The sequence below is a fragment of the Falco biarmicus genome, chromosome 5 (genome assembly GCF_023638135.1).
Source record: "Falco biarmicus isolate bFalBia1 chromosome 5, bFalBia1.pri, whole genome shotgun sequence".
In the NCBI taxonomy this organism is placed as follows: Eukaryota; Metazoa; Chordata; class Aves; order Falconiformes; family Falconidae; genus Falco; species Falco biarmicus.
The window spans coordinates 59,051,964-59,122,387 of NC_079292.1; the positions used below are offsets into that span (position 1 = coordinate 59,051,964).

At 46.5% G+C, this 70,424-nt stretch overlaps 2 protein-coding genes across 9 annotated transcripts; both read right to left on the reverse strand.

Moving 5' to 3' along the window:
• Nucleotides 1–2,728: 2,728 nt before the first annotated feature.
• Nucleotides 2,729–24,010, reverse strand: TOM1 (target of myb1 membrane trafficking protein). Of its 3 annotated transcripts, XM_056339865.1 has the most exons (16): nucleotides 23,864–24,010; nucleotides 16,336–16,420; nucleotides 14,571–14,649; nucleotides 14,276–14,425; nucleotides 14,029–14,163; nucleotides 13,622–13,768; nucleotides 12,502–12,618; nucleotides 11,914–12,047; nucleotides 11,207–11,240; nucleotides 10,522–10,627; nucleotides 9,377–9,497; nucleotides 6,892–6,967; nucleotides 6,385–6,447; nucleotides 4,622–4,681; nucleotides 4,241–4,277; nucleotides 2,729–4,136 (listed from the first exon to the last, which is right to left on the reverse strand). In XM_056339865.1, the coding sequence occupies exons 1-16, from the start codon at nucleotides 23,913–23,915 to the stop codon at nucleotides 3,988–3,990; spliced, it is 1,545 nt and encodes a 514-aa protein (XP_056195840.1). In that variant the 5' UTR covers nucleotides 23,916–24,010; the 3' UTR covers nucleotides 2,729–3,987. The 3 variants fall into 3 exon arrangements, with proteins under 3 accessions (XP_056195840.1, XP_056195841.1, XP_056195842.1); XM_056339866.1 differs by lacking the exon at nucleotides 6,385–6,447; XM_056339867.1 differs by lacking the exons at nucleotides 2,729–4,136; nucleotides 4,241–4,277; nucleotides 4,622–4,681; nucleotides 6,385–6,447; nucleotides 6,892–6,967 and adding an exon at nucleotides 6,974–8,039.
• A 703-nt stretch (nucleotides 24,011–24,713) lies between these two features.
• Nucleotides 24,714–41,102, reverse strand: HMGXB4 (HMG-box containing 4). Of its 6 annotated transcripts, XM_056339863.1 has the most exons (11): nucleotides 40,238–40,375; nucleotides 37,967–38,072; nucleotides 37,265–37,383; nucleotides 35,786–35,861; nucleotides 33,644–34,824; nucleotides 32,362–32,443; nucleotides 31,776–31,840; nucleotides 31,376–31,481; nucleotides 30,411–30,580; nucleotides 29,054–29,176; nucleotides 24,714–27,094 (listed from the first exon to the last, which is right to left on the reverse strand). In XM_056339863.1, the coding sequence occupies exons 2-11, from the start codon at nucleotides 37,995–37,997 to the stop codon at nucleotides 27,050–27,052; spliced, it is 1,998 nt and encodes a 665-aa protein (XP_056195838.1). In that variant the 5' UTR covers nucleotides 37,998–38,072; nucleotides 40,238–40,375; the 3' UTR covers nucleotides 24,714–27,049. The 6 variants fall into 6 exon arrangements, with proteins under 6 accessions (XP_056195838.1, XP_056195834.1, XP_056195836.1 ...); XM_056339859.1 differs by lacking the exon at nucleotides 37,967–38,072 and having other exon boundaries at nucleotides 40,238–40,562; XM_056339861.1 differs by lacking the exons at nucleotides 37,967–38,072; nucleotides 40,238–40,375 and adding an exon at nucleotides 36,843–36,869.
• Nucleotides 41,103–70,424: the final 29,322 nt, after the last annotated feature.

The window sequence follows — 70,424 nt, forward strand, 5'->3', positions numbered from 1 at the left end:
TTTTTCGCAATCATAAAGCAGTTTTTGACAAGGCAAAACACCTGGCCTCTACTTAAAACAATCCCTTGCAGACCTGGCAGGTTTATTTTCCAAGTTCCTCCTCAAAAGAAACCTTGCAAAATTACTCAAGCTATTACTGGTATAATCTATAACAAGTACAACAGTACTAATTTGGGCGTGAAATCTTTCCATGTTCCCATTCTTCATATTTTCAGTTGCTTGAAAAAAAGATACGTCATCCCTGTAGGATAAATCTCTGCGCTGGTGGGCCGCAGTGAAGAGCACTGTGACCATGGTGGGCTGCGTGGCGGGGAGGGGACAGGCTTGCCCAGAGGGCCACGACCAGCACCCTGAACTTCCACCTGTTGGTCATTGCTTCAGACTCACCCCACTTGGCAGTCACTAAAACCCCTTCCCACCTGTTTGTGCTGTGACGGAAATAGCCGCGAGCTGATTCCCCTGTGCTCAAGTCTTTCTTGGGGACGGTCCCCTCTCAGCTTTGCGAGCTCCTGTGCAGGCTGTCTGGGGAGGAAGAAAACAAGGTGAGGGTGGAGAAGGGGTCCTTACCCTGAGGTGGGCTCAGGGCATCCCAGGGGCAGCAAGGAGGAGCTTGAGCTCCCCATGTTTGGGGTACACATTCGAAGATGGCTTCATTTCTCTTTCAAGGAAAGCCGTGGGTATGCACCAAGGGAGCTGGAGGCACCGAGAGCTTTAAGCACCTGCTGAGGCATGAACCAGTGTTCAAAACATCACCAGTGTGAACAGGCTGGGGTCCTTTGCAAGTGCTGCCTGGACACCAGAAGCCCTCCCTTTCTGGCAGAGCCAGGCAGCCTGCGTGCAGGCACTGGCAAGAGGCCTTGGGCATCAGGCCCCTGGCTCTGGAGACCCTTCTGGTCCCACAACTGCAAACCCACCAGCCTGGGCTCCATTGTGCCATTGTGCCTCCGCTCTTGCTTCCTCCCCTGCAGGTGCTCCAGGAGGGGAAGCTCAGCATTTGGCCCCTTTGCCTTTCCTCCTTGTCCTGTTTTTCTGTTGAGACTCGCAGGAGGGGAGCTGCAGGGGCTCTCAGACCCTCATGCCTCAGCTCAGAGCCCTGTCTCGCAGGAGGGACCTGCCCTTGCGGGTCTGCAGCACCGGAGGGGTTGGGGGGTTGGGGGGTACTGCGCTGGCCTGTCACTCATGGGCCCGCATGGTCCTTTGACTTGGAGTGTCCTCCTGTGAGCCACAGGCCTAGCACAGAGCCTTTGGTGCAAGCTCTGCGTGCTCCGGCTGGGGTGGGGGGGGAGATGCTCTGCAGGGAGCCGTGTTTGGTTCTGGGCTTGCTACAGCAGTGACAGCAGCGGCCAGATCCAGAGCTGCGTGGGCAAATCTAGCCTCTCCACCCGGGTTTCACTTCTAGCATCTGCTGGGACAGGGATGCTTTGGAGATTAAAAACACAAAAAGGCTATTTCAGGAAGCCACGGGTGTGATAAAAATGGACTGGTGACAGAGGTCTGCAGCTGTGCCACTCCTCAGCGCTTACCCACGTTTGCTGCATGAAACCCTCATGCAGTCAGTAAGGCAGAAACCTGCTGCTCTTAGGCTGTGCTTTCCGGAGGGGAAGTGCTAAGCATGCTTCGTTTGATCAAAGCCCTTCTTAGGCGAGGAGCATGGGGTCCTGTGGGGTGGTGAAGTCCTGCTGCGGAACTGGCTGCAGCAGGGGCGAGTAGCTCAGAGATGGAAGCCACAACCTCCAGCTTCAGGCAGCCTCTAGCAGAGCCACTCCTGGACTCATCAGCAAGATGGGGCAGGGTGGGCAGCTTTCAGGCTCGCTAGGCTGGCCTCTCCCCTGCCCACCAACTCCGTAAGACAGTATGTGCACTCTGGTTTAAGGACAGCTGCTGAAAGAGGGTTACATTAAATATATAATACCATCTGGTTAAGAAAGGAGGGGGAGTCTCCCCTAGTTCCTCCCAGAGGCACTGGGAATGCAATGGTGATTCATTTTTCCAAGGGACACTGTCCAAGGATAGTATCTGCTGTCTGTCTTGGAAAGCTGAGGAAGACACAAAGCCTCCTCGTGTCCCACGATTGCTTACAGGGGAGGAAAGCCAGCACCGGCTGCCACCAGCTGCAGACCAGCTTCGCTCACAGCTCTTACCCTCAAGCCTCTGCCCCAGCTTGGTACATCTGAGACGGCAGTGCAGGCACTGGAAGAGGAAGGTGCTGAGGTCTGGACAACTTCAGCCAATTTAACTCCTTCCTACAAATCTAGGGCTGAAAGGACACTTTCGACCTGATCAACCCTCCTTTTAAGAATCCCTCCCCCTGCTCCCGCTTGGCTGGACACCGGGGGTGGTGGCATGGGGACAACTGAGGACAGGACATCCCATGGATACCAGAGCACCCTTTTGTAGCAACTGTATTTCTTGCATGTCTTGAAGAGATTTATGGGCTGCGAGGTGGGTATCGAGAGCTGGTCACAAGGTAGAGAGGGAAAGGAGAGTAGGTAGCTCACCCTCTCGCTATTTTGAGATGGGGTGTAGTCACCTCCCCAGAAGACTGTGCCAAAAAGCAGCGAGCACCTGCCTTGGCTTGCAGCACCCTCAGCCCCATGCCGTGCCCCACCTCAGCACCACAGCGCCCTTGCCTTTTTTTGGAAAGCAAATGTGGCTGCATGGTTGCACACCTCTTCTCCCCGCCAGGGTCCTCCCCTCCCCACGCCAGCACTGACAGCGCACACATATCTTCAAGGGAGGCTCAAGACTTTGCTCCTTTAATGTGCAATAAAAAAAGGCAACTCTCCCACACTCCGCAAGAAATCCCATGAGCAGGAGCCCCAGGCTTGGCACCCTCCTCCCTGGCTGCCTTTTACAACTGGGTAGTGCATGCAGTTTGCTCAAAAGGGTTTTTCTCTCCATGTGCAAAGGAGCTCCTGGCTGCTGCAGGGCTGCTTTGCTGGCACGAGATGACTGATGTCTCACTTCACCTCTGTGGTCACCAGCTGAACAAGCTACCCCAGCAACAGCACGTTCTCTCTGGTATAACAGTGCTGGTGGCCTCCTGCTTTAGGGAACGCAGCTCTTTGGCCCCAGCACACACAGCTACCCTGAGGGAGTCCATAGCATTGGCCTGATCAGAGACTCCCCACACCGCGGCACAATGTGGTGGAAGGCATCGGTGGAAGTGAGGGGGAGGTGGGACTGCATCAGGAAAAGACAGGAGAAAAGTATAATAATGGGAGAATTAAATTAACTGCAGAGTTTGCTGAAGGCACATCCTACCCCACAGCAGACAGCGCCTTCAGCCTGGGGTGCTGCTCACAGCTCAAGCCCTGTGTGCAGCCGAGGGCTTTGGTAACTGGCTGTCCTGCAAAAGAAATATTTGGGCTGTGGGTAGGATTCTGGATAAACTGATGAGAAGGGGAGGAAAGGAAGAGGAAAAGAAATGGTTGTGAGTGGGAAAGTGTTGCATACCACAAGCACTTGTGCGAGAGACTAGAGCAACTGGGCCCCTCTACCATTAGTGTTCCTCCTCTGTGACCTCTAATGCTTCACATCCCCATGCTTCCCAGTCTAACACTGGCAGTCAGAGGGCTGGAGATCCATTCCAGGGATGGGGTGAGGAGAGGCAGGCAGGAATGATTTCAGCAGCAGACTGCAGCCTCTCCTGCTTCTTGGGCAAGATTTCTTAACTACCTCACTGGAGAGGAGGATGGGGAGCTTCTTCCACTTTGCCCACACTGTCCCCCCCAAGAAAAGCCCACTGAACTCCCACATTCCCTAGCAGCTTTAAAAAACCCCTTCACAAGTCTATTGTGTAACATCCCTAAACACAACAAAGATTATCTAAAATCTGAAAGCAGCTTAAAAATAAAAACAACTCAAAGGGAAAACAGGAAAAGAGTGGAGGAAGGGGACAGAGTCCTTCCTCTGCTGGCCCCTGGTCGGAGGCAAGCAAAACAGCACACACAGCCTCTTGCTCCACACCACACCAGTCCATAGCATTCACAAGGCAAACATAGTGTCATCTTCCTTTGCTTGCTTCTGATGATGGCTGGCAGCAGGAGGGGAGATGGACGTCCCTGCTGAGGAGCTGGATAAAGTGGGTAGTCGGTCTGCAACTTTTGCTCGCTCTTCCAGAAACTTGTCGAATTCTGGGGCAAGAGAAGAGCAGAGCATTAGCAAGGAGGGAGGTCTGTGAAAGAGCCAAGGAGTTGCCAGGACCAGCTGGAGAAAGGGGTTGCTTGGCAAGTCTTACCTTCGCTGGTGACACCTTTTGCATCCTCTGACTCTCCCTAGGGAAGGAGAAGGGCATGGTTAGAAGCAAGGTAGACAAAGGCATCTCCACAGATGTGATTCTTCGTCTGCACAGAGACAGGATAGCACTCCCCTTAACTCCGCAGTACAGACATGTTAGAATGGTCCTGAGCCTCAGTTCGTTAGTTACGCCTCCCAGAAGGCTGACCATACTGCTGTGGTATCCCAAACCCTGTGTTCTTGGCTTTTCCTCCCCTGCTCCCTCCAAGCAGCCTGTGCCACATATTCAGCAGTGCCAGCGCTATTGTACACTGCCTAAAATCCAGCCCTGCAGACAACTCTGGCAGGACTGCTGGCTCCAGGGAAGCAGCTCCTCACATACCACATCTGTAGAGAGCCACTTTTCTATGTCTTCCATGAAATTGGCTTGGGGAACTGGCACCTAAAACAGAAGGAAAAAGAGTGATGAGGCCAAGAAAAAGAGAGGACGTTGCAGGAAATCCACTCTGCAAAAAGAAAGCGCAACCCAAAAGCTAACCCTGTTGCTCCGCTGTTCTGTCAGCTCAGGCCCTTCCAAATCCAGCCAGTGCCACTGCAGAGCTCTCCCAGCTACCGGTGCCACCGCTCACCTGCTTCCTCTGCCCCATCCACAGCCAGACATGCACAGTTTCCAGGATACAGGCTATCAAAAGCATCTGGGGTTTAGTGGTTGGCTTTGGGGTATTAGGACTGTACCAGGCTTTCCATTTTGGTGGACCCACTAGGTGGAAGTTGGCTGCTTGTATTAGGCAGCCAGAGAACAAGAGACAAGCTTCTCTCCAAACCTCTTCCCTTCTGCAGACAAGTGACAGTCTGATGTCAAAGTCTGTGATGCTGAAGACATTGGACATGTCAGGTTTGGCACCACATTAAGGGGGAAAGACACCTCCCAAGAAGTGATTCCCTGGTATGATCATGGAGCACAGCAGGATTTGGCATCACACCAAACTAAAGAAACAGACCCATCAGAGAGAAGGTCTTCTGCAATTTAAGTAAATTTTACTTCCACTCGGGACAAGTCTAGCTCAGAAGACTTCACGTCCCTGGCCAATTTAAGTAGCAAAGAGACATCTTCCTAGCAGATGGAGAAAACTTGGAAGGAAACCAAGTCTGATTCCAAACCCCAGATCCTTTTCTCCAATCATGAGCTCCTGAACAAAGCTGAGCAAGGAGCAGCCCTTGCTAGAGGCTCCACAAGCAGAAGCGCAAGAGAGTATTTGTGGGAACTTACTATTAGTCTCCTAGTATGTATAGCTCTACTTGCTCCCAGGAAACCAGCAAGACCAAGAAAAAGAGCAATTCCTTCTTACCAAGGACAGGCAGATTTCCCCAAACCAGGTACTAAGTGCAAATAGTTACCACAGCTGACAGGTGGATGAACAGGGATGGAAGAGGATGTATGGGACTAGGGAAGTTTCAAAGTGAACTGGCTTTGTCTACCCAGAGAGGAACTCTTTGGGGTAGAAGGGCATTCAAGCTAACTGGACAGCATGTGGGGAAACTTCCTAGAGCAGACATCAGTTTGGGCAGTGCCCATTTCAGGAAGACAGGCTAACAAGCCTAACTAAGACCTGGGAGCCTGTCAAAGCCTCAGTGTGCTTGAGGGGATGTAATTGCAGGAATTCCTGCTGCCAAAAGACCAAATTCAACAGCTGGAAGGGTCAAACACTTTATCTAGAGAAGGAGGTCTTGAATAGGGTAAAAGCCCAAATGTGTTTTCCTCCAAATGGGGCAGCTCATGCTGAGCAGGAGAGGCTGCAGGGGGAATGAATAGCAGGAGTCTTCCTCATGATGCCACCAGCCAGTGCCTCTGCCCCAGACACCCACTCCAAAACAGGCCATCCTCTAGCTCAGAGTGGCACATGCTCTCGTGGCCTCAGAGCAACTTGGATTTTTTCCTACAGACATGTTTACTTGAGGAAGGACTGATACACTGCCTGCTTCCTTCCCAACCCTGGTCTCCACTACTGGCCCAGATCAAGGTTGCTTCATTTGAGTTTGCAGTCTCTGCTGATGTCTGCTGTACACCCTCATGTGCTGTGCCAGAGCCACTTCTAGTTCAGCAGCCCCAGCCTCCCCCTCCCTGCTGGCACTCCACGATCTCACCATTCCTTGCCGCATCATCCACTTAGTCAGCTGGGCTCCATCACTAGACGCACCAGGCTCCCCCTGGTCAAGAGAGAGTCTGCACTGAAAACTGCTATCGCAGAGGGCGAGGGAGAGGGGAGGCAGTGGGTTTAGGGTCGGGGAAAGGACACGTAAGTACTGGTGGCCTAATTCTCTGATTGCAGAGAGAAGGCAACTGGACTTGGGGAATCCTGCTGAAGACAAATAAAACATACATTTCCAGGTGGAAATTTCCCTGTAGATATATGGAGGCCATCCTGTTACTGACTGAGTCAGCCCCAGACTTTCCATAGTTCCCCACCTCTGCGGTTTAAAGGATGAGGTATATAGCCCAGGTAGGAAACACAGGTTGGTAGAGACCAGGAGTTATCATCAGTCATGTTAAATACTTGATTTTTCCCAAACAGACAACACAATTGTTGCATCGGTAAGCAAAGAGGATACTCTTATTCCTGCTGATACACTTTAAGCTCTGTGGCCACTCACCGTTCCTGTGTTCTGCTGCCGGGCATCCAGGGCACCAGCAAGTCCTTTGGAGGCTTGGGGATCTTCATACTTTACCCTGAAAGCATGAAGTTAGATAACACACAGGCTGATGAGATGCCCGAGAGTGAAAAGCAGAACTCCTAAACACATATTCTGTGCTTCTGACTGCACAACTTCTCATCTCTTGTTCTGCTTCCAAGAGCTTCTAGGTGTGCAAACCCCCTACTAAAGGTGTAGCCCATCACCAAACAGACTAATCTACTCACTGCAAGATCACTGTGGGATACCACAGGACAGCCCAGGCAGACAACAGGCGGATGACATGGCATCGTATGAAAACAACCATACAAGAGACTAAAACACAGACTTACAGAGCTAGGTGCAGCAACCACAACACTCATCTTCTCTGGGGCTGATTATAGAAGAGAGATAACTAACACAGACTGACCGGAAGATTACAGCTACTTCAGAAAGGATTTGAGCAACAAGCCTCTATATACTCATCTACCTTCACAGACACAAACACAGCTCAAAAACATCTCTTTAACTGATACAACTCAAGAATTGATGGTGGCAGAGATTCACTGGTCTGTGCTACATAGGAGGTGAGACTGGATGATCAGAAGAGCCTAGTGTTGCTTCAAGGTCTCCAGATGTACCATTACAGCAACCTTTTTCTACACATATACACATCTCACCCATAATCTCCCTCATCCCATTTCTCTGCCCCATCTAGCCTGCTACCACACATCACCATTTGATCCATGCAGAGCAGGGAAAACAGTCCATCCATGCTGGGAGAATGAAGCCTCTCCTAGAAACTCTCCGCAAGTCTCCTCTCCAGCTGCGCCCAGGCCCCTTTTTGCAGACCCAGCAGACCATCAAGTGGAGCTGTTTTTGTTGAGAGCCAGGGGCTTGGGCCACCGGCGCTCAAACTTGTCGAAGAAGTGCTCATCAGTGAAGGGGCCGCTGTGGACAATGGCATCAAGGATGAAGTACAACGCTGCTATCATGCCACTGATGAGGAAGAACGGCAGGAAAGGCTTGAGATGTTTCAAGCACTGCTTCGCCGAGATGCACATGAAGCATGGGGGGGTCAGGAACAAACCCCAGTGGCCTTGCCTGTGTCTCCTGCCAGCACGTCCTGTCTGGGAACAGCAGAGCAATGGGTCTGTTCAGATGGAGGGAGACACTGAGAGCTGAGGTTGGTGAGTGAAATGTGAAGCCTGAGCCAGTGAGAGTAGAAGCTACCTGGCAGGAGTGCAAGTGCAGGCAGATGGAGGGCAGTGAGAAATAAATAGAAGATGTCTTGTTACTTGTGCAGAGATCATAAGCCTCAGCCTGTTAAGGATTGCGCCACAGCGGAGAGGATACGATTCCATGCCTGTCCAGATCTCCCCCAGCCTTAAGCACTCAGCACATACCAGTGGCTCGGATTTCAGCCCCACACTGGGTGCTGCCAGCACCACTGTTTTTGTCCTGGCCTGCCTCTGTCCTCAGGCAGCACACCCCACAGTAGAAGTGGTGGGGAAACCCACGGACAAAACACATGAAGTTGTGTGTAGGCCATGGGTTTCCCCACTACTTTTACCAGAAGCAGTCTGAGGCAGAGGAATGAAAGGAGACATCCTTAAGAGACCTAAACTTGCCACTGCGCAGCTGCAGAACAAGGCACTCCCGTGGATGGACATCAGGACCACAGGTCTTTGAGGGCTGAAGGCAGTCATGTGCCTGGGGGCTCTGCTGTTTGGTAACTGATGGAGAGCAGTGGATGACTCTGACAGGCAAAACAGCATGAGATGAGCCTCAGTCTCTTAAGCCAAAGGGATCTGGTCAGCACAGCTCTTGTCAGCTCCTCCCAGAACAAGGATTCAGGAATCCATTTTTTGCAGTAGGGAAGAGATCTCTTCAGTTCAGCCAGTACTACGGAGACCCAACTCTTAGTGCTTTACACCAGGAGGTCTCAAACACACTGTGGAGGTAGAAACATCAGGCCCACTGACCAACAGAGAAGTTGAGGCACAGAGCAGTGCCCTGCCTTGCAAGCCACAACTGACTGCATGCTTCCTGCACTCCAGTTCAATACTCTGTCCATTAGGCTGTAACGATATTCAGCAGTTCCCAAATTCAACATCACCTCAGTCAGGGCACATGAGTTCAGAGACAGACAAGGAAACTCAGCCAGTCCCACTCCACACCTTCATCTCCAGACACTGAGTCTCCCCAGCACATGCAGCACTGCAGTCCCCACACGCAGAGACCACTCCATCTCCCCACACCCAGGAGGACACTGTGAAAGGGGGACGACGGCAGCAGGGAGAGGGACTGGGAACACAGAGGCCGTCCTACAAACACTGTGTGTCAGAAGAGTGCATTTTCCGCTGTCTCCCAAGAACTGCTGCTGGTTGGGGTCACAGCCCCAGTTGCCTGAGCCCTCCCCCTTTGCAAGAAGGCAGGACAGGATAGAGTGGGCTGATACACTCACTCTCTGCGCTGCTCAGCCAGTGAGCTGCCTCGGGTCAGCGCAAACATGTCAAACTCTTCTTCCAGCTTGCCAGAGGTATCGAGGGAGTGCAGCCCCGCGCTTATGCTGCTCGAGCCCAGGTCTGTGGGAGAGAGAGCAGGGTGAGCAGGCAGCACAGAGCAGTAAACAGAGGGCTGTGGGCTTGGAGGGTGCTAGGTGGAAAGCTAGCATCAGGACAGGCTAAACTGCTCTAGGCCCGCTCCTCTATCCTGCCCCTCAGCTGCAGCGCCGGCTGTGTGTGTGTGCAGTGCCGTGGGTGAAGTAACAGAAGCAGTTTCTTTGCCTGCTCAGCAGATATTTTTAGCTCAGTCTCAGGCAGCATCATCATCAATTTACTGCATTTAGGCTAAATGTTCCTGACCATTTAAGACAACTCAGAGGGAATTGCCTCATAACCTGTGGAAGAGGAAGGATAACCTGTGCTTCTGGGCAAGCACCTCTGAGACAGATGAGTAGATTTTCATGACTCAGGCATCATCTGGCAAACCCTGACTTGAAAAATATCTCACCTGGCTTGTCTGTAAAAACAGTCTTGCCATTTTTCTGTAGCTGCATCCATGCTGTACTGAATGTGCTCACAGCTAGCAAGAGGTTCAGGGAGTGCTATGCAGGTTGTCAGTATGTTTTGAGGAGCCCTCAGGACCTCTCAGGCTTTCTGAGTAAACGACCTGTCAAATCTTGGGTCCTGAACCCAAGATGCTCACGGATGCCTTTGCAGCACAACTCAGCTGCTTTTCTTCTCCCAGACCTCAGTGGTCAGTCTGACACCACACAGCAAGAGAGGCAACTGCACTGCTGCTAGGCACTGCAGAAGGAGCAACTTTCTCCCCTCCCCTCCCCTCCGCCTATTGCTGAGGTCCTTCTTAAGTCACGTCCAGCTTGTGCACAACTTGAGGTGTGGATGCTGAGACATATGCTTGTGTGCCTTGGGGCACACACAAGTTTCTTCATGAGTTTATTAGTTGACCATACACCCTATTTATCTAGGTTACTTTACAAATGTGACTAAATATTTTTGGGAAGTGATTCAAAGGCATTCTTAGGAATCAAGGATTCCCAGAGCAGCACAGTAGAAGGACTGAGGGGTAAACTGCATGGCAACATACTCATTTCAGCCAGCTGAGAGGAAAGGTTGTTGGTGACTTCAGGCTGTCTCACTGCAGGAGTACTGGTTCCCAGGTCAATCAAGCTGTTCTCTGCCTCATTTGGTGCCTTTGGAGAAAAAAAAGGGAAAAATGATGGAGTTTTGGAAGCTCAAACACTCTGACCCCACAACTGTAGCTATTAACACTGAAGAGGGAAGCCTTTCTGTACCCATTGAAAAGTATCAGCTGTGAAGCCCCTCCTTGTGAGAAGGAGGACAGTGATCAGAGAACTGGCTGGGAATAGTGTTGCAGGGCAGAATACGCCTTGGTAGCCAGCCTCTCAGCTCCGCTGGATGTCAGCAAGTAGGGTAGGTACTGGCTCAGAGGACAGGGCAGTGCTCAGAGGACAAAAGGAGACTCATATGGGAACTGGTCCTCTCAGTGTTCATTACTAGGAAACCGTAACTACTCCTGGTCTGCTCTTGTTCTTCGGGTGAGAAGAAGGCTCCCACTGGCAGGGAGGGAGAGGCTAGCAGTGAGAACTGGAGTGTCCTCCACACCAGTGCAGCTGGTGCAGCTGGGCTGTGAGAGCAAAGCCTACACCTTGTAAGTGGGGCAGATTGAACCTCTCTCCAATTTAGCAGGGCACTGCTGGACCTGCAGGATGCAGAACAAGCTGCACAGAGGGGCAGTTGCTCCAACTTACCTTAACAGGCTGTCCTGTCCGAAGACGCTCAAACCTACAAGGAAGATGACAGGATGCGTTTCAGTAGTGTGTGCTTATTCACCCATAGCCCAAGAGATTTCTTACAACGCTTGGTGCACACTGCCCTTTCCGACATACTAGGAAAGGGGGACCATGGCTCAGGACCCAATTCTTGCTCAAGACCGAAGACACTGTGACAAAGCCCACAGAACTGATGTCTCCTGAGAGGTGGTGAGAGGAAGCTTCTTGTGATCCTCCACAACTACTTCTAACCAAAATGGTTCAAACCCAGTTCTTCATACAGACACAGGGACTAAATTCTCCAGACTTCATCCTAGCTTAAGAGGTGGGTTTGATGGAATGGAAGAAAAAAGAAAGGGGTGCTGATCCCACCTGGGCAAGTCCTCTCTGTCCCTCTCTACCTCAGAGCTAGAAAACCAGCTCTTCCTATGCAGTTCCTTCCTTCTTCTTCTAGGTTATTGCACAGGGACATCTTTATATTCTATCAGTAACTTAAACAGCAGCTTTGAAGGGACAGGAATAAATCAGCGAAAACTGAGCACTGGCTTTGTTCTCAAAGATGGATGATACAGGCTGATACATCTTGAGTATTATATTTATGGGAAAATCAAAAGGGTTGCATAGAAAGTCTCCAAGGGACTGTAAACTTGTGGAAAAGCAGGGCAGAGAATTGAGGAGAGAGGTACCTTTCATGGCGCAGAAACACATTGTTGAGGTTGTCATTGACGAGGAGCAGCTCCTCGGTGAGTTGCTCATGGAGGACATGGGGAATTAGCTCCAGCACACGCTGCTGCATGGCTCTGCATGTCCGATTCAGCTCCTACTCACAGCAAGGAAAAGTTACCACAAAGGTCAGGCTAAGGCTGAGCTCTCACAGATTTGGAAGTTTCACTGGGACAGACAGACCCCAGAGGCAACTGGGATCTATCAGCAAGGGCTGATGGGCAACAGATACCAGTGTGAGAGGTAAGCTGAGTCTGAGTTTTACAGACAGTAATTGTATACCTCTTGTGTAACACATAACCCAGAAAGAAAGGCTCTCAGGGACTACAAGTTCCCATCTGAGATGATTCCAGCCTCAATAGTGCAACTTTCCTTGGCCTGTGGAAAACTCCACTTTCCCTGTGTGTCCCTTATCCTACCACTCCCTGGCAAATCCCACACTAAACTGTCCAGTTGTTCCCCACGCCTGGCATGTGTCATATCTCAGTCCATCAAGTCACTGCTAAATCAAGCTGCATGTGCCAGCCCTCCACCCTGCCAGTGTTCCTTACTTGCAGCAGCTCCAGGTCAGAAGGCTCAGCCTGGGATGGCACCAGCTCTGTCAACATCTCTGACATGACCTTCATGTTCCCATTCACCACTTCCAGCTCACTGCGCAGCTTCCCAATCTGCAAAAGGGAGGGGAAGTGACAGCTCCACCTGGGAAGACTGGGGAGATAGCTGAGGTAACTCTGTGTGTGTGTTCATAGAGCCAAAGGGTATGGCCACTGGGGAGCTCACTTGTCACCACTCAGTCTAGCTCCCAGGAGCTCCCAGCAGAAGAAAGCTCCATTACTTGCCATCAAGTTCATTTTCTGGTAATATATGCCAGGGCCTCATCTAGGATCTCTGGCCACTAGCCTAGCCTTGTTTTTTAATAGCCAGCACAGGCTGCTGTTATGATTCAAATCTCTCATCAGCTAGCAGGTCCTGTGTGGCAGCCACTCAAATAATTTCATTTCCAAAGCAGTGTAAGAGGGGGAAAAAAATTAATTCCCATTCAAAAGGTGAGCCTCAGTTAATTGCGCAGTTGAAGCTTTTTACCTCTGGTTTCAAAAGCTACTAATAAGCCTCTTGAGGACAGTTTGTACCCTCTGCTCTGCAAGGGGATGCAACATACCGACAGCTGGAGATTTGGTGCTGAACATGGTGTCATATGAAGTCAGGGTGAGGAAGGAGAAAGAGGATGGGGAAACAAGTGAGAAAGCCCTGGTCTTTGGAAACTGCATAGCCAGACATGGTTGATTCATATAAAGCCAGAAGTGAGGCAAGATAAAGAAAGATGTTGAGGCGGCACCTACTGAGCAAGCTTTTGCTGTACTGCGCTACAAAGACCTCACTCAAAACCTGTGTCTCAGTTCCCCACTTCCCTATAGCCAGGGCATCTTCCCTCTACCTGCAAGCAGCCCTGTCTTAGGAAAACATAACTGCTCTGTATTTGTGGTATTCCAGCTCACCACTGTGACCACAACGGAGCTCTGGGGAGCTCTCAAGGGACTATGCTTTAAGGAACAGCTCCTTGAGGACAGAGGCTGGGGAAGGACGAGGACAGCAGCACCAGAACAGTGTTTGTGAAACAGTCCCCAAACGCAGGGAGAGTCAGCAGCATCACTGGGCTCGTGTCCAACTCACCTGCTCTGGTGTGGGTGTGATGGGCGTCTCACTGGGTGTGCCTCTCCCAGTGGGCAGGGTGACAGGGTGGAGGATGGACTCTATCTGCTGAGGGGAGTTGACCACAGGTGAGTTCTGTCCGGACTGGGAGTCAGAGCTATACACAGTCTACAGACAGAGGTGGGAAAAGTGATGGAGAGGAGACGTTAGACACTCACAGCTGACAGAGAAGTACAATTAGGAGATAAATGTTGATGTCAAGTCCCCACCTGCTTTCAACAGCTTTCTTAGCAAAGAGGCTGTCCTGGAGCTTCTTGCTCCACGAAAGCCCTCTAAGTACAAGCTAGAGTTCCTGAAGTTCCCTCATAGCTCCAGAACAGCAACTGCCCAACACCCTTCTCTTCAGCAATGCTCCCATACTCCCATACCCTCTGTGGTGTGTGGATGGGTGACAGCATGTCCAGATCAGTCATGGGGAACTCCAGGCCCTTCCGTCTCAGGTCTTCATAGACAGCAACAACACCAGTCAAGTCTGGTGAGCTGCGGAAGGCATCTGCCCAGGACTAGGGAGAAGGAGACAGTACAGCCCATCATCATTTACAGTAGTCTTCTGTACAAACACCTGAAGACACGCACTCTCTGAAGAGGTGCAGATGCTCATGCTTCTTGGCTCACCTGGATGAGGGTCAGCACCTTGTCATGCACTATGGCAGGTGGATTGTTCTTTGGCAGGATTGTTCTCACCAGGACACCTTCTACAAAGTCCTGGCTGGACACAAGGACATGGAATCGATGGCCGCAGTTTTTGACGCATGTCTCCAGGACCTTCAAAGGCAATAATGCATTAGCTATAGCCTTCTCTGCCTACATGTGTTTGCCTTGTTGGCTTTAGGTACCCCCGCCTTTTCAGCCAGGGACTCAGCTTTACAGCAGGATATCACAGTGCTGAGAAAGAGCCCTGACCACTCACCGTCAAAGCCAGCATAACTTCATGGAAGTTCTTATTCCCTACAATTCTCTTCTTAATGGCTCGGAAAGCATCTTTGGGCCTGCAGGGGAAATCAGATGAAGAAAGATCATCAGAAGATTGAGACCCACATACAGAGAGGCAAAGCAAAACAGCCACTGGCTCTGGATGCCTCATACTCAGCAGGTGACCTTCCCCACCACAGTTTCAGGACAGCTTGGAGCAATGACTGGGAAAATAGCTTCTGCCTGTGGTTCTGCAAGAGAAGCAGGGTCCTGCTAAAGTGTACTGTTACTGAAACTGGAGGCCTCTGTGTCGATGTCTGCAACAACTCAAGGTGTAAAGGACACAACAGAGAGCAGAGTAAAAGCAATGCTAGAAACGCACTACTTGGGGCAGAACAACATGCCATGGCAGAGAGACTGAAAAGAAGGAGAACACAAAAAAGCTTGGCATGGGTTAGAAACAGGAAGGAGTGAGCTGCAGCAATCCCCGTGTTGCTCAGAGAGAAGCTGTTTAACAACATTTCCCTGGAGGAAAGAAGGCTAAAAAGCAGCAGGGTAGATGCAGTGGCAAAATCTTGCATATATTGCAGGTGTGCAAGACAGCAGCAGTATAGCAGGGTCTCTTTAATCCTTCTCAGAGGGGAGAAGCACTGCAGTCTCAGCCCACTGTGGTCTTGTGAGAGGGCAGAAATGAACCAACATGCTCTGGCGGAGCACGGGAAGAGAGGCTGGGCTGGAAGAGCAGCAGCATTGGAGGAGAAGAGCGTGGTGGAGACACAGAGGCAATGAGGTATTGGCCTGCGGGGCAGCATGGCTGCAATGGATGGGCATTAGCAGGGCAGTGGCAGAGCCCATCATGTCAAGAGGGTACAGCTGTGTTATCAGCTGCTCAGAATTGAAACAGCAAGTGGCCACAGCTTGGGCCTGAGAACTGTGGACAGACGGGCGTATTTGCACTGTGGGGATAGCATGGGAAAAGACTGGTGACAGATTTGTGAGTAGAGATGTTTGACTTTGTTTTCATACAACTGTGAAGCTGAAAACTGGGCTTGCTAATCCTCTGTCAGCACCACTGTGGGGTAGGACAGCAGGAGCGAAACCTACAATTTTTAATCCATGTAGCACCTTCCTTTTTACATGCTGCTCTTGACATCTCCACTGTGAGAAGGAGCAGTCCCCCTTGAATTCACTGGCAAACCCCCAGAGTTAACAAGTCTGGCAGATCTCTGAACATCTCCCTGCAGGGAGAGGGAGACGAGGGCTCCCCCACCTACTTTGCACATGTCTGAGTGACTGTACATGAAAATACCTGAGAAGTGAACCCCCAGCAGGACCTGCACATTCAGAGGACTGAATACAGCCTGAGATTTTCCTCTCTTCTCAGTCACCAGCCTGCAGATTTTCACATTCCCAGAAGAGAGAAACAGAGGGGTATGAAGGAGGAATAAATTGAAGTGGAAGAATTGCAAATATGCCTCTGGGAGATGGGAGGCAGCCTGGCTTGAATTGAGGTTTCTCTGGGGACCTCGAAGGCCTGTTTGATGGCTCTCGGTGCTCACAAAGATTACAGGGAAGCATCTAACAGATGCTCTGACAGCCTTGCTGTGTCTCTTGGCCTCCTAGCAGAATGCCATCCCAGGGAGTGTTGGGAAGCCTAGCTTATTACCTCCACCAGTGCATGCTACCGCTGGAGTCTAGGGATATAGTGTTACAGTGTCTGCTGGGACCTGCTGCTGGATGTGTACCCATGCCAGCTCCCTTACCCTTCTTCAGTCTCGTTAATGATGTCGCAGATCTCCATGTTCAGAGCCCAGTCCTCGCTCTGCAGGGATCCATCGGTAGCTCTCTCTGGAAAACAGCAACCAAGACAGAGCAAGGCTAAGAGCAGCCCTGGCACTTTCATGGGCTGCTGTTCAGCCGTCACAACACCCCAGAGCTCAGCCTCCTCCCTCTCCGTGGCTTCCAGCACCACAAGCAAGGAGGCAAAACTAGGCGTAAAGTCCAGGTCCCCAAGTACTCCCACTAGGTGTCACCACCGCAAAGCACATGGCTGGCCGGCGTTGGGACGGGTGGATGCTCAACTTCGCCCATGCCACATAGCTACCAACACACAAACACACACCGCCTGATCTCTGGTGTTCTGCACATGAGGGGAGGGGGCTCGGCATGACTTCAGCTCCTCAGCTGGAGAGAAGGGGGCTTATTTGCTTTGCTGCTGGAGGGCCAGAAACCGGGAGTTTGGTCTGCTCACACTGGCACGGATCGATGGCACCACTCTTGGTTTGCACCATATCAAGGAGACAAAAGAATCAACTCCCTTCTTTTTACACAGGCCTTACATAAACAAAGACACAAACATAAACACCCAAAGCAGGGCGCTCTCCTGTTTAAGGTTTACACCTCTCCCTGAACTTCTGGCCTCTGGGGAGTATGGACAGAAGTGGACTGCAGGCTGAAGTTGAAGCAGTATTGTTTCAGCTTTGTGTCCCCTTTAATTAGGAATTCCTCAGTCAGCCTTGATGTTATTCAAGGCAGAGATTTAGGAAATGAGCAGCTATTACTGAGAGCACCAGTGTCTCCACCCTATAATCAGCCAGTCTTGGTCCTAGCCATGCTGACTGACCGATGCCTTCAGGGACACCACCAGCCGCAGGGGGGGAAAGAAAACCACCAGCGGGGCAGGCAGGCCCAGGCACTCTCCAGATCACAACGAAACACAGAGACAGCAGATGGCAAGCAGAGGACAAGAACCATCTTCCCCAGCTCTCCCATCATATAAAACGCCTGACTTAGCACCGGGGCAAGAGAATTAAAACTAGCCAGACCGGTTTAGCACCTACCAGGTACTCTTCAGGAGAGCCCAGACTCAACAAGGTACTTAGAGAAGTGCCTGCATTTACAAAACTGCTGTTCCTGCAAAATCTGGAGCTGGGCCTTGCCAGCTACCCCTTTGTAGAGGCCCTTCCTCCACAGAGCTGCTTTATTCTGCTTTTGACCCAGCAGCTAATGATGCCTCTGTGGGAATGGAATGAAATGGCCATTCACGAAGGAACAGGATAGGGCTGTAACACAGGCAAAATAAGATTTTTAAACTCCTGCTTGGGTAAACACATCCATCATGGTTTGGGATGCCTTGTTTTTAAGGGCCAGGCAGAGAGCTATTCACAGCACCGTGCAATGCAGCCTCTTACACACGTGTCCCTCCCACAGATTACACACCACAGCACTAAGCTACCTGTCCGCATCTTACTGCAATCCAGCCACCACCTTTTCTGTTGACTGCAGAATGTATTGATGACACTGTGATTACACTGATACACTGTGGCCACAGCCAGACTGCAGAGGGCAAACTGAGGGAGTGGCAGAACTTCCTGATGCTCTTCCACCTTTCTGAAGATCTCGCTACTACTATAAAATCCTGAAGGCCCCCGGATTCAGGTGAACTCTTTGTCACTTTGTGTACTGATTTTATATAGGAACCCTGGTCTCTTGCAGATCTAAGCTTCCTCAGTGGGGCACAGGAGGTAGCATCACATTGGGTGGTGTGGTGGAGAATATATCCAGGGCAGTGGGATGCAGGGATGCGTGTCTGGTGCACCAGGGCATACACCAGTGAATGGGTGAAGCTGTAGTAATACATGGGAGAAAATGTTTTCCATTAGGGCTCCTTTGGGATCAGGACTTGGTATAGTGGCAGAGGTCCAGGTTCTCTCCTGCTCTGGGACACCACATGGCCAGCCTTGCTGGCAGGCAGATTGCAGCTCAGCTCAGTCTGATGGATTTGGCATACATGGTCAGAAAGCCACCCTTCACTTGCACTTTCCTCCAGCATCCCCCACTCATGACACACCTTGGTTTGAACTCCAGCATAGCCAGAAGTTTCTCCATACAGTTTGCTGCCTCTGGCAGTGAAGCACCCAAATCAATCATACAGGGGTTACTCTACTGAAAGGAAATCCACATCCACTCTTCTTATCCCTGAAGGAAAACACTGTACATGGAAGTAAAAAAACCACAACCAAGGAACAGGGCTGAGCCTGCTGGGAAGCCCTGAGCTACAGAAGAAACCAAGGATGAAACAAAAACTGCCTTAAACCCTCAAGTCCTTGCTGTTCAAGTCTCCCCAACCCTCCTCGTACTCATTTTCACTGTACATAAACACAAACTGAGTCTGCAAACACCCTTCCCTCACTTCCCTATGTTTGGTGGCACTCTGTAACCACCACCATCCCTTTTCCTCCAAACATCCCAATCCTGCCAAGGTCAGACAGCAGGTTTGCTTTTCAGACAGGAATGTGAACAAACTGTGCATGCTCCTTCACCTGGCTGGCCACTTACAGAAAAATGGGGCTTCCTCCAAAGTGACACACACTGCCCCACTGTTACCCCACAACGCTGTGGTCAGCCTGCTACCGTCACCCCTGTTCATACTGGCTGACCAAAAGCAGCAGGAAAGCAGCAAACCTGCCATAAATGCAACGTAGGCTCAAAAAAGACAAAGTTCGAAGAGCAGTGTTAGAGCATATGGAAAACAGGAAAGTGACCATGAGGCATTTCCAAGGACAAAGCACCTGAATTTACCCAGTACAGATTAAGGCCTTGGGAGAGCTGGAGCTAATGCCCTTTTAATCCTCCTTGCTTGCTTCCAAGCTCTAATGGACTGTCCAAGACTTGTGGGATATGTTGGAGCTTTCTCTGAAATCCTGAACTTTATCCTTTTACTAAAGCCTGCAGAAGAGAAGGAAACAAAGTCTATTCATTAGTCACATGAAGGATCAGGGTGGCTGGCCTTGTTTCACGAGCTGTAATTAGCACATGAGCTGTCTGCCCCTCATGAAATGTGAGCCGGGGATGGCCGGGTGGAGCGATAAGCCCCTAAAAACAGCAAGCACAGGAGGCAGGGCACAACCCCCTGCCCAGCGCTCTGCCTGGTGGGGCTCATCAGGCAGCATCCACTTCTGCTGGCTAAGGAGCTGAGCCTGACCTGCCACGGAGAATCCTCCCCAGCAAAGTTTATCGGCGGGCACATGAATGCCGTCTCCCTCCAAGACTGAAACCAACAGAATGTACAGGAGGCTGTTCACAGGGCCGCTTCAAAACCACATTGTTTTGGCAGCCAGTCCCGCTCTCCGGGTGTGACAGCATTGGGGTTTGTCTGATTCCAGTCTGCTGCTTCACAAATTGCTTGGACTGACCCAGAACCACTGAAGAATGTGGTACGGGTTGATTTAAAGCATTGAGACTTTTCCTGCCTGGCATTTGATGCGCTCCTGCTGAGTTCAACTGGCTTATAAAAATTATCTAGAATCATCAGATAAGAAAGAACTCTAAGCACGGCATAACTGACACAACAGAGCTTCGTGCTATCAGTGAATTTCACAGCTTTGCTTCTTTTCAAGTTTATTGTCTCTGCTTTCGTGGCAGGGGAGAGCCCGCTGCGGGGCTGGCAATCTCACCCGGCCATCCCTGCAGCAGCACACCAGCAACACAGCCAACAGCATGGGGAAGTACAGGAGCTGGGGACAAAAGATAACTGTGCGAGCTCCTGTCTCCTTTGCTCCCTGTCGCTGAAGCACCCATAACCAGACAGGTGCTGTTCAGAAACCCCTCGCCTGTGACATACTCTGCCATATCTCATCAGAGACTGTGTGCCTCTCCTCCAAGTCAAGCCCTTAAAACCAGAGCTCCCTACAGTGCTTAGTCTCGCTGGCTTTAAATTCCTTAGCAAAGCATCAAGCACCTTCTCACCCGTTTCAACAGATGTTTGAGGGCACCACCATTGTGTTGCACGAGACAGCACAGGTTCAGCAGAAGGCAACACAACAGTCCTTTCCCCTAAGCTCCCTTCAATTCATAACCCCCTGGCCCAAATCAGCATCCTGTACAATGTCTCCTTGCTAAGCCTCCTGCTTTCGCTTCCCTGGGGGAAACCAGCACCAGCTCAGTCAGGACTCCACAGTTCAGCTGCACTGCTCCTCCGAAGACGGACAACACACTTTCTAGAGAGAACAGAGATATGGTCCAAACCTAATTCAAGGATGCTGATCGACACACGCCTGTACTGACATAATGCTGTGGGTATTTGGGTCTCTGAATTTCTCCTGCTCCTTCCCTGTGAATCAGCTTGAACCCTTAGGGATCAAACAACTCTTCCACTGCTGCCTTCGCCTCCAGACAGAGTGGGCACAGAAGGCAAGGCAACACTTTTTTGAGAAGCACTACCTTGGAGGGACCCATCTGACTCTTACAGGAGACTGTTACCCACAACAGCTGGTAACTGCTGCCCACCAGTTCCTAAGGTCCTAACTCACAGAGGGGTGCAGGGATACCTGCAAAGTGGGATCCAAGTGGCTGTGGGGATTTTTCTGCATATTGTGTTGTACCTGCTCTCCTTCCTCACCCATGAGCCCCTTACTTGCTACCTCTTTACAGTCGGCACTTTTCCTGGCTCTCATGCTTAAACCAACCTCTAACCATAAAAAAATCCTCTTCATCTCTGTGCTACACTGTTACTTCTCTCCCTTGCCCGCCCTCACTCACTGAAATAACCGGGCTCTGTCCCTTTCAGTATTGCTGTAATTACTAGTTATTCCAGACTTCCAGGATCAGGAGAGAGCATTGGTGGTTTCTTCTCCCTTCTCTCACTCAGAGCACATCCTTGAATTTAGATTTTCCATTTTGAAGTTTCTCTTAGCTCCTACATGGAGGCGCAGCGGATTTCCCTTTTGAGGGGGGAATCCAAACTACAATGCTTCAGCACTCTGGAGATTTTCCCACTGGGTTAAAAAAAAAAACAACAACCCCCCCCAAAAAAACCCAAACAAACCCAACCAACAAAACCCCTGAAGAAGCCGGTATTCATCTTACTTGGGAAAAGACACCATGGTCCAAAACCAGGACAGAGGCAACTTTTGTGACTAAATCTCAAGACTGGAAGTAAAAAGCTAGAAAACCTACTCCTTTGCAATTGACTCATTCTGTGACAGATGACCGACACTATCTGAGCATTGGTTTCCTTGTCAGCAAAATAAATGGGACTTACTAGATTAACATTATTGAAGGAATTTGAGAAAGTTGCTGCAGTGTGCCACAGAGGATTTTTTTTCATTCCTTAGCCTTCATCTAAAGCTATTTTAGACTTTGTAAGCTGTATCAGGTAGACATGACTTTGCTCAAGTAATTTACAAAGGCACAGTATTAGCTTTCTGCAGACAGCCCAAAGCAGCAGCGCTATACAGGTTTGGAGATCAGGCTCATGGGTTCAACGTGCAGCTGCCACAGACCTACCAAACAAGTTTGGGTAAGTCATGTTCGCGTCTCAAATTAAACAGAGATGATAGCACTTATCCATGTCCCCAGGAAGTTGATAAGCAATGTTCAAAAGCAGAAAACATTCGTATTTTCAGCCACCAGGCCTTTCAAGTTCTCCACACTGAGTTCCCTTCTCATATGCTGCAGTTCCTCCACCCCTTTGGACTCCCATAACCCCAGTCAACCCCAGTCATTAAGATCTCTAATATCACACCTCTGGTACTAAGGACTCTAAACTCTAAACTCCTGTTTGACAGCACTCTTGAAATACAGTTTTCCTCCTCTTTGTTGTTGGATTGTTGCTTGAAAAACCCTTCTTTAATTGAAGCAAAGCCCAGAGGGACCCCACTTACAATCTGGCTACTATACTGATCAGAAGATCCAGAGGGCAAGAAGTGATCTGTAACATCTAAAGATAACTTCAGATTGCCTCTACCCAAACACAAAACCGAATCTGATGCACTCACTGAGGGAATCAAAGAGCATTCATTCTGGAAAGGGCAGGAGATGGCTTCTCTTGGGAAGTGTGATGGAACATGTGATATTCATGGGGGGAAACTGTCAAATATCATCTGAAGTTTTTTGTTACAGAAAACTTTCCCGGTCATCCTTCTCCCACTTTGCTGTGTGCATCTCACCTATCTCACCCAACACTAGAGTGGGACACCGCAGTGCCCCTGACTCACATCATTCAGACAGTGCTTTGGGTAGCCTCTAAACTAAGCAGCGTTTATAAAAGCATTACCTAAAGCAGCTGCTTGCTCCCTTCCCAGCCACAGCAGCCTATTCATCCATGCTGCGCTATTCACCAAAACCTACTGAATCAATGACCAGATGTTTACAGCAAATAACCAAGGTCTGCACAAGTGACAAAAAGCAAGACTGAGCAAGTGCATCAACTTACAAATGGCTGTTGCACGAGCTGGAGAGTTTAAACAGGCAACATCCATCACAACTTGAAGGCACTTAAGACAATACAACATGGGAAGAAAATAACCTTTATTCTAAGTATTTTAAAGAACTGCATCTGTTTTCAGACCAGTGTAGCTGTTAATGGTCTTGTTCTTTCTAACTGTAGCATCTCTTTGCTCAGTTTCTGAAGGCTACATCCTTCTGTGCTCATCTAGCTGACCTGAACACAGGGACTAAGCCAGACTGTGTGTCTTCGGGCCTGCAAGGTCACAGAGCTGACGCTACACTCCTGCCCGTGATTCCACTGCCGGGGCTGGTACTCGGCCCTGTGAGGGAGCCTGTGGCGTAGTTGGGGGCTGCTCTCCACAGAGCCAGGGCACAGCCTTGCCAGGCCCTACTTGTCCCAGACCTCTGTGCTGGGAAATCCACAGGGGCCAGCCACCCCCAGAGTGCTCATCCTTCACGTGGGGAACGCTGATCCGACTAGCTGTGCCACAGCACCCTGGAGCCAGGCCAGCCTGAAGCCCCCTGTCCCCCCGCAGCCTCCAGCTCAGCGACGGCTGCCCCCACCGCCCTGTCACCTCAGGGCCAGCGCAGCCCCTAACTGCCAAGCGTGCCGCCCAGCCAAGCAGCAGCTCCCGCGGTACCCCCCGGCAGCACCTCGCCCCTCTCACGAAGCCCCCAGAGAGGTGCAGGCGGGAATGGCCCCGAGCCAATCACGGGCCTCGGCTCTATCGGGGGGCGTGGTTCAAGCTACCGGTCTGCGTCCCCTTTAAGTGAGGAAACTTCGCCTCGCCACCTCAAGACCCCCTCGCGCCCGGATTGGCTGGCGGGTCCGACGACGGAGCCGCCACGGGCTGCGCGTCCACTACTGGTCGGCAACGCCCGTCAGTCGGAGCGGAGCTCTCCCCTGATTGGTCGATGCCCTCTCCGTCCCGCCGCGAAGGCGGGGGCCGACGCTTCTCGGAGGAAGGGGTCCGGCGGGCGGGCGAGCGCCCCCGGGGACGCGGGGGAGGGCGACCGAGCGGGCTGGGAGGGGCGGGGGGGGCGCGCGGCCGCGGGGCTCACCGATGCGCTGCCCCACGGGGGAGCTGAAGGGGTTCCCCAGGAGAAAGTCCATCGCCGCCGCGCCGCGATCAGCTGACGCCGCCGCCGCCGCCGCCGCTCACGTGACCCGCGCGCCAGGCCGGGGCGGGCCCCCGCCGGGCCCCGCTGTGACGCCACCGCCGCCGCGCGGGAGGGGCGCCCGGCCCCGCCGCGGGGCTGAGGCACGGAGCTGCGCGGGGCCGGCCCCGGCCCGCAGGAGCCGAGAGGCTCCCGGCCCCGAGAGCCGCCACCGCTCCCCGCAACACCGCGCTGCGCTTCAGCCCGTGCAGAAAAACCGCGCGCTGCAGCTTCGCCCAGATACGCGACAGCCTGTCGCGATAGATTTTCAGTTCCCCGTAAGCCCGTGTCGGTGCGGACTCGTAGGGAGCGGGGGTACCAGCTGCGCGGCCGGGCACCGCGTTCTGCGACGCCCTCCCGGCCTCAGCCGTGGCTGCCATCCACTAACGCTGACCCGCGACATGCGGACGTCAGTAACCACCGCAAATCACGATGGACCCCCCAGCCTTGCCCCCAGTCCCAGGTACTGTTCTCCCCCAGGTGCCACGAACCTGAACGGGTGAGGCAGCAGGGAAAAGCCCCGATGCCATCTGCGGTGCTCGGTGGCAGGTCCCCCCTTCGGAGAGGTCCCCAAACGGTCAGTGCCCCTTACAGCGACATTTTGGGTGACCAGCGCTAGTGGGAATAGAATAGCTTGCCTGCAAACTGAGTGAGTTTAAGGAGAAGTGTTTGCTGAGAAACACTAAATACTAGTAGCAACAACAGCTGCAGAAAGCACAGTGCATGCCAGAAATTAAGGACAATACTCCAAACATTAAAAAACACAATTATATTGTAAGTCCAGTACAAAAAAGTTTCTTTGTATAATTGTGACATAATCTGGATCAAACAGCAAGGAAATAACAAAAATATAAAAACTGCTAAGTCTTGCCAAAGTTTTCCCTCTAGTACCAAATACCACAAGATACAGATTATACAAAGTGTACAAATTTTAATAAAAATATAATACACCAGGGCTGTGTGTGTTTTTCACTCTTCAAGAGTTTTCCATTGTACAGACAACAAACCTAAAGCTGATTCCCTTCTGTTCCTTAGAGAGCAGATCTACCCCTTCACCACAATGGTCTCCATTGCAAAGGGCTGGAAAGAGACACTTATTTTATGCTCTTCCCAATAGCGGGTGTTTTAGTACAGGCCAGAATCCGAAGTGGGATCGGACTCCCTCCCTCCTGGGCCCCTCCCAATTCCAGGCTCACTGGGATTAGTCATACACTGTTAAAACATGTATGCTCTGGTGTGAGGGCTTGGGTCGAGAACACGTACCTTCTGCCTCCTCCACTAACTGGCTGAGAAAACCAAACACAGCACTGTGAAAAGCTCCGTAAGAGATGGCCTACCTTGTACAGGCACAGCTGGGGAATATAAGAGGACACCTGCACCTGTGAGGACATCCTGCACACCTAAAGATTTAATTTAAATCTTAGTTGGGGCTCAGCCACAATAAGGGATGGCTCACTTTCAACTGCCCTGAAAAACAGAAGGCAGATTTCAGACTGGCAGTAAAAAAAGCGCTCTTCCATCTTTTTAAAGCTCTTACATTATGAGGCTGGAAAGACTGGAGTCAAATTGTATTTCAGTTGTTCTACCTACCGTCACAAGATAGCCTGTATTCTACAAACATGTAAGATCTTTCTGGTGTTTCCCCGTGCAGTGCCAATGCTTACTACTACACATACAGCTGATTCCTGCAGGAAGTGGGGTGAGGCAAACGATTCATATTTTCTACACACTATTGGTGGAGGGAGGCATTTTTGCTTTTAAATTATGTATATATATATATATATACACACGCAGAGAAATATACAGGATAAATTAAAATCTGTTACAGATATTGGTAGAAGTTAAATACATATGATAGGAACACCACATACACGGACATAGACACACAAAAGCCTTTATGAGAAAGTGTTCTCTTGCGGCTCCTCTTCTAGAGGAGTAGAAAACCAAACACCAAGTATGTGGCTGGAAGGAAAGGGAAGCGGTCCAATCAACCCACATGTGCCTTACTCAGCCATAACTGCTTCAAACTGGTCATTAATCACTGCCTCGCAGCAGCACCATGGCTCTTTCAATACGGCTGGTGAAAGGGATGGGGGATGAACAATCTCAGAAACCAAAGTCGTCTGTGTCTGTTCACAAAACAGATGCAAAATGGGCAGAAGCAATCCAAGTTTTTCCCATCTGCTTCCACGCTTTTCTCCATCGAAGCAGGCTGACTGTGCTCTGGAAAAATCAGCAGGAGGTTCGTTCTCTCAAGCCAATGCAGCTGGTTGATACATCATGCTAATGGCAATTTGGGTGCAAGTCCGCAAGAAAAGATTAAATTTGTTGTCGTCTTCCACTTTACTTCAAATGCCAGCTACCAGACCAGCCAGCTGACGCTGAAAACTTGCAGTTACTACTGACTGAAGAGGGGGGGGTTTGGAAAAATTGACCAAGAGGCAAAGACCTCTGTATCTTTGATCAGCTATCCAGTTTTCCCCTCAAGCAGTAGATTTTAAACTGAAGAACAGCTAGAAATAAGGCTGGTGAAGAGTTCAGTTCTATTCCTTGGTCCAAAACATATTATCATCTCTACCTACCCATAGAATATCAGAATACTTTAGGTTGGAAGGGATATCAGGAGGTCATCTGGTCCACCCCCCTGCTTAAATAAAGTCCAACTAGAGCAGGCTGCTCATTCAGTTTCTAAATATCATCAAGGATGGAGAGTCAAGTACCTCTCTGGGCCACCTGTTTCAATGACCCCTCTCATGGTGATGCTTTTTATATCGCAAAGTCCATTCTCTGGCTGCTTCCCCCACTAAAGGATGTGAATTTAAGGCCAGTATCTCAAAAGCTTTCTGAATTCTTCTTACAAAATACTTTAAGATTGGAGGACATTTAACCCACCAACACAAAGGGGTTTTCTCAGCTTAACTTCACAACTTTTCATAAAATAGAAGCCAAATTGTTACAATCCTATGTATATACTATACAGATAGAAAACTTTAAAACCCTACACACGGAGCCCTTTGGGAGCACCGGCATAGTGCATATGTACACAAGTCAGCTATGCAGAGGTTGAGTACATTCCAGGATCCTTTCCCATCAAAGTCCAGGCATGATGTAGGCGATGTTGTCTAGTGTGTTTGACTGGGAAAAGAAATTTAGTATTTTTTAGTGTTGGTTAATGACTCAAAATCCTTAAAAAATGACACAGATGAGGGTACTAAGCACATTCACTTGTCTTACAAGTTATCATATGATGAAACAACCAAATGTGCCTAGTCATCACCACCACTGCTAGGCTTATTTTCACATTTTTGGAAATGTAAATTAACTAAACATAAAGGTAGTCTCAGTATTTGTAAGCACCTGGAAACAATGAAAATGCTTGAGGCTTTCCTCATGTGACCTCCTCCTTATGAACCCCACACTCTTATCTTTGATTTTAAAACAAGCACATTGACCATATCACATTAACCATGGGAAAAACTAGTGATGAAGGACTTCAGAAAAGTGATCTATGCTGTAGCATATAAAAAAAAAAATTACTTTACACTCAAAAGTCCTTTATGAAATTCTATAGTGTAAAAGTAAAGAGAAAATCTTTCAAACACACTCACTAATAGGGTGTCAGATGGGAAAAAGTGCCTTCCAATTTTCCTTGCAAAACATAACAGAATTCTGACAGTAAGAGTCCTTCTCTTGCAGATCAGAAAACAAGACAGCATATTATCTGTATGTTCTTCAAATGCACTATTTCAGTAGGCTCAAGCCTGTGGCTGGATGGCTGAAGAAGGCCTTACATACACCATCTTTTAATTGCTGAAGACAGAGGAGCTGGAGCTGTACCAGTTGAGATTCTCGAATTTAACAGTGCCACCTACTGACTGAAAAGAGAAATTGCATGCGTGCAACACGCAACACGACCACTGACAGTTTTATCCACACCATGGCACACCGCTGTCGTGATCTCTCTCATGGTAAAAACCAGAGTAATTTATTTATTATCCAGTCTCAATACAATACTGGTTTTCAGAAGAGAAGGGTAAGTGCCTTAATCCACTTAAAGCTCCATTGCTTCTTATAACAGAAAGTTGATTAAGTTTCCAATATACACACCATTAGTCATGTAGTGTCATTGCTCCAAACGCACTTGGCAAGCAAGAGGGAAAAAAAGTATACCATGTTCTTCCATGGCTTAGGGTGGGAACACCCTACTGACTCAGCTTTTGCACAGAGAGCCAGTCTGTGCGAGCTCAGAGCCCAAGCTGTCGACTTTGTTGTTAACAGTCTGTTCTCTGAATCAATGTTTGGGCTGCCCTATTATACCATGCTAACTCCTATCCCATTTTTCTTGTTCTCTCTGACAGATTTGTTTTTAGTCTCTTAACTTTTGCAGACTGTATATTTATTTTTCATTTCTGCTCCACTCCTTTGCTGCTTTATTCATGTCTCCTGTTGGAGGTATGACTCCTGATTCCTTTTATGCTGCTGCCACCTTAATTTATGTCCACACCACGCTACATGGATACCACAAGCTGTTGCTAAATCAGGGCTCAATATTAAGTGTAGTTTAAAGCGGAAAATAACCTGTAGTTATGTAGCTCCTTAAAACAGAGACTATTTTTCTTCCCTTGGAGAAGGTTACAGCCACGTGTAAAAGGCCCTACTCAATCACATCAGGAATCCCAAGATCACAAGTTATTTTTTATGCTACTAAAGAAAAAACAGATTGTGTGATACACAGCAGCTAGAAGGTGGTTTTTATTTTTATGGAAAATTAGACCTTTAAAAAACACTGCTATGTGTACAGGTGCTTTTATTTGATTCAGATGGATTTATTCAATCACTAAACCTGCACACTGCAATCAATGCTACAAACACTAGGTCAACCTCTACTGGGAGGAAAAATGTTGCACAGTATCATACAACAGCAACATCTGAAAGAAATTCAAGAAATATTCCTCTATAGAAATGCATGACCGTAACAATTTTCTGATTGCATTGGAATTATAATCACATCGTAAGAGTGATGAATCAAAAAACTCTAGCTGGACTTTACTGAAATTAACAGTGCTAGAATGGAAATAATCACAAGGAACTCACCAAAACGTGCTTAGGGCAGCCATTCAACTCAGGTAGTTGTGTGGTCAGACATGCTAATGGACCCAAAGCACAGATGATTGAATCCAGAAGTACTGACAAACTTCCTGAAACAGCCACCATTCCCTGCAAGTACGGAAAAAAAAAGCAGGGTAGGAAATTATTAGTAATTCCTACCTTAGGAATTAAAAAATTCCACTAATTAGTAGTGGAATTAGTAGTGGAAATTATGGTTCTTTCACAAGTGTATTGGTTCTCATGCGGATACAGCATCTTCACTCTGGAGCTCCTCTAGTCCACTTTCATTATTTACAGTAACAAAACCATGCCATGCACTTCACAGACAGACTGCTGGCTCAAAAAATTTAAGAATTCAGTAGGCAACATACTGGTGTAGGAGAACAGCAGGGGACAACAGAAAAGGTCAGAAAGTTGTCAGCTGTGTAAAACAATTCCACCATTTTTTGTAATGTAATTTCTTTGCCATTTTGTACCATCTATTTTGTTAACTACTTGAGTCCTAAAGACAATAGTTATTTTATCATTGAAGTCTAAAGACATGCTAAGCCTGTAACTAATGTTTTAGTCATTGATATACTTTCAGGAAAGGGAATTTGTTTCTGTAAAGGGGGAGATTTTACTCCAGTTGTTCCTCTGAAGAATGACTTCAGTCATACCAGAAACAAAACTCAAGAACATTTATTTTACTACTGATAAAACAAGCAAGCATAGTAGGATGAGATGATCACACTAGCCATAAAATTCAATGATATCATTTCAGCCAAATACATATTCACCTTACAGGCTGGGCTGAGTTCTGAAAGTGTGTGTGTGTACATGTGTATGGATGCATAGAATCACTAACAGCAGGAAAACATTAAAAAATGACATTTTCTACATTACTAGGTGAATTGAAACAATAGTAGCCCCTATCCAAAGCACTGGCAATATGATACTTCCAGAAAACAGGGCACGCAAGAAACATCTTGGTAAAGGCTGATGGTTTTCTTAGAATGTGTGAGATGGCAATAGAAACTGAGCCACAGACTGGCAAAGATAGCAAGGAAGCACCAAATCCAAGGTGAACATACAGTAAGACTGAAGAGTCTGTTAAACTAAGAATTGCCTTCAAGGACCTAGAGCTGTGAAGGACCTTCTTCTTTGATGCCTACTGTTTACTAAGAAACAAGGCTTTTTATTTCCCTGAGAACAGCAATGCATCAAAGAAACAGGACACACCATCTCCGATTTCTCAATCCTAACAGAAAAGTATTGGTTTTAAGTAAAATAAAATAATAATCCCCCCCAATCCTGTGTGTAGATTACGTCGCATCACTGTGAGATCGAGGGTTAGACTCACCTCTGTTTCCTGCAGTCTGTGTCCAATAAGGCTCAGAGATTCACCCAGCAGCTGTAAATGTGCAGCTACATCAATAGGATCTGTCTCAGGGACTTTGGCTGGTGAGGAAGACACCACCACAGTGCTGGTGGGGGACTTCTTATGAGGGGAAATCACCCCTGTTGGAGAAGCTGGAAACACACAAATTAATTTGATATTCTCTTCTTTCATTCTTTTACTTACTAGCCTATTTACTCAGTAAAGTTCAAATCTCAAAGGCATGAGATACTTAAATAGTTCTGTGGACCTGGTCCTGTGATCTCTGGAGTCAAAGCTTGGCTTCTACATGTACAAAACATCTCCCTCAGCTGAATGCAATTTGGGAGGATTTGGTTTGGGAGATATGATAGAATTTTCCTCTAGCAGCAAACTAACTCCACTTGAACATCCGTGTTGCCTCTTCTTATTTTACATTTCACATGGGGTAATGGCTTTAAGCTGAAAGCGGGTAACTTTAGATTAGATGTAACAAAGAAATTCTTCGCTATGAGGGTGGTGAGGGCACTGGAACAGGTTGCCCAGAGAAGCTGTGGATGTCCCATCCCTAGAAGTGTTCAAGGCCAGGTCCGATGGGGCTTTGAGCAACCTGGTCTACTGGAAGGTGTCCCTGCCCATGGTTGCAACTAGCTGATCTTTAAGGTTCCTTCCAACCCAACCCATTCTATGATTCTATGATTTCAATCCGTAAGCTGCTAAAAACAGTACCATTCTACAAAGCAGACACGGAAATATTTTTGAAAAATGCTGACATCATTCTCACTCTCACAGAAAAATTGTTTTTGAGTAATATGATTTGATGTCAAGCCTTATAAGCAAGCAGGTAGGTGTGTGAAGCAGGAAAGGACCTTTGTTGCTTACCCCACAGGCAACACTGTCTTCCCTGTCCAAGAAAAAAAAGACCACAGCAAATAAAGTACAACAATTACCTTTTATTTTTGGTGCACCATCTGAAGATGATGCCTTTCTCTTCACAGTGGTGGCCTCTGCTTTATTCTGTTTGTGTTGGAGATACTGAGCTTTCTGTTTCCATATCTGCAGTTACCATGGCATGAAAAGAGAGGTTCATAACATTAGGTAATTCTGTTACCTGGTGCCAGGACCTGGAGGCAGAATGATGTTATGTAGCTAACTGGTGAAGCAATACCACGAGAAGAAACTGGATGCTTTTATGATCACATGAGCAAAATTTCCATACATTCCACCTTTACATACTTCAGGGACATAAGTAGCACTTTTTAAGGTATGGTGGCAATGCTGCCAGCACATTCTGACCTAAGCACTTAGTTTACAGAAATGATTTTACAAAACCATCTCACACACACTCACCAGTTTATCCTTCTCGGGTAGCTGCTTCCATACTTCTGCCAGTTTTTTACTTAGTTCTCCAAAATCTGGCAGAAGGAAAGAAGAAAAATGTTTAAAACAAATGAAATCATAAAATCATGGAGAGAACACAGGAAATTTCCTAGCCCATACATACACTTTTAAGAAGCTACCCATTCCACAACTGGAACTCTCCACACTGTCCTGAAAATGATTGCCACTGTGCATTCCCGTTACTGTTTAAGATGGAAAAAAACCCTTATACCAGGAATATAAAGTCACATGTACATACAGCAATGAAGGTAAGTCTTTAAATAAAGAATGCTGGGAAGGTAACACAATGAAGGTAACTATGGAAAGAAAGAGCTAGCAATTCTTTGGTATCCAGATTCACAGCTTGGTTAAAATGCAATGAAATCAAATAATGAAATCCACTCCTGTCCTCTCTGCCACCTCTTATTCAAAGAAAACCGGCCAACTCTTTGCATTCTATCAAAATTAAGATGGTATGAAAAAGAGATGATACATTCTGCTAATTAATCTGACTGGTGTATAATCAAGAGAAGAGAAGGCTAGATTATTCTCTCACCTATTCCAGGGTGCTCAGACACAATAGTTGTACGATATTCCTTACAGAACACTTGATAGGCAGACATATTTTTCTTCTTTGGCTAGTTAGAAGAAGAAAAGGAAACAAAGATTTTTAATTATGATGAGACCTACTTGAACTTAGCAAGAATTTGGCATTTATTGAAGACTTACAGATGTGGTGCTCAGACCAGGAACTAAAAAAGCAGTGTTTTACATGTTCTGGCTGAATTTAGTGTTTATGAAAGCATAGGAACCAGCTAGATCCAGTCTTAGCACAAGGCTTATCTTGCAACAACTCTATCAATGCATTTAATTCATAAGTTACAACAACCTGCTATTCTAAATCTAGGATCGACACACAACTCTGTTAATATACTTCAGTTTTAAAACTTTAACAAAAAAAAATATCTGCTATACTATTCAGAGTTCCTATTATAAATCTGTCAAAACAATTCAGTCCTCAACTTAACATTTTGCTCCATTCCTTGCATCCTTACAGAACACTTCAAATTGGCAGGAAAATAGACAGTGGAAGTACACTGACAGCAGAGGCATAAGCAATGGCTGAGCTATGATCAGAGAAAACTTACCAAACAGAATAGAATAATGGCTGAACAAATTTGGGCTACATCTGCCCACTGCCTGACACAAAGCAACTCTTGTCTATTTGAACATACAGAAACTGGTTTTCCCCATTTATATACTTACATAGCTGCAGTTATATCACCTGTAAACTCATTCATATGCTAGTTACCACTTTTCCTACTCATATTTTTATACACTAGCCATGGAAAACTGAATTTATGCGTGCTGGACAAAACTGGGCATGTGATAGTCTATAAGAATTAGAATTTCACTTGAACAGAGGAGTAATGTGTAAATACCTTCACTTCTCAGGTTAGAGCTTGATTCCTTTTAACAGGAACTGTAATGATGATCTACATCACTAGTCCAAAAGTCTGCCTGGCAACAGCTAGAACCAGTTACCTTAGAAAATGGTGCAGCTGTGCATGGTACATAACCTGCACCGAGCAAATTAAGCACAACTTTTTCAAAGAACCTCTATCGGCTAAGGACTTCCTGTGCCAAAAAACCAGAATGATACATGTTCCTTTTGCTACAAACAGAAATCACAGTGGCTTACACATTTTTCCTAACATGCTTCAGTGAAACCATTGATTCTGTATTAGTTGTTCTTCTGTTTCAATTTAACATGCCTTTGTAATGGAGTGCCTAATTCACCACCACCCACCAAAATTCTCCCTCCAATTTTTCCTTACTTTTTCTCTGTCTTTTTCCTTTTCCATTTCTTTTTCCTTTTCTCTTTCTTTTTCCTTTTCCTTTTCTCTTTCCTTTTCCTTTTCTCTTTCTCTTTCTTTTTCCTTTTCTCTTTCTTTTTCCTTTTCCTTTTCTCTTTCCTTTTCCTTTTCTCTTTCCTTTTCCTTTTCCTTTTCTCTTTCCTTTTCCTTTTCTCTTTCTCTTTCTTTTTCCTTTTCTCTTTCCTTTTCCTTTTCCCTTTCCCATTTCTCAGCTTTGTCCTTCTCCTTGTCTTCCTTTTTCCTCCTCTTCTCACCTTGACCATCTGAATGAAAAACAGCAGGAGGAGGTGGAGGAAGAACATAGGGGGTACTGGGAGGAGGCGGTGGCGACACTGTTACTTCTGCTAATGCCACAGGAGCGTGCCCAGAACTCTTTTTAGACTTAGAGTGCCTCTTCTCTCTGTGTTTCTCCTTGTCTTTTTTTTTCTTACTTTTTTTTGACTTCTTCTTCTTTTTGATTTCCCGGTAGGAGTCATCTATCACTAGCTCTCCAGCTTCCAACTCCCCACCAGAAGAGGAACCAGATTCTGGTGGTGCCTCCACACCTGAAATCTCATACTCACTCCCATGGCCCTCTGAAAAAAGGGAGGTGTCAGCACCAAGACCCTCAGAAGGTGGATGAGAGTCTGAAGGTGTTTTGTGCTTCTTCCGGGATGACTTCAGGAAGCTCTGCAGTTCATGACCCAGCAGGAATGAGCCTTGCTCATCTCGAGCCGATTTCTTTGAAGATTTCTTTGCAGCTGCTGGTGCTGAAGAGTAGGAGAAAGAATCATCATCTGCTGCACTACTTTTCTCTTTCGGTGAAAGGATGAGCTTCATCTTCAAGCCATCAGGTTCACGCAGAGTAAGTGTCTCTGTGTTCACGTAGAGAGGTTTCATTTTTTTAGATTTGTGGAAGCTGCCATCGTCCACTGAGTGCTCCCCACTGCTCCCACTCAGCTTTTTCTTGGGGTGCTCCTTTTTGCTTTCTGAATGACCAGAGGAAGTATAAGATGATTTTTCTGAGGTCTTCTTTGAAGACTTTGAGCTTGTGGCCAAAGGTGAGGTGATAGCCTTGAGTAAATCCATGGTTGTATCAGCTGAGGATGGGCTAGAAACTGCTTTTTTCTTCTTCTTTGATGGTAGATCCAAAGGCGAAACACCTGGAAAAGATCAAGAAAAATGTACATCAAGATGATTCCCTTAAAGACAGCATTATGCTAGCCCAAAGAAGTGAAGTAGAAATTCTGCAAAATTTATGATTACAGCTAATAGATCTACCTCCTGGCTTAAACAGAAGAGCTCTGAAGCTTGTAGCCAGCTCAGCAAAGCCTTACTGATACAGTTTAGGAGCTGTAATGCCTGAGCTGGTCAACCAATTTAAGGCAGGAAGACAGAGTAGGAAAGTTCTTGAAGTTTTATCAAACCCTGTATTCTGTTGTGAAATAACATATTTTGATGAAAATGTACCTTACTGAGCCTGAAATTACACCTCAAGTGCAAGGTTTTCATGCCATTTTTAGCCAAGGTGAGACCAATGAATTGAAAGTACAAGCTTTTTCATTCTGAAAACAGATTTTGATGAAATTTCAGCTTAGCTTCCTCTTTTCACTGGGCCAAAAATAAATCTTATACCTGTTAAGCTTTTATGAACAGAACTGTCATTTTCTGGGCAGCTTATTAATTGTGAGAATAATGTTTCTGTATTTAAACTGAACCCAAAAGCATTAATTTCTCACCCTGGTGCCTTCTACTTTTATAAATTCAGAGAAAGTAATACTATCTGCAAGTAAAGTTACAGCTTGTAACGCAACAGGGGAAAAAGAAATGCAAATATCGAAAGGAAAGGCATGAGTCAGAAAACTACAAGTTGTCAATGAAAAGGGAGTGGAAAACGTCTACCCCCAACAATGCAACTTGTTATGCTAGACCTTAACATTCTCCCTAATCTTCTGCTGTCTTGTGCTGATCAGCATCAGGTTTCTGATTACTTGTCCTAAGACAGGCTGATGTGCTCCTCCCCCATAAACCGCTAACAACAAAGCTTGATGACACTCTTTAACAGTGTTCTTTCCTTAAAGTCATCATCTGTTAGCACCTTCCCCTGCTTGATTGCTACCTTACCTCTGTAGCAGAACTCATCGGAGGAGTGCTTTCTCTTCTTTTTGTGAGGCTCTGTCCCCGGAAAAAGCTCACTGTCCTACAATAAGAAGAAAAAAGTTGCTGACAAACAACAGGGAAATAATATGAGATTCACATGGACTACTGACATAGATAATAATTTGCAGGAGATATTAAGAGTTATTTGTATTGCTGTAACATCAAAGAGCCCTAGGTATGAACCAGGATCATTATTCTAGGCACCAAAACAAGCAAAGGAAACATACTCTGTCCCCAAAAGTCCACAGTGTAGGTTTAAGGTAAGAGGTAAAAAGCATGGTACAGATAAGTGGGAGAATACAAAAAAATGGTATTAGTCAGGATTGGTTTCAGCACATCAGCCACCTAACTGGCGTCAAGCTTTCTTGTAGGCACTGCAGCAAGACAGGGCTATAAGGTAACTGAAAGACAGATCTCCATAGGGAGCTCCCCCCAAGTGAGAGAAGCAATACACAAGAAAACTTGAGAAAGCATATTTGAAAGTGTTAAGAAATGGGCAATGAAAGCCAGCACGTGGAGATCAGCTGATGAGTTGATAAAAGACAGACATCTACCTCTTAATAAAGCTAAGAGATAACTAAGCATGCATAGGCTGGCAAGCCTTGAAAATGAAGGCAAGCAGTTCATGTTTAATATGCTGAAAAAGATAAAAGAAGTGACAGGAGGTGTAGAGAGGTGACAATTAAAATGATGGGCCAAAAAACTGTCCTTAATATGTCATGTCACCCAATTATTATTTGTCTTTTGACCAACTTATGGTCTGAAAATGAAGATCTTCTACAGAATTCCATCTGCATGGTAGAAGAAAATTCTAAATTTAAGCTAGAACTTCTTTCCAGATTAAAAAAAACCTAAAATAATCACAAGATTTTTATCAAATTCAAAAAAAGATTCAAAGATAATCACCTTTGAGCTACAGCAGAAATTTTAGCTCAAAGAGGATAATTTTGAAGAAACTTAAGTTGTCACTACGTGATTTCAGAGTTAAGGCCCCACAGAGGTGAATAGGGCAAGTCCATACCTCTCAAGAGCTATCGTTTCAGGCTTTCTGCAGAATCAGGAAGATAACAATGCATCAGTTAACATTATATTCATCCTTTGCTGGCTATTTATACAACCATAAATTCTAAAAAAATGTTTTTTGTGTGCCTATAAAGTTATTCATGTTATCTTATGACTTGCAAGGTTCTACATAAAGACTAGGACAGCACTCTACTACCGTATTTTACATAGCCAGAAACATCAGAATCAGTTGTAATTGGGATTGACCCCGTCCTTTTCCCCAGAAAGGTTACAGAACAATACTGGACACTACTAGCTGCTCTTGCAGTCTTCTATGTGCATTTCTACATAAAAAAGAACAACAAACCCATCCGTCCCAGTTCATCACTAGCTTTCCACATTTCCTTACACTTTCAACCTTTTCTCTGTGGACTTCCTGACCTGGGTTGCTATCTTGTCTTCCTCTTGCAGCTGATCCTTGTGAGAACGCTTTTTCTCTCGCTGTATCCTGCCAGTTGCCAGCCACGCGTCATCAACACTTCGGTCACTCTCTAGGAACTCTTAAGATTTACGTGAAATGGGAAAAAAGGGAGAAATGAAATACCCCATTAAGGAGTGATATACATGTGGGCTATGCACAAAATAAGGTAACAGGGGATGCTGGCACAGTGATGCACAAAACCCAAGAAGCACAGGGGCCTAAAAGATAACAATATGTACTCTGACCACAGGGATGGGCTCAGTGCTCTAATGCTGTAACACAATCACTCAAGATTTCATTTCTAACCCCTGTATTTCTTCCTGAAGACAACTGGACCTAAAAATATTACCATGACTAAAGATACCCTTATCCCTGGTCTCCTGTTCCATTGACCTAGCAGGGAAAAGAAAGGCTGCAGTGGCAGTTTCCAATCAAGGTGTTTGCATTAGGAAACACCACCCATTTCTCTCAAGTTCTAAGCCCAGTACTTTACACCTGGAAGTCAAGGGCTTGGGATCCTCCAGCAACTTGGCCAGGTTAAATTTAAGGGCTCCATGACATACTGGCTTCCTTTCCCACTCTGACTGCATGGCCTGGCAAGGGCTGCAGAGGGTACCCTTTGTTTTTTGGCAACTCCCTCTGAGTTTATGAAGCAGTCATACCTTCTTTCTTCTTGGAGTCATCATAAGCCATGGTGGTCCTGCAGGAGCCTGAGAATGTGTTGCCACGTCTGGGCTCCTTCCCCCGTTCCCATCTACAGGAAAAGGTCTGAGAAACAGAGAATGAAAATAACCCTCCCATAAAGAAGAATCACGATGTAAAATGGGAAATTTCCTCTGAATCAAGTGAAGATTCTCTGGAAGACAGTGGGAAAGGAAAGGAGTCTACCTTCTGGTCAGTTCATGCTCACTCTTCAGGCTTGACAGAAATTTTTTTTTTAATTAAATTGGAGGTAGTTGTTCTATTATTTTAAAGATATAGAAGACCACCCCTCTTCACTGTAAAATCTCCAAATCACTGAAGCATTTTATTTACAAAAATAGGAAGGGGGTGAGAAGATAGCAGAGTTTGATTTTCACGACACACAAAACTGCACCCAAACTTGTGTCAAAGCCATTTTTTATCAGGAGCCACTGTAGCAGAGTGGAATGTTTAAAGAGAGATTTCAAACCCTTGAATCTCAGACAATGTGAAGGAAAAGAAGGAACCAGGCAGAAATCATTGTACTACAAGAGAATAATTTCAAATATTTTTAATTAAAAGATCGCACATTTTGTAATGAAGGTGTGCATCCTTCTGATGTGTTTCCCAACACTACCACTGCAGCCATTCTGAATGCCAGCCTGGGAGAGGGAATGGAAGAAAGCACTCCTTTTTGCTAGGCCTTCTGCAGGACCTCAATACCTGTCAGCTCCCAGGTTTCAGGCCTCCTCTACTTAAATAATTCTGTTCCACAGCTGCTCGCATACAGCAGGGCACTGCCCTTATGGAACAGCTGCACCCTGGTTCTCTCAGAGTAAACAGCTTTTATTCTTCAGTCAGTGACCGGCTTAACATGGAAAGATCAACCTTTTGCTCATAAGCAATTAAACCAACTGCATCTACCCGATTTTGTGTGTTTGCGCACACACATGTAAGCATTCAACCACAAAGACCATGCAGTTTATCCATTCTTGCTGACACTGTAATCTTGCCACACTGAAGTTACATTAGAATACCTCTGACAGCAGGGAACTTGTGCTTGTACATCCCTGGATGTACCTCAATTTTATAAATAATTGACTGAGGCTGAGGATGTGCAACATATTCATCTGATAGTGGTTACTCACATGAAACAAGTCCCAACTAAATCAAGCATGCAGGTACACAGCAGATGTTTCTGTTTAAATTCATAGGAATACATGTTACTTCTTCAGGTTTCAGGAAACCATCCACCACAAAACGTTTTAATTTGGTATCCTGACCACTATATGTTGTTGGTAGCAAGCGCCACAACTTGTAGACAGAATTTGTGTAGACACATAAGATCACTGCATATGTATACACACTAGAGCACTGCACTTTGCAATAAAAAAAGAGCATCTTGCCATTTGTGTGTTCACAATTTTGAACCGCATCTTGTCAACATTTCATGATGTTCAGTTGTTGTATGGACTTCAGTGGCAACACATGTGATACTACAGCACTGTGCCCAAGAGTGTAAGGGCCTAATCTAAACACTGCTCAGCAAAATAAAGCTGAAGACAGTCACCGATGACTTGAAGAAACTAGTATCTGTCTATAGCTATACGTGTAACTTTTACTCTCTTTTTAAATCTTATCTGTTTGACAGGTATAAAGACTGGTAGATAACTCCCAAAGGGGCCTCCAACCTACACTCTAACTCTGCAAATACAAAGCACATCCTTAACTAGTGCCATCCTATAATTCCTAACCAGGTTCCCCTGCCTCAAATTCTTTGGTTTCAGCAGTAATCGCAGGGGTTGGGTGGAACAGATTTCTCTTCACGTCTCCCATTCCGTAACACACACGCCTGCGGGATCAAGACCGAGCGTTGCTCTTCTGCAGCCCCCCGGACTCCACAGGGACCGCCGCACTTCGGTCCCCCAGGGGAGGCTGCACCCCATGGCGGCGGGCCGCGGGGCTGGAAGCGGAGGGGGGGCGGCGGCGGCTCGGGCCGGGCCCTCTCCCCGTTTCCCGCCGGCGCTCCCAGCGACCTGGCCGAGCCGCGGGGGCTGCCAGGCCCCGACGGGAATTCCGCGCACGGCGGAGGGAGAAAACGTCAGCGCCGGCCCCGGGCCGGCCCTCCCCTGCCCCCCGCCCCGCACGTGTGCGCCAGCACCCTCAGGGCCCGGGGACGTCAGGACTCTCCCGCCGCCGCCGCCGTTTGAAGCGGGCTCGGCTGCCCCGCTCCCGCCCGTGCGCCTTCTCACCCCAGCGGACTCCGGCCTCACTCCAGCCCACGGCTCCACCCCTGCAGGAGGCCCGAGCGTGCCCCGGCAGCGGGGCCCCCCAGCGGCGACAGGGCCAGGTGGCCGGCTGGTGTCGAGCGGCGGGGTGGGGAAGGCGCCTCACTCTGCACCGCCGCTTCCCGCCGCGCCACCGCCGCCCGCGGCCGCCATCTTGAAAAAGGAGACAAGGGACGCCCGCCCGGCGACGGGGCCAGGGGCGGCCAGTCGAGCACCTCCAACGTGGCACCCGCAGGGTGGGGGAGAGGGAGGGGTGAAGGATTACCGAGCGCATCGATAGCCGAGCGGGGCGGGGCGCGCCGTGCGGCGGGGTCTGAGCGGAGCCGCCGCGTCCGGCACCCGCCACGCGTTTATCCTTCCCCGCCGTGGCCCGCCGCTGCTGGCACGGGCGGGGTTTGGAATACCGTGCGCTGGGCCGCGGGGCCTAGCTCGGTGCCCCGCTGGTGCGAGCGCACGGGCCCAGGGCTGGGGCCGGGGCGGCCTGGGAGCTGGGCCACCCCCCGTGCCCCCAGGCACCCACCGTGGTTCCTCGGGTGCCGGGTGCCCCCCGGAGGCACGAGTGGGCCGCGCACCGCGGCCCCGAGCGCCCGGGGCCGAGCCGGTGCTCGCCTTGCCCTGCTGGGCACAGGGTGGGCCTGCGGTGCTGGCGGGGCGTGCCTCCCACCCCTCAGCCTCCCTGGCGGGGACAGGCCTGAGCTGGCCGGGCTGGCAGCGCGGGTTAGCTGTTGGCTGCTTGTGCCTGCTGCGCTGGCTCAATGGGAAAGGGTGAAATCCTGTTACGAAGCAGTTACTGGGCCAGCACGTTGATGAGATGAGTCATGCGAAGCCTATCTGGTTGCCTGAGGAACTGCATGGGTGGAGAGTGGGGACCTGAGCAGCGCTCTGGGGCTGCTGCCTGTGAAGGCGTCGTCGTGCAATCCTCACACCCTTTCCAATCAGCTTTCCAAAGGTGGTGATCAAATGAAAGGCAAATCACCCCCTGCATCTTCTAAAGGGCTCACTCCTAAGTGCAAAGGATTCAAGATGGAGGTAATAAAGCTCAAGAAACAGCCAGGTCAGAAAAGTCTTTTCCCCACCAGTTTAGCCTTTCCTCACTCTGACCGCTCAAGAGGTCCCTGTTTGACAAACCTCATTTAACTCTTACCTTAAATCCCATCATCTCCACTGGTGCAGGAATCTTCTTTTTATTTAGATGTCAGCAGACACTCACATGACTCTGTGTCAGAGGCTGTTCACAGTCACATGCTGCCTACAGACTACAGTTCCCAGCCATGCCTGAGGTTAAACCTGACACATCACAGACATTCTGGTCTCAGCCCTTACAGATCTGCCTTCTGGTCCTGCTGATGCTTTTGTGTCCTAACAAGTACGTAATGGTGACAATAATTATTTGTGGTACAGTAGGGCCTAGAGGAATTAGAAGCAGATAGAAGCCTATGCCCTTTATGCTGTGTGAAAGTATAGTTTGATCCAAAGTGAGCGGTACAGCCCCTATGCACAGATCGATGTCTGCAAGTCCAGCAGCTTTAACGCATCAGAGTAAAAACCTGCTAGCCCTTAGGCTGAGCACAAGGCCTGTACAGATGTTCTCATGAATGTATATGCCTGCTGCTGGTGAAACTGGCTAAAATCATTCTCTGATTTTAGTTGAATAAGGGCCTCTGCAAATTCATGACCAGGACTATGGTGGGTTGACCCTGGCTGGATGCCAGGTGCCCACCAAAGTTGCTCAGTCACTCCCCTCCTCAGCTGGACAGTGGAGAGAAAATACAATGAAAGGCCCATGGGTGGAGAGAAGGACAGGGAGATCACTCAGCAATTCCTGTCACAGGCAAAACAGACTTGACTTGGGGAAAAATTAATTTATTACCAATCAAATCAGAGTAGGGTAATGAGAAAATAAAAACAAATCTTAAAATACCTTCTTCTCACCCCTGTCTTTTTCCCAGGCTCCTGATTATCTCTGCCTCCTCCCCTCAGTGGCACGGGGGATGGGGGATGGGGATTGTGGTCGGTTCATCACATGTACCTGCTGCTCGTCCTCTTCAGAGGGAGGACCCCTCCCACTCTTCCCCTGCTCCAGCATGTGGTCCCTCCCACAGGAGGCAGTTCTTCACAATTCTCCAATGTGAGTCCTTCCCATGGGCTGTAGCTATTCATGAACTGCTCCAGCGTGGGTCCCTCGCACAGGGTGCAGTCCTTCAGGAACAAACTGCTGCAGCATGGGTCCCCGTGGGGTCTCAAGCCCTGCCAGCAAACCGGCTCCAGCCTGGACTCCTCTCTGCACGGGTCCACAGGTCCTGCCGGGCGCCAGCATCAAGCATGGGCTTCCCACAGGGTCCCAGCCTCCTTTGGGCATCCACCTGCTCAAGTGCAGGTTCCTCTATGGGCTGCAGGTGGGTATCTGCTCCACCATGGACTTCATGGGCTGCAGGGGCACAGCCTGCTTCGCTGTGGCCTTTGCCACAGGCTGCATATGAATCTGGAGCACGTCCTCCCCACCTTCTTCACTGACCCTGGTGTCTGCAGAGTTGTTGCTCTCACTTATTCTCACTCTCTCTGGCTACAATTCCTGTTGCACAGGTTTTTGTCCCCTTCTTAAAAATGCTACCCCAGAGGTGCTGCTACCCTGCCTATCACTGATGGGCTCAGCCTTGGCCAGTGGCAGGTCTGTCTTGGAGCCGGCTGGCATTGGTCTGTCAGACATAGGAGAAGCCGCCCCTATAGCCCTGCTGCTACCAAAACTTTGCCATGCAAACCTACAACGAGGACCTTGCCAGAGTTGAACCCACTGAGACCTGCTCTTTAGCTCTGATTATTGATATTTCATGGGGTCCCAGCAGTGGATCCCTACCCCATTTGGCAGTGCACAGTACAACAAAAACACAGCTCCTGTCACCAGAATTTTACAGTCTTCATCTTTCTTGCTCATATTACAAAATATATGGAAACATGAGTTAACTCCTGGGAGCACTCAGCCTACAGGTCAGGTGGAGGTGGAATGGGAGCAAGTCAGGATAAGCCATTAGCATGGTTGGGAAAGGCTAGGTGCAGCCTGAAGGAACAGGGATATAGATTACTTTGAAAACTGAAAGCCTAAATTAGCCTGGCATTTGATGGCAAATATTTGATAAAGATAGCTAGTAAATGTGTAGGGATGGTATGTTTAATATTCTGTACCCTAGAATGAGAAAGGATTCTAGTTCCCCTGCAGTTTAATGTTTTTACTGCTAGGTGGCTTGTAGGCATTGGAGTGTGTCAGTGATTGTGTGTGGATGAGAGAGAAAGAATTTGCAGGTGGATTTGCAGAAGTGAGACTATAGCAAGATACTTTTATTTAAAGCCACTGAAGCACCAATCATTCAGACTTCCCCTGGTGAGATCTATCCATGCTCCTTTCCTCCTACAGAACAACAACAACAGCAACAATACTAATACTAATAATAGTAACTGTAGTAGTAACAATAACATGTAGTCCCTCCTACTGCACTTCTCATCAGCGCAGAAATGCTCAGAAAAATTTCAGTCATTCTTATTCTTTAGAGCTAATAAAGGGAACCAACAAGCAGAAGCCACTGGCATTTATTGGGTGCTTTCAAACAGCTTAGCCTTTCCCTTTTCTAGAAAATCCAGGGATCCCTTTAACGTGTACACCTAGATTATACAGGTCAGGTGGGGAAAATGTCAGGATGCTGATAGCACATTTAGGAGAGTCACAACCCCTTCAAATCCTTAACACCTGGCAGAATTACTTCTTTGTACTCTTAAATATAAGAGGTCATATGAGGGAATCAAAAAATCAAACAGTCCCCACAGTTTCTAAGACCTGAAGCACAGCTTCAGTCAGTCTCAGGCTATTGTGAAAATATTGCTTATTCCTTTTGTTCAGACCATCTTGCATTCTTTGCCTACATGCCAGGGAGACAAAGTGCAAAAGGGTACACGGTATGTTTCCTCAGGTGTCTTCTTGGCAGTGAGATACAGATTGTATGAAATGCTTTCGCCAGTGCAGAATGTTTTAGGGCATGTGTATACTTTCTCATGCTTAATGTAAGAATAATTGTGTGCTAAGGGCTTACTGCCCATGAAGCCACTCAATATGGTCTTGCTTTCCCCATGTTATATCCACTGTCTACCCTTGTCTGCCTATTTTCTCCTGCCTGTACTAAGGTGCAAGTTTCTGGATTTAGTTAGCCCTCTTTTTGTTTCATTGTTTTTCAGTACTTAGTTCAGTGGGGTCTCAAGGGCAATGAGTGTAGGAGGAATGAGTAGCAACATGAGCACAAGCCCACAACCAAGTTATGTACTGAATTAAATACAGCACTCAGAGCTGTATGAACAATTATCAATTCTCCCTGCCATAGTTTGCAACTCACAAATGCCTTTTCACTCCTGCCCCATTTTACCATATTTTTTTCCTAGATTCCAAGATGATTTGGCATTAACTGGAATGGAACCTAGATCAAAACCTCCGATCCCCACCTGTCTATGAAAAGCCTGCTTCTTTTTACACAGTGCTACTCTTCTCTGTGCACGCTACACTACCTTGTATGTTACTAGCTACCAAGCTGCCTTTATAAAGGAAGCTTGGTTTGTTACATTTGAGAGGTTCTGTGAAAAATAAACATATTTTAAAAGGCCTATGGCTATGAATATGGAGGAAATGGCCATAATGTTACAGTGGACTTCAGGTGAAATGGACCTTGCTTGCCAATTACCTCAGCTGTATAATTTCCTTGGTCTTATTTATAAACAAGGCTAGTGAGTCATTTGAATACAAGGACTTGTTTCCTTAGAGAAGCAAAACTTCAAAAGATTTGCTATCTGCATTGTTTCAGTGTTGGGGATTTACTTAAATTACTTCTCATTTGTCTTCATTTTTTTTCAGGATGCATTCATTTTCTTGCCTCTTCATCTGGGAATACAGTCGTTAATGCAGCAGCAAGGGTGTGTGATTCATTTGTAATGTCAATATGAAGGCCTGAATGTTCCCCAGAGCCACAACTTCTGTCATGGTGGGGACGGACCTTCTCCCCTGCTTCTCGTACTGCACCCTCTGTATTCACATGCAGAAGTAAGGTGAGGTTGGAGGATAGAGTCCTCGTCCATCGGGTGGGGAAACAGTACCATGTGTTACAGCAGGATTAGTGGGGTCCGGAGAGGAAGAGTGCGCTCCTGGATGTGGTTAGGCAAAGCAAAAGGGATGATACTGGGGCAATATGCATAGAGGAAAGGCTAAATGCAGACAAATCAGTCATCATTGGATTTGCCTCTTTTCATGGATTTTGATCTCCTCCTCCCTACCACCTGCCAGGGAGGTAGAATTGGTTTAATCTGAGTTTCATGGAGCTGTAGAAGGCCTATGCCACTGCTTTTAGCACTCAGCTCTCCCTCCGTGCCTGCTCCCTAGGGACCTTTCTGGTTTTTGCTGACCATAATTCCTCACAGCCCTGGTCCCATAAAACATCAAGCATTCAACCCTATCTGTATTCTTGTTTTACATTTTCTTTTTTTTCCTTGGATTTGGTAATTTATTTCATTTCCTCCTCTCATACCTTGATTCTTTCCATTATAGCTCTTTTCTGTACAGTCCAGACTGACCTGCTTCTCCCTTTTTAGTCAAAGTGGCATGATCCTTCACCTGTACAAAAAAGCCTGTAACTCTGGGCTGCTTTATTCCTGCAGTTTTCTGTTTAGAACAGAAGCATAGCTTCAGCAGATGTTCTGCACTGGGTAGAGGCAATTATTTTATTGCTAAAATTTCTCTTAACATTATGTAGATGGGTCATGGCTCTTTTTGTGGACCAAGCCTGCATATTGCTTCTGTTTCTGGCTACAGATGTCGTAGCTGGAGATCAGAACTTTTGAGAAGAGCAGACTTCCCTGAATGGTTGCAAAGTGGCAGTGGAGTTTGCAGGGGCTGGCAACAGGACAGTGCTACCTGCAAAACTCTTGGGATGCCAGCTGGACCAGTGCCAGCCATGGTGTGCCACAATCAATGGAGCTGCTGCAAAAATATGGGCAAGAGGTGACATATGGAAAAGGCTCCAGACTCCCAAAGTTTGGAGGCATGGCAAAGGCAATAGGAAGATGCACTGGTGTTGGGGCCAGGTGAGGAATAATAAAAGGTGCCTTGTACACCTGCATGCATTGTGGAGTGGTATGTGTTGGGGGAAATTGGTGTTGCAGGACATTTTATATGTTGCAGCAGGTAATTTGCAATGCTTTCTTTCAGGGTCACAGGATTCAGACAAGATGATCTGGGTCCGTTCCCTGCTGTTGTAGGCCCACTGTCATTCGATCCCTATTGTAAACTGATCGGTCTTTACCTTAAAAGCAATCAAGTCTCATCCTCTCACAACATTCACTGGAAGGCTTTTCCAGAATCACCTTAATCCGATGGTTAGGAACCATCTTCTGATTATCAGCCTGAATGTATTCATGGTTAGCTTGCATCCATTTGTTCCTGTGCCAAAATTTTCTTTTAGTTAATGTAATTATTGTCTCTTGTTGCTGTTTTTGCTCTGATGTATTTATAGAGAGCTGTTGTACCTCCTCTCAGTTCTCATCTTGCAAGGCTAAACAAAGCATGCTCTCCTAGTTGCCTCCTAGCTGGTGGCCTCCTCCTTCCTCTCCCCATGCCCACAGCCTTACTCTGTGCTTGCTCACATTGAATTCATCCCTGAAGCTGGGTGACTGGTAATGGACACTGTTTACTCAGAGGTCTCACCAAGGGCTTACACAGTGACGCTAATAATTCCCTCTCTCTAGAGGAAATACTCCTTTTTTCTTTTTTCTTTTTTTTTTTTTTTTTTTTTTTGTGGAGATAGAAGAGTTGAATACTTTCTTAAAACTTTTGAATACAACTTTCTGATAAGATGTTAAAAAAACAGCAAGAGTCCGTCTGCATTATAATTTCCCCTATAGTCACAGGGGGATATGGGAAACAAGGAACATACACAGCATGTTCCTGGCTTTTTGGGGAGCAGGGCAGAGGCTGCTCAGCTCTGGGTTTACTCTGTGACTGCACTACATGTAATGTTGAGGAGGGACTCTTGTGTCAGGTAGGTAGCACTCTGTGATATTGCTTTGCAGGGTGGGCCACCGCCATCACGCTGGAGGCTTTGGGGTGCTGATCATGTGAGGCCTGGAGCTGACCTTTGTCTTGCTTTGTATCTCCAACATGCCCCAGCTACTCCAGGGCTATACCATCTTTCTTGCCTTCTTTCTCTCTTTTCCTCCTTACGTCACTTTTTCTCCTGATAGTCAAGGTGCCAGTGGATGCTGAACATGTAGCTGTGACCCTTTTGCTGCTTAAATGCAGGTACTCCTTTCACCATGCCCATGAACTCATCAGCTGCCTGCCTGACTCACACCTGTCTGAGATGATACTGGATTATATTTAGGTTGGCCCCAGTTTTAACTGCCTTAAATAAAAATTAACTGTTTGCTATATTGTGCCAGACATCACAAAACTTGTAGCATTTGGGAATGGAGTACAGGATGAAATTACAGAAGTAGGAACATGGGAGACGGTTATAACATTTATTAAAGAGAGGATGTTTATCCTGGTCATTTTGCTTATGTGTGCAGGGGCACACATCGTGGTGAAAAGACCTTGGAGTGCTGAGACTTTCTGGGAATCGTCACTTGAAGGAAAGATAAACTGTACTGCATGGAGCCACCAACCCCCCTTTCCCCAGCTATTTAAAAGCAACTGTTCCCTGGTCTCGGGGTAAATACAGCTGGTCAGGGATACAGTGACATTTTTGTGTGGTTGCACTAGTGTTTGTTAAGGAACTTGCTTAAAGAAGCCTCACCTCTTACTGTGCCACAAGCTGAGATAAATATTAACTCAAGCTCACTTTTCTGGGTTACAGGAGAACATAAAAATAGGGACCTGTGGCATTGTGACATGGTACAGCAGAATTATTTAGCTGGGAAGTCTGCCGTCTGGGCCATGACTGAGATAATGCTGGGAATGGCATAGGAGTGGAAGGCCTCTGTAAAATGAATTTTAACTGTACTTTGCACGAAGCAGACAAAAGAGTCATAAAGCTGAGCTTAATGTTGTGGGGGGTTTTTTGACAGTATTTGTCCAAAGCATAAGTAAAAACATAGAGTAAAATTGCAATGAGAATATTTTCTGTGCAAACTGCATTAGAAACCTACAGAAGAAGTCAGGGTGCTCCAAGGTGAATCAGAGTGGAAGCTCCTTCAGCTCATAGCTCACTGCAGCCATGCAACAATATTTTGAAATTTCTTCCTTTCTTCCTTTAAGTGCTGTCCAGGTGGAAGCTGAGGGTTTTCAGCATTGTCTAGGGATGCTGAAGCTGTGGCAGTCTGAAGAGCAGTTTTGACAAGCCTCCCAGTGATCCTCAGATCCTCTCCATGTGCCTGGGCTGTGTACTGGTCAGTGGTACACTATGTAAGAGAGGACACATTGTTCTCCCGGAAGTGCTGGTCCCAAATAGGGCACACAGGGCTGTGCACCCCACATTTGTTTTGGTGAGAAACCCAGGGGATAATTTGATATTTTGTAGTTAAGGTCTCAGACTGGGGGAGTCCCAAACAAGAAAAAAAATCTGTTGTTCATTTCTATGAAGGATACAACACTTAGTGTACTTACATAGAGAGAAGTAGAGAGATTGTATCAGTGTACATGCCAGTCATAACTCATTTCTCTTTTTAATAGTACTAGCCTGGTAAGGCTATTAAGTATTGGTGCTGCACTTGGAGCACAGAAAGAATAGGATGTTTTATGGTCCTAAATTCAATTCACGGTTAAATGTCTCAGGTAATGGAAGCTTTTACCACATCACTTGAGAGACCATTGTATTGTCTGCTAGATTTCATAAGCAAGGCGTTTTCTTCTTTATTTAGTTGAGCTGCTCGCTTTTCCTGAAAAAATAAATGACCAAATAAAAAGCAAATCTGAGAGCCTCCCCCACTGAGTCTATTTCAGTTGTTGCTGTTTTCTTCACATTTTCCTCCATGAACTGCATTAGTTTCCAGTTGAAGGAACCTGAAGAAAAGATGATTATTACCAAGAAATTTGCAAATTAGCATGGCTCAAAACACCCCCACAGCAGTGTTCTAGTAAAATGAGTGAGGCTGGGCTAAAACATCTATATATTTATTTGGATCATTCTATATTTGGATTTAGCAATCCTATTTACTGAGCTGAAATTTAGGACTCTTTAGATACATTTGTCGTGGAAATAGGACTAGTAAATTATAAGTTCTCATAGGTGGGAGGATGAGGACAGTGCCTAAGATCAAACAAGGAGAAAAGCAACATTCTTCCTTTTCTGTTAAGTGTGTTTGCATATTTTCAGCACATTCAGCAAATGAATAGGTCTGTGGATGGTCAAAATTAGTGGTTAAAGAGAAGCAAAATGCACCAAGTATGGGATGTGGGATATTGCAGGGCTATTACACAAATTGATGCTATGCCTTCAGCAGGAGTTTTCCATTCAATTTATGTCACCTTCAAAGGAGGAGAGGGCAGTTGAGTCACCCTGCCAGGACGAGTCTATGCATGGAAATACTCCCATATAAAGATTGAAACATTAGTGAAGAGATGAAGAAGGGATGGGAAATGTACACCATATAAGGTACAATGCTGGAGAAGACATGACGACTAACCACTGTTTTTTACAAAACAAGAAGAAAGGACAATTTAATTGAGAGGAAGAAGACTGGTAAAAGGGAGCTTTCTTCCATATGACAAAAGGAGGCAGTGGAAACCCCTGCTTTCATGTTTCTTGGAGTCCAGGAGCACAGCTCTAAACAAGGGTGGAAATTTCTGTGTTAACTCTAGTGTAATTACTGTATTTGCAAATATATTTTTATTTAAACACTGCCGTTCTGGAAAGCAGAGACCTGCCATGTTCTGGAACAGAAGTCAAATTTGGATTCTGAGAACTTGTCAAGAAATGCTTCTGGGAGACAAATGATCACATAAATGTCAACTGCAGCATTTCTTAAATGTTCCTGCTCCAGTCGTTGCCAGCAATAATGTCACAGCAATATCTTTTGGGCTGAACGTGGATCTGCACAACATTATGTTCTGAAGGCATCCATAGCACTAAATTTTTCACCATACTCCTCTCTTTACCACAGCTAAATTCACAGTTTATGTACGCATTATCCTGTGCTTCTAAGCTACTGCTACTTGCCAAGATTTACAGCATCTTTCCTTAAACTCAAATGTCTACAAAAATCACCAGATGGCAGCAGAGTCATTTCTGGTCTCCTCTTGCCCTGAACTCATCACAGCTGCATGCTCTGGGGTGCTCCTTGTAGCCACAGTTCCCAGCTTTGCAGGGTATGCAAAGGCAGCTATACCTACTAAGAAAGTACTTGCCTCTTCCTCATCAAGAGATTTATGTTCTCCATTCGGTGACTCCATGAAGGCTGGGTTTTAAGGGATGAATCTCTATTTTTTTCTCCATACTCCTTGTTTTTCTCAAGAGTTGCCCCAATCTGTAGCTTACAGACACCAATATATATACATGCTAATGGCTGTGTTCTTACTGTATGTTATATACTGCCAAGTTTATGCAGGATCATCAACAGCTTTGGCTAAAAGCAGAGATTGTCTCTGGAACCAGCAGAGGTTGACTCCATGGCTCAGGGATGAAACTGGCTTAATAAGAATCATGTTAACGACATTACTTGCTGTTGTTCCACCCTTGTGGTTGGGTTTTTTCAATAAAATGCTAGAAGTAAAATGCTAAGAGGAGAGAAATACCCTGAAGGGTTACAAAATTCAGAATAATTTTGGTCTGGAACAATCCTCAAGTTTCCCAATTCTGCAATTTCCCATAAAAAGGAATAATTCCCAGGCAGTTTCCCAGCTACAACTGTTAGACATGGAGGCTCCGTAGCAGCCTGACGGATGGGTGAACAGACAGGAAAGCAGCCTGGCTGGTGGTATCAGTGTTTTTTTGCCTGCTTTCCCAAGAAACCTCACTGAACTTGAGCAGTCTGCAGGAATCATTCAGATGTCAGTGCTAAAACGAGGAGGAAGTTTCCTCTGGTGGTCATGATCTGGTCTCTGTAGGTCCAGTAGCTCCTTTCCTGCCTGCTTCAATGACAGGCCGATCTCTAGGGCAAGGGAAAAAGGGAGAGGTTATTGTGATTCTTCTGGCTTGTTTCTTTTAGAAAAAAAAAACCACAAAACAAACCCCAACAAAAAACTGAATCAACGCACACTTTTATTCCTCCTGGAAGAGCTCCTTTCAATGAAGTTTTGGGTCTGGAGATGGATCAAAGCAACTGTGTTCAAACCTACTGGAAAGGAAATGGCTCTTATCATAGGTTTCAAAATGACCTTTACCATACTCTCACAAAATCAAAAAAATACTGCTGTGCTCAGCAAAAGACAGATGGAGGCTTCTAAACTCAGGTTCATCAAATGCATTCCTGGATAGACACTCTTCCAAGGTCACCTCCTATGTAACCTGTGAAATCACTGAATGTGTGTGTGGGTGTTTATTGATACTGGGGGTTGGTGCTTCTGGATATTTTCACAAGATTAAGGGCTTCCTTCTTACTCCCAGAAGTGCCCCTGTTACAATTTGGTGGTGGAAGAAATTCCCCAAATTAGTGCTGTTCCACCCATTGTTAAAGCCTTCTTTCCAGAGTTGTGGAAAGGTATTAGTAGAAAAGAAAAGGAGATAATTTTATGTATTTGCACACCCAAAACCTCACAATTTAGGGCTGCAAACTCGCTTCCTCATCCTCCCTCCTACTTAATTTTCTCCATGCAACCCTCCAGCAGGGGTTGGAAGTTTGAAATGGACGTAAAGCAAAAATACATGCTGTCTGTTATCATGACCATATTTCAAGGGGAAAATGGATTATACTTTTATTGGACTGAATGCATTCAATTGCAGAAACTTTTATTATTTTGAAACAAAGTTTTGTGACTCAAACAAAAGGCTAAGTGTTACCCACTATGCCAATTCTAAGCATTTTCCTATAGCTGATTTTTAAAATAGCCTTTAGGATTTACTTGACTAAATGAAACCTCAGGAAGGAGAATCTTGCGGGGAGGGGGGAGGGGAGGGAAATCACTGCATTAGAGGTGATAAAATGAGAAATGAGAGTGATGAACATCAGTGCAAACTCATCAGCATTAGAATAAACTCAGAAATAGACAGTCTACATTTCCATAATGCTGTCAGCTGCCACTACAGAGACAGGGATCTATTACCTCTGTTTATACTGCTGCTAACTTAATTTATAGCAATTTATTCTATAAAAGTAGACAGCAACTTGACTGGCTGGGGAAAAAAAATCCCGTTTGTGCTGAAAATAAAAATGATAATGCACATAATAGATTCCTGAAAGTAATTTGAATGGCCAGTTAAGACACAAGGTGAGTTAGACATATTTTTAGTAAATCTCAGCATGAATTACTTACTTTCATATGCACGTTTGTAGATGCATCGATAAAGGGCAGACATGGCACATTTATGTAGTAAGATTGGAGGGGCCCAGGCTAGCTCACCTCTTGCAGGCTTCTTTATTTTGCTGTGATTGCATGGGAGGGGGGAAACGAGAGCAGAAGTGGCCACAGTGCCCTCAGGGCTGAAATCAGGTGCCTTTTCATGATCAGCATTGTAAAAAAAGGATCTGATACAGCTTTGTCCCAGCAAAAATGTGCAGCTCATGTAATTTCTGTCCAGATGGCAGAGAAGATAAGAAACACCAAGCTTTCCACAGCTTTCAGTCTATGGAGGTGTCTGTAAGATATTTGGCAGGCAGGCATTGGTATGTTCTGCTTTTGCTCCAGACCAGCTGACACAAGCCTCAAACTGGAGACTCAGCCTGGTGTCTCCTCAGCCCGGTCCCTCAGCCTGGTCCCTCAGCATGGTGTCTCAGCATGGTGTCTCAGCTTGGACTCAGCTCTGTGCTCACCACTACTGCTCCGTGTTGGGTCTGGAGCGGATTGCATCCTGTTAGACTGACTCCAGAACAAACTAGCAGCAGTTTGCAAGATACCATGAAAACATACCTAGAGATGTTGGGATCTCAGCCCTTTGGGTGAGATTACATACCAGCTTGTTAAAGCCCATGGCCTGGTGCAGTCAGAGGTGTTCTGCTCTCAGGCAGTGGTCCTCACTCTCTTTGTTCCCTGAACAGGAATCTGGACTTTCTCCATAGCAAACAAGCCTCTTGGTGAGAAGCTTGCTCTTCTTAAGTACTTTTCAAGGCCCCTAAGAAGCAGTTCATGAGCCTCTCGGGTTCCATAAAGCCAGAGGCAGAAAAGCACGATTCTGGAAAGTCTAAGGGATATAATCATTAGCTACAGGTAAACATGTGCTTAAAAGTTTTGCTAATCAGAGATGGACTGCTGAACCAGGGCCTTGGGAGCTGCCTTGTGACCACAGTTATTCCCTTTATGACAAGGAGTTGATCTTCAGACTGAGGTAGAATGTTTTCCTGTAGCAACATAAGCTGTTTCTGCAGAGGAAAGGAAAGGGAGGAAAGGACTGGCAATAGTTTGTGTCAGCCTCTGCTCAGGATTAAAATAGCTGGGAGCAGAGCAAAATGATGAGTACTGTCGCTGCTGTGCATATACCACCAGGTTTGCATAAAACAGAGGATAAGGTAGCTGAGAACTGAGCTGCATGGACTAAGCCACAGAAGGAGAGAAGTGTAATGCAGAAACATCAAGGTCTGGCATATTTGATAGTGACTCTGGGCGGAGAGAGGCATGAGAAGTTTGCACGATACTTGTCTGCCAGCTGTCTAGCTCCAGAGATTGCTGATCCATAAGAATCTCACATCTCATAACAATGCCATGAGCAGAATGAAGCCTCTATTGCATTTTGCACCACACTGATCCCCCTGGCTCAGTGGCATCCCCAGTGTTTCCAGGGCTAACAGGTGAGGTTGCCCTCATGCAGATCATTGCTTCAGAAACAGCACATGTTTCTCAGCCAGCTTTGCCCATGCCTCCCATCACTTGAAGGCCTCCAATGCTCTTTCCCCTGAGCAGCTACAGGCTGGCACCACGTCCTCACACCTCTCATGGCAGTGGAAACTGCTGAGGTCTATGATGCTGTGCAGGAGCAGCTTGGGGGAGGACTGGCAGCACCCTTGGCCCCACAAACAGCCTCTGCATGTTTCCCCTATGGCATGGTAACTCAGCTGGCATACACAGAGCACCCATGTGAGTCCCATCTGAAGGCTTACAATGTGGATGGTGGGACAAGCCAGTCCTGAGGGTAAGCTCGAAGGCTGGTGTCTCTGACATGCATCCCCAGCTTTACCTGTGTCAGTGTCTCGGGGTCAAACCAGTGGTTGAAGTACTTTGTCCATGCCTGTGCTGCTTCAGATGTGAGCTTAGTAAAAATTGTTGTTGAGAAACCAGATCTGGACCATGTTCAAAAGCCAAACTAATTCTCTTTGCTTCAGGCCTTGAACCCTTTAATTTGCTGCTATTGGAGGCTTATCCAGCTGCTAGCTACAAACTCTTCCTGCTGCAGCACTATGCTGTGTTATGCTCCTGCTCTACTGTAAGGGAAGAGACAAGGGAAACATGGGATTTAGAAGGATTTTTGATGTAATATTTCAAAGCTTTACAAAGGACTCTGGTAGGGGTCGGTGTAGGCTCCTCATTCTAACTGAGAGTTTAGATTAAGGAAAACAAGCCGTTGATTCATTGCCTCGGGTCTTCAGCTGTGCAAACCAGCAGGGCATTGATTTATAATGGGTGAGAGTCTAGGGCAGTCTGGTAGCCCACAACATAAGTAAGCCCACAAAAGGCTATATAAGCATGCAAAAGGATAGTGTTTCTGGTCTTTATTGTTTTTTAGCTGCTTAAAGACCATCTATGTCAGTAGGTGTCAGAGGATTAATAACTTTGAGGATCTGCCATCTTGCACATCATTTAAAAGGCCCTAATGGGGTAAGGGAGCACAGACAGATTTGCTGAGGTTCTGCGTACCTCGGCACCTGTGACAGTCTTTCCAAATTCATACAGTCAAGCAGAGAACACTGGCATGTGCAACAGGAAGGAAGGGAAATCTCATTGTGCGTGGTAAGAGATGACAGGTTTAAGCCACTGTGCCTTATGAAAGAGGACACCAGGTTGTCTGTGGGAACAGGGAACTAGATGGGAGTAGTGAGTGTGGAAATGCAAAGGAGCAACACGCATGGCAAGTTGAAGACATTTCAGTGTATGGTATATACCAAAACGAAAAAAATCATTGTCTATGATTTCAAGCCTAATTGCTGTTCCTTGAGGGCCTCAGTATAACAGATTATTATTGATGTGAAGGGAAGGGCTTGCTAGGAAACATGGTTAAATAAAATTTTGAACTCTAAAAGCTTTGATCATGGGGCTGATTTTGTGTCCACTTCAACCTAACTTACTTAATATATAGAATAGCTCATGACAGCATTTTTGATAGTAGTCAGGTATAAAGCTGGATTTTACTTTATTTGACCACCCATCAGTGAGAAATTAAGAGTCAGTTAGCAGTGCAATGTAATGCATTGAAACGTGACACATACTGCACTAGTCAGCCACACTGCAGGTTATAGACAACATCACACATTGCATTCAAATAGCTGGATTGTCAGGTCTGTGGAACATCATGAAGTTTGCCTTCAAGTGCTGTTCTGCTCTGAAAAGCAGGCTTTAAAAAGCTCACTGTGTGGCTCCATGTTTATTGCATTGCTCTAGTCCTTGTCAGATCACACTGCTTAGAAGAAGATGCTTTCTTCTTTCTAGTTGCCAGCTCAGAGTGGGATCAGAGAAGAAAGGTGGCTTGTTCTTCCATGTCAACTCAAAGAGTGTAAGTGACACATGAATGATTTCATCCCTTTATGTTTTGCACTACTTGGGCAGCCCTTGTTGTCTCACCCAGTAACTGCTGCTGGAGCACAGTATTTGCTTTTTATAGAAGCCGTCTTTACCTTCCCTGCCTGGTGTCATTTAGGTTAAGACAGTTAGTCATGAAGTGGCTGCAGTGCTGTAAGCTGTGTTTCAAGGTAAGTCAGCTCGCAGATCAGTTGGTCAGCTAAGAAGCTGTAGTATGGCCTCCTTCTTTTGATGCCTGTTCTCAAAGGTCTGCCCAGCCTTAGACTCCCAGGGCTAGGTAAAGAACACCATCAGACACAAAAGGGTATGCATTTGCTTGTGCTTGCATGAATCAAAATCCCATGCTAACAGATGAGAGAGGAGCCAAATGAAGTGAGACATGGGGCACTGAACACATCTGTCAGAGAAGTCTGTGAGAAAAGCTGAGTACAGTTTCACTGTGGTGTGATGCAGTGCTCATTCCTTTTCAGTAGCTGCCGACTGGGCCTTCTGGGTCTCATCTAGTTCTCCTGAGTAGCTGCCTCCTACCCTTTCTCTCCTCCTTTCTTTCTCCTTCTTTTATGCAGTTTTTCCTCTTGGTTCAGCAGTGTGGCATGGATGGACATACGCTGAGAGTTTGGCCCTGTGCTCAAAAGAGGGTCTCCAGGAGGCAGGGGTCAGAAAGGGCTGGGCAGGAGGAAAGGCATGAGGAGGTGTGAGCACCAGCACAGCACGGTGTCCTTGGGGTTTGTGCTTTGTGGGGGTGGTAAGCTCCACCTGAAGGTCTTATGGTTGGGGTGTCCTCAGATGTCTCTTCCTTATGAATCCTGTCATCTCTGTGGGAGCTGACCTCACTCTTGAAAGCTGTTTTTCGGCTGTGCTATTCAAGAGTCTCTCTCCACTACTCAGACAGCTTTTGTTCACTGACTTCTTGGGACAAAATAGCCTCTGACCCTCTTTGTCCAGCCTGTCTGGTATCATGATCAGCCTGTTCAGAAGCCACTCATGTGAAGGCAGAGGAAATGGAACTTGATGGCTTTACTAGCCTTTTTTGTTAACCTTGTTTCCATGGGAAAGCAAGGTAACACGTGCAGATGCAATGAGTTTCCCACCAACTAAGGAGATGGCTTATAATAATATTGATGCATCTGATTTCTTCTGACGTGCCTGTGGGTCTCTTGAGCTACTCTGTAGACAGTCTGCTAGGAAAAGCTGATAGTGAGCAGTCTTTGCTTTTCCCAAGCATTTTTTCCAACATGCTTCTTTGTTTTCTTCCTAATCCACCTTGCAGTGAGGTCATGATCTCATGTGGGCTCCTATCTACACTATCTTAACAGAAACAATTACACTTTCTGCTTTAATTCACAGTGAGCTCCACCCTCCCTTCCAAAGCTGGAGGATGCATTTTCCCTTAGCTGTAGCTGTGTAGCTCTTGCTGACTTAAAAAGATCAGACAGGTACATGATAGGAAGCACCCAACCTCCTTCAGGGTTCCCACATATATTGCCATGGGGAGAGAATCATCCTTGCTTGCTTCTGAGAATGAACTGCTTGACCCCCTCCCTAACCTCTGAGGGAGAGGAATTAATTCAGAAGTAAACACTGCCTTCAGATACAAGCTGCTTATCTGAGTCCTGAGCAGGGGCTTTGTACAGGAACCCCTTAGGAGGTGCTCCATCACATGCTTCCCCTCCAAAGCAAGCAGTCAAGTGGTGAACCCTCTAGCAAGACACAGTGATACAGCTTAAACTAACCTACTTACCCACCACAGCAGCCTTAAGCAGTTTCCCCTGGCTGTTGGCACTGCTCTGACACAGGGATTCCCTGCACTTGCTGTGTTGCCTCACATCCACAACCTTGATGGTCAGGTGAGGTTCCAGGACTGCTGCCTTTGGCAGCATCCCCAGCTGTGTGTGCTGAGTTTTGGTGGAGATGCTCCCCTGCCCCCATGCTGGCTGTGCAGTCCATAAATGCCCCTTGGTGATCTCCATCACTGTCCTTGGGAGTGGTGGTGGGTTAGCAGATTAGTCGTAACTTAGTAAGAGGGAAGTCATCTGTGAGGCAGTAGTAACAAAGAAAATAATTATCCTCTCCATTAAGAGCAGTTTAGCAGTTTAGAGGAAGATGAGAGCAAAGGATTGTTTCCTCCTTTTATCTCTTTACTAGAGAAACAGGGGACGCAGAGGCTCGGCTGTGCTCAAGCAGCCAGACAGGCAGGTGGATGACGGTGGGGGCAGAAGTGACAATTCTCTCCTTCCTCATCCTCATTTCCTGCTAAGGATGGAAAAGAGGGAGGGGAGTCAGTGGCCAGAGAGGACACTGCTGATGGTGACACAGCAGGTGGAAACCTGCTGGGAGTCTGTAAGAGATACAGGAGGAAAGAAGTGAATAGCGGATGACAAGTGGAACTAATGAGACCTGGTTTCAATACATTTTTGTCTCATGGTTGGTTGTCAGTCCAATTTAAACTTCTCCTGTTGTTGGGGCATTAATAACGCTTCTCGTCTGTGTGGGCTGTCTTTAGTCTAAAAAGCTGTGAGTTCAGCCTACAGGCTTTCTGCATTTGGGACACAGGTACTCTGTCCTCTACCTGGACCTCCTTCTTTTTTTATGAAAACCTTTCATTTATGCTGTCATGATAGTGGAATTCAGCTAAAATTTTACAGTGAGCTCAAGGGAGCGAGGGAAGGAAAGGAAGACATTTGAATGGACAGACACATGCATTAACACCTCTGCACAAAGAGCATGGTTGTGTGAATCCCATTTCCTTAGAAAATCTGGATCAAAATGTCTGATATTTCAGCAAGTGAAGGGTGGACTAAAACACTCAGAGGGCCTTGGGAAAGTGAAGGACCATGCAAATGGGATGCTCAGTTTTTATTGTCTGACTTCTGTCATTGTTCTAGAGAAAGAGAAATGCCACACATGATGCCTGAAATCTGCCAGCATCTACCTCCAGCTGCTCCCCTGCAATTATCTTTTAAATAGCAGAAATTGTTTTCTGCTCTTGATCTCTCACTGCTGCCTTCTTCTTCATCCTCTTCTTTTATTTCATAAATATCATAAAATCACCACTTCAAAAGAGGGAGAGAGGGAGACATTAATTAAGAAGCTTGTATTCTAGTTTGAGGCTTTCACTGATAATCAGAAACTGCTTGAGTTGCGCTTTCAGGGGTCTGTAATATGAACAGAATCTCTGAATAGGGAGACAGGCTGTAATTAATTTCTCTCTCCAGGATGATTACAGATATAAATAGTAAAACAAAGACAGGCAAATATCAGCAGAGGTGCCCACATTGCATGTACTCCATCATAACGTTGCTCAGTAGCAGATTGTTTTCTACTCAAGGTCAGTGGTTCACAGCACGAGAAGGATATGCCACTGAATTCCCAGGAGGTCACTTTTCCTGGCCTTTGCTAGCACAACACCTGATAAATCATCACTTTCAAGACACTTTTCCAAGTGTCAGGCATAGCAAAGAAACTTTTTCTTCTCATCCCACCCCTATCAGAAACCTGCACTATCAGAAACCTGTCCTGTGGAGGGCTGGCAGCAGAAACTAGTTAAGCTGGGGTATTTTGAGTGTTAGTGCAGCAGCATTGTGGGAAGCATGAAGTCTTAGCAAGGAGATGAAAGGGTAGGATTGGCAGAAGCCTCTAGCTGCTTTTCAGCATCTCAGGTTTCATGGGGAAAAAAAAGTGCCTTGCTGCCAGGGCTCTGCAGCAAATTCAAAAGAAAGAGCAAGTCTAGTGTTGCAGCACTGAGCAAGTTTGCAGACAGCCTGCAAAAAATGACGTCCATTTGTTTGAGCAGGTGCTGTCTCCACAGCCAGTGCTGACACTTTTGGTGTCTTCAACATGAAATGTTTTGTTGCTGAATGAAGCCCGGGGAGAAGAGGGAGAAGGCTGGGCTTATACCGGTTCATGTGTTCTTCTCAGACAGACCAGTGGCTTGGGCAGTGCCTTGGGCTACATGCTGTAAGACAGCAGCAGGTAGGGCTGCGCAGAGAACATGTCCTTGCTTTCAGATCCTATGAGGATGGTGAGATGTAATGTTCTGGAGATGTGGCTCTTCTGTATGCCCCTTCATCCAAAGCTAAGGGAAAGGCAGTGAGATAACAGCCAGCTCTTTCCTAGAGCTCTTCATTAGCAGCCATCAATGCTTTTTCAAAGCAGGTCAACATTATCATTGACTATTTTATAGAGGGACAATGAGGCATGAGGATACACAGAGCAATTCACTCACAATCTCCGCTAGCAACAGGTACTGTGTCTTCCATGACCCATGTTGTGCCTGACCCCAAACCTACAGCTTCCTTTAAGGGCAAATAAGCTCAAAAGAGATAAACTATGAGCAGCTTCCATAGCAAGCTGATGCCATAGCAGTGAAAACTGCTCCTGTTGTTCTTTCCAGGCTTGTCAACAGCACCGTCAGGTTCCAGCTCCTCATATATGTTAGCAGTAGGAATGGAGGGATAACTCACTTGAAAGCTTTCTTCTGGGGTTTATGTAGTGATTTTATCAACTTGTTCTCATGCTGACAACCTGCCTAAAATAAAGGACTTTGCTCTGAAAACAGGGACTGCAGTATCTACTTTTAAATAAGCAGAAAGGAAGCAATAGTCAGGGACTGGCTGAATAATGCAGCAGACTCCCTTCCAGAGGAGGAAGGATCGAGCTGATGGTGGGTCAGAAATTGATTGTCAGGTGAAGAAAGATGTAGGAGATATTGAAAGGTCCAGAGAAGGTCAATGAAGATAGAAGTGTCATTGAATTTATAGATGATGAGAGATCACAGGGACTCTTTAGCCAGAAATGATGACTAGTTACAGGGAGACTTGTCTGAGACATTCACAATGATTAAAGATGGAAAGTGAAATTGATTGCTCCTTCCTTTCTTTCCTTTTTTTTTAAAAAAAAGCACCTCTGTCCTGCAATGTAGGAACAAGGGGTCACTCACCGAAATTAAAGGGCAGCAGCTCTAGAGCTGATAAAAAGAAACCTTTTTTCTTTTAAAAATGCTGCATGTAGTTTATCCATGGAATTTATAGTCCCTTTCCCCGAGGTCATGGAGGCAAAGGCTGTGGCCAGATTTTAAAGAGGCTGGACTAATTTCACAGCCCTTTACAACATATATGGCTACCTGAGGCAAGGCAAAAAGTGCAGGTATTGAATCACATGCTTTGGGGAAAAACCTCAGAAATCCTTCTTTGAGACAGGATGGACATCTCCTTGTCAGAGCATGGCAGGCAGCTGGAGTTTAAACATGCCCATCCTTGTGCACCACTCCTTTGTGGGGGCTTTCTGCCTGACTATGGAGGCATTTGAAGGGAACATGAACCTCAGCTGAGCTTCTCTTATCCCTGGAATGGGATCTTAACAAAAAACTCACCTTCATGGCAGCCCTAAGCGATGAATCAGTGCACCCTGTGCCTCAGGGTTGTCAGCTCCAGCAGAGGGGTGAGGAGCATGGCAAGGGACAGCCCTTCTTTAACCTGATACAGCTCCACTAGGACAAGCTTATTTGTCAGAGTCCACAGTTATCCTGGGAACTATTATTTATCTGGTGACTTTTCTCTTGCCTTTCCTTGGGTGCAACAGGGGCAGGGTGTTGCAACAACTCAGTTCCAGCACTGTCAACCTCGTGCAGCAGTGTGCTGACAGAACAGAAGGTGGCTGCAGAGGCAGTGAAGCAGCGTTTCTGCACCCAAGGAGTCAGTCAGGGTGGAAGGGTGGGCACAGGGTGGGAGATGTTGCAAGGCATGGACAGGATGGATGTTAATTATGTACATGCTGGTTTGTGAAGCACTTGTGAGAATCAAACATTATTGTCAGACTGGCAAGATGTCAAAAAAATAAATACACACCAAGCCTAGCACATGGCTCTTGAATTCTCTCCAGAGTAGCTGGGATCTGGGTTCAGAGCTGAAGCACAGATCCAGCTCTCACATTTATCATGGCCTTGTCTTTTCTTAAGGAAGGTAGCAACCATCAGGTTTTGTTCTTTGGAAGGAGACGGTTTCATCATTCGTTGGCCGTGAAACTCTATCTGCTTGGGAAAATAGTGAACAGGGGACAGGTAAAGCTGCAAATCTGCTGTGATGCGAGTCCCAGGGCAATTCTGCCAAGGATGAAGAACTCGCCATTTTGACAGCTGGGCCATAATGATAAAATTACAGCCTTCTAATGTGCCATAGATACCTCATGCAAGAGTAAAACGTGGTCTGGGCTTTCACTTTTGAGGGCTGGGATTCAGTTTTGTTTGCAATTCTGTCTTCAAAGGAAGATGGTGATGGAGCATGTATGGTTGTTTGAAAGAGAGCTTGTCCTCTGGCAAAACACGGGTTAAAGACATTTGTTAGTTCTGGAGTCTTCACTGGAAACATCTGTAATCATATCCCTGTGTCCTGGAGAGCCATCAGCCATTTCCACTTTAAGGGGAACACAAGGCTTGTAATGCTCTTTCCCAGTATTTTTTGAAGCAGGGATTACATGTCAGTTTTTCATGTCAGTGGTCTTCTGGCTAGTCTTTTTTATCCAACAGCAGCCATGACTAATAGCTGAGGTTCTTTACTGCTCTACTCTGCCACCAGACATAAGTTTTCCCATGTCACCAGTCAGAAATCGTGGGATAATGTCATCGTATTGACAGTGCTGTCAGCTCACTAAAATATTGCATGATGTCCTCCCAGTGACCACTTTGGTTGGGCAAAGCTGTTATCAGTCTGCTTTCCTGCAGAGTTTTGTGGTAAAATCCCCCTTCAACTGCACATGATTGACATACTGACCTTATCAGGATAGCTTCCATGGTAAGTGCTATTTAAATGCGTAAACCCTTATTCTCCTCCTTGTCATTGCATCCTTCACCTGTATTGTGCATGGCCAGCTGGAGAGGATGCTTTAACAAGCAGTGGACTGTTCCTCAAACTGACATAGCAGGGCAGACTTGTGAATTTTTCCCAAATCCCCAGATGGTGCCTTCCACTGAGATTGCTGTTGATCAGGTGGAGCTCTTTTCCATCTGGGCTATAAACATACGCATACACACAGAAGAAGGATTATCAATAATGCAACAGTGACTGTGATGAACCGTGATAGGTGGTGACAGGAAGTGGGAGATGAATACATTCAAATCAGTGTGCTTGGCAGGTATGTGAAATATTATTGTGTTAGAGGTGGGACCTTTAGTGCTTTAACGCCAATACCCCAGGTGAGAGATCCAGTACTGATGCTGTCAGTCAAATTTGATTTTCTGTAGGTTCTTCTCACCCATCACTGTGGTGTAGCAGTATCTTTTCTCAAGCAGTATCACTGGTGTTTGTCACAGGTGGTTCTTTCCTCTTTCCTTCTTTTCTGGATCCAGGAGAAAGAGAGCAAAATTAGAATGGGCAAATAGAGAGGAGGAGAGTGGGTGCATCGGTGGGAGCTGTGTTACAATGGGGACTGCGTGGCACCGCAGGCCACTGAATAGCTCTAGCCAGACCCCCAGTGCTAAAGCAATCAGGAGATGTGAAAGGCAAGGGGAGAGAGAGATTTGACTGCAAAGATATCACTCTTATGTATGCAAGCGTGATTACTTTTTGAGACCATGAGGGAAAACGGGAGGCGAAGTTTTCCAAACAGCCCATTCATCAGGCTTATGCCTTTCTTGATCCTTTAGTCAGGAAGGGATGAAAATATTTCTAAATTTGAACCCTGCCTTCACAGTCTGAGGTATACTTTATCTTATGGAAAAGCAAAATGTCCTGTGATCTTTTACGCTTGTCTTCTCTGATCCTTCTTTCTGGGAATGATTCCCCTTTTTCAGCCTGAAGAAATCAAGGCTGAAAAGAGCAGTGTGGTTGACAGGTCCCTTGGCAGTCTGTGCGTGTTGAACTCTTGAATGAAGGTCACACCAAATGATTTGCGGATGATCTACGTGCAGTTAAACATGTTTGCACAAAACGCTCATCAAATAATTCTGAATAATGAGTGCAGGTGCTAAAATCTGCATGTGTCTGCAGGCATTTCATGATCAGAAGTAAGAACTTAAAATTTGCCAGCTTAAGTTGTTCCTGACAGAATAATCAGCACGCTCTGCTGTGCTCTGTGGTTGCACCCTCTGTTCTGTGCCTGAATTACAGATACAGGAGATGCTCAGTGCAGTTAGCCTTCCCCATGTGGACGTTTTAACAAGCCAATTTTCTCATTCTGCCATGCAAGAAATCTCAAAAGCAGACTGACTGCAAGGTAGGTTGTGTTTGAGGAATTAAGAATTAAAACCAAAACACTCTCATGGCTCAGATTCAGAGGAGACTAGAGGTGACCAAGTGCCAGTTGCACTCACTGGTAAGTTTTTATGAAACAAGACTGTTGCGTTGGTAATTACGCTGGTCAGCCTTTGGGTACTTGTTTCCTGATTTTACACACAGCATTCATGCTACACCCTGCTCTGTTCTGAGAAGAGATGACTTGGTAAAGGCTGACTTTGTGTGAACCAGTGAGCTGTGCTGGTTCAAATCCCCAAAGGCTGCATCCAAATGTGAGTGAAGGAGAGGAACCAGTGACCTGGGTGAGATCAGCACCACTGCTCATCATAGCCTGGGCTACATGAAGACAGCCACAGCAAAAACCCCTGCAATCCATGAACCTCTGTGTGGGCATGGAGGTCATGGAAAGAAACACGCGCATCTCATGTATGAGCAATTTGGACTGTGGTCAAGAACTAGGCAGAACTGGTGACTGGGCAGTTCTCTTTCCTCCAAGGGACTTTCTTCTCTAGAAATACTTTTGACTACTTAATAGTGTATATGGTACAGAAGTGTCCAGTTTTCCTGACCCTACAAAATCATGTCAAAATGTTTCTCTGGCCAAGAGTCAGCAAACAACATATATTTCCTAGAGCCAAGCCTGACAGAAATGTTGGGAGAGGTTTACAGGCACGCACTGACAAAGCCTGGCCAGGAGTTCTATTTCTTAATGGTGGGAGGGGATCTGTCTGACTCAGACATGAGAATGGGGCTATGGTTGCTTAATCCACTTTCCGTCACAGCTGGGGCTATCAATTACCTGCAGCTCCTGAGCTGGCATGCCTCTGTCGTGGGATAGATTCTACATTTGAGCTGCATTTGAATTGCTTGCGAGTCTTGGCTCAAGAACCACAGGCTGGTTGCTCCTGATTAAAGGCCAGAGGTGGTAAAATAGAGACAAGGGGCTAAATGTCTTTGCTCAAACTACTCTAGCACCTGTACCAGTGCTGGCCAGTAACTGTACAACAACCTAGAGTAGCTGCATCTCTGATGGACAGGATAGGACTCCCTGAGACGGCAGCATCTGTTCCCTGGATTTAATCTGTTTTGTTTAAAAACAGAGGACTGCAGTCTTTAGGGCTGTTGGCTTGGCATATTATGGGGGTACTGTATGCAAATGTAATTATACACATGAACGCCCCCTGAGAAAAATCCAAATAATTCTTAAATTGGCACAGAGACAATGCTACTATTGAGTTTAAGGTGGTCAGCCTGCTGGACATTGCATTTCAATTACCTTTACATTCATTTGGTGCCACTGAAGTGAAGTCATTTTCACTGATTAATGCCAAGAACCAACAGATATGTTCTTCCCTTTTGTTTTCTCCTTTTCAAAATTGAATTTAGTGCTGGTGAGCAGTGCCAAAATGACAGCTCTGCAGTCTGCAGTGTTTTGTTCAGCCAAGGAACTAGTCCTAGCACAGCATGAGCAAGGGATTCTTTGCTCACAAATGGATGCACTGAGGAAGCAGGAATCAGTCGGCTGCACCTCCCTTAGTGGTGCATAGTCCCAGTGTGGCAACTCTGTGAATTTTTGCATCCCTGTGTCAGCTACATGAGGCACATTTTGACTTTCCTGGTGAAAGGCATAATTTTTTGGACTAGAGGGAGTAGGTGGAAGGGGATCCTATACTTGGGCAGTGCACAGACCCTGTTGTCTTGTGCCTAACGGTGGTAATGGGGTGTGCATACAGTGTGCAGTGGAGGGAAAGAGAGTCTCTTCTCTCCGAGCCAGCATTTGTTTGAACTCCCTACATCCATGTAGCACAAGGTTTCTCCAGGGGGGTTAGGTCATGGAAGTGGTGCAACCTGGCTAGCAAGGGTCTGTGCTCGCCTGCATGTGGGCTGCTTCTTGTGCTTGGGCTGTATTATAGAACCATAGAATCATTTAAGTTGGGAAAGACCGTTAAGATCATCAAGTCTGACAGTTAACTTGACACTACCATGTCTACTGCTAAACCATGTTCCTATTGCTTGGATGGGAATTGTTGATGCTGATGTCTCCTTGGTGTACTTTGATGGACCATGTAGATGAGCCCTCCTGTGGTCCCCTGGCAGTGGGACTGGCAGAAATCAGGTTGCATGAACTACAAAGCAGCTGGCAGGCTAACAGTGGTCTCCAGCCACCTGTCGCAAACTCAGGCACATTGGCACACAGGACTAGTCTGTGATCCCTGCTGTACCTGTGAAGGCAGAGGAAAACAGTGACTTCAAATCTGGACGGGGCTTCTTGGCCCACTTAAAGCACAACCAAGCAATGTACTGGATGCAGGATCTTCAGGACAGGCCAAATGGTCCCATAGGGAAAAAGGAGTGAACTGCCAATGCTTTTGTACAACAGCGCTTCCCATTGCCATGAAGCTGCTCAACGTGTACTAATGAATGACAAAGGCCAGTTACCCCAGTCACCAGGGGTGTCCCAAACAGCCTCACTGCTTGCATCTCACTCCCTTTTCCCCACCCTACCACCTCTCTTCTTGGACCCCTAGGAAGGAAGAGGAGGAAGGTGGATATTCATGACCACGTCAGGGAGATAAAAGAGAAACAAGTAGCAGGTGTGCTAGAAAGCCATTAGAAGGTATGCTTTTTTGTGACATTTTGTTATCATAATTATTATTTCAGATGCCTTTGGAGTATAATCAACAGTTGTCTCCCTATCAATGTGCTTAGTAAAAATGTCTCAAATGCACAAGAGAATCCATTTATTGCTTCTGAGTTGCAGGAAGCTGAAATTACTGATTAAATAACCTCTCAGATCAAGTGAGGGTAAATCAGTACTGACCACGGAGAACAAACAGTGCAGATTTTACTCTTGTGACCCAAAGCTGCACACCATCACAGTTCATCTGATCTTGTCAAATGAAAATGAAGGTGAATTATCTGTCTTTTTCCAGCTGGTGTTCCTATGATGTGGACAGGAATACCAGCATACAACAGTTTAAGGATTTTTTTTCCTCTTTGGTTTCTTGCTTGTACATTAGAAAGGGAATAGGAAAAACCATGATGCTGTCGTGTTTAATATGCTTGTGTATATTGTCTCGTGCTTAAGGTTTCCTCCAGTAAGTAATTTAAAATCTTCTAAACATCTTTGTTGTGTATCTCACATGATTATGGACTGAATATGGCTTTCAGCTTTGCCTGAGCCATCTTCCTAATTCTGAGGGGTTTTGCAGTGGTAAGTGAGGTCAAGCCCTTGTCTTCTCAGTTTTCATTTTGGTATATTCAACACGTATGAGGAGCTGGATTTCCCACCTACTCTTTGGCTTGCTCTAACCCTTACAGAAGCAGTTTAAGTACATCATTGCTTGTATTACAGCTTTATGGCCAACAGAGTGCTGATGTCTGTTCAGATTTGTTTTGACAAAAAGTGGCAGAAATTGGTCTGGGATGTTGTGTTTTCTGGGTACCACTTTTCTACAGCCATGTTCATCTCAGATTTACCATCTCCTGCTCTTTGAGGTCCCTGGATTTTACTTACTTTTTGAACCACTTGGCCAGACATGCAGCTTGGCAAATATTTAACCATGAATTTCACTGTTAAGGCTGGAACTGTTGAGAAAGATTTCTCCCCTTTTCTGCAAATATCATGAGTAATGATAGGTTATAGCAGTCTTGTGTGTTGGACTTTCACCTTGGTTATTTTGCCAGTTTGACTCCTACAGCAGGTCCAGAAGGACAACGAAGAGCACAAGTCAAGACTGGTGTAGACAAGATGCCTGCATGTCCCAGGGATATTCCAGCACCCCGGGGGTTGTCTGTGAATAAATCTAGCTTCCAGCTGTTTGCTCTAACTTCATAAGGTTTTCAGACCTTCAAAAGATCCTTTAAAATGCTAAAAAGTCCTTGAAATTGTTAATGGGATGATGAGCTGAAGAGGCTTATCATCTTCCAGACAAGGACCTTTTCTAGAAGAGGGATTTTAATCCTATTGCATATTGGTGCAAGAAGTGGAGGGTGAGATTTATGGTCTATCATGTGCATGAGTGAGATTAGTGGATCTTAAGGGTGTCTTCTCTGGCTTTAAATTCAGTTTTCCTTTTATTTTTTATGAAAGTTGGATTGGAATGGTTTTAGTACTTGCCTAAGCAAGGGATTGAAAATGTGGGTTGTGATCAGGTGGAGAAGGTCTTGGGAAAAATCCCGGAAAAGCTGTTAAATCAGCCAAAATTTCCTCAATGTAATCTAGACAGTTGGAGCTCACTTGTTTGTGACCAAAGAAGGGGTCACAGAGAGGGTTCCCACCTCTTGTCTTCTAGAACATAGTGTCTTTGGTCACCATTGCACTTGACAGCAGAGCTACAGGCAGAAGAAAATATAAAGAACAGAGAGAGCTTTCAACCACCTGCAATTTAATTTAAAGAAAAGATCAGTCTCTGTGGTTACAATCTACATACTTACACCCCTCCCATGAATCTTGAGTTAGTAAAACCTGTCTCCAGGCTGTTGGATGATCTTAATTAAACTTAATTAATTATTTATTCAAATAAAATAAGACATGCCAAGACTCTCTGGGGAGGCTGTAAGGGTAATAATGCCTCTTATTAGAAAAACGTGTCAATACCTCACATAAACCGGGGCCATTTTGTTTGTATGGGATCCTGCTTTCTTAAAGTCTTCAGGTCTCAAAACAATGAATTTTCATTTGTGTATGGTAGGAGCTCTCCACCCCTCTCGTACCATCACCCTCTTGCTGTTTTGTGTTGTGGAACTGCAAATACTAAGCAGACATTTCTTTTCCTAGGTAGCTTCTGGCAGTCTTCACCTGAACTTTTAAGATCATTTATACAGACTGGAAACAAGTAATGCCAAGAAGATACTTCTTTTCCATGACACATTGTGAGTGATTCTTGCATAAAATTGCCAAGCACTTGACAAAGTCATAATCACTAACTAATGATCCATAATGCAATTGCTATAATTAGTGGCATTATTGATATTACCTTACTAGAGTAATGGGACTCACTTAACCTTTGTAGCAAAAGAAATTGGGGTATTGATGCTGACAAGGACTGGCATCAAGTGGACAATAAACAGTCTGTACAGCAGTTACTTGATAACATCCCTGTAGCTTGGTCTCTGCTACTTACCATAGCTATGTGGCTGGTTTGGAACTGCAAGAATTTGGAGCAGTGGATAGTCCTTTTTCCACTCCAGTCTGCTCAGACCTGTCAAGGCTATGCCTTGACTGAAAGGTTAAGTGTGCTCCAAGTCCCATGACCTATGGATAAGCCCTATGTGTCCATATTCTTCATAGGAAGAGTCAGGTATCTGAGTCCACCCCAGAGTGGAGACACCTGCTGGTGGGCAGAGCTGGAGTGTGCTTAACCCTCTCCAGGGAGGTGTGTGGGACAATGCATCCCTGCAGTGGCCTGGACCTAGAGGTACATCTTCAAGGGATGATGGGGTGCTCCCCATGGTGTCCCATTTTGGGAGCTTTCCCAAAAGCTGGGCAGCTCTGTGGTGAGCCATGCTTGTTTTTTCCCCCCAGCAAGGAACTGGACTGAGACCAACCACCCACTAGATGACAACATCTCTAGCTGCTAAGAGGCTGTGCTGGATTCAACAGGTTATCACAGAGGAAGAGGCTGGCTCAGATTTCTTTGTGAAACCAGCAGCCAGAAAGAGGGGTTTTCTTAGACAGGTCTCCTCAAGCAAGGAGGTGAAATGATAGATGACATATGATGGTCATGTGGCACAAGGTGCAAGCTACTTTGGGCTGAAGTCCTGTAGTAAAGCCTTTGGGAAATCAGCATCTTTTTTTTAATGACTACAACATATTATATTGTCCTCTCTCTATTTGTTTTAATAGAAAATATCCACCAAACATGTTCATCTGTGCACAGGCTGTCCTCTTTGAAGGCTGGTGATGAGGATGAGCACCACCTCTGTTCCCACTACCTGTTGCAGGCAGGCTACGTAATCATGATGTTCCTCTTGGCTTTGTAATTGTACACTTCATAGCTTGAAGAATAATAATGGTAATAAGCTCTGGAGAAAGAAACCATGTCAGTATGGAGCTCTTGCCCTCTTGCTGGAGCCC

Coding starts and splice junctions, on each gene's coding strand:
- TOM1 (XM_056339865.1), bottom strand. CDS start 23,915: ATGGACTTTCTCCTGGGGAACCCCTTCAGCTCCCCCGTGGGGCAGCGC. Junction 13,769..14,028: donor CCATCCACACACCACAGAGG/GTATGGGAGTAT, acceptor CTCTGTCTGTAG/ACTGTGTATAGCTCTGACTC. Junction 11,241..11,913: donor GTGTTTCTGCGCCATGAAAG/GTACCTCTCTCC, acceptor TCTTCCTTGTAG/GTTTGAGCGTCTTCGGACAG.
- HMGXB4 (XM_056339859.1), bottom strand. CDS start 40,547: ATGCGCTCGGTAATCCTTCACCCCTCCCTCTCCCCCACCCTGCGGGTG. Junction 37,384..40,237: donor TGAGGCCGGAGTCCGCTGGG/GTGAGAAGGCGC, acceptor GTAAATCTTAAG/AGTTCCTAGAGAGTGACCGA. Junction 35,862..37,264: donor AAGACAAGATAGCAACCCAG/GTCAGGAAGTCC, acceptor TTCTTATTGTAG/GACAGTGAGCTTTTTCCGGG.